The sequence below is a fragment of the Pinus tabuliformis genome, chromosome 8 (genome assembly GCF_031772625.1).
Source record: "Pinus tabuliformis cultivar Carrire ecotype Pingquan chromosome 8, CPIR1, whole genome shotgun sequence".
In the NCBI taxonomy this organism is placed as follows: Eukaryota; Viridiplantae; Streptophyta; class Pinopsida; order Pinales; family Pinaceae; genus Pinus; species Pinus tabuliformis.
Window position 1 is genome coordinate 889,636,687 of NC_142294.1, and position 72,089 is coordinate 889,708,775.

The 72,089-nt window shown below is 38.5% G+C and overlaps 1 protein-coding gene across 3 annotated transcripts; it reads left to right on the forward strand.

Annotated features, from left to right (window-relative positions):
• Positions 1-2,072: 2,072 nt before the first annotated feature.
• Positions 2,073-48,985, forward strand: LOC149238403 (glycine cleavage system H protein 2, mitochondrial-like). Of its 3 annotated transcripts, none has more exons than XR_016246376.1 (5): positions 2,073-2,281; positions 39,990-40,078; positions 40,449-40,619; positions 48,249-48,444; positions 48,659-48,985. XR_016246376.1 is itself a non-coding variant. In XM_089373026.1 (5 exons), exons 1-4 carry the CDS (start codon positions 2,155-2,157, stop codon positions 48,375-48,377), a joined length of 516 nt encoding a protein of 171 aa, XP_089229152.1. In that variant the 5' UTR covers positions 2,073-2,154; the 3' UTR covers positions 48,378-48,403; positions 48,659-48,985. The 3 variants fall into 3 exon arrangements, 2 of the variants coding, with proteins under 2 accessions (XP_089229152.1, XP_089229151.1); XM_089373026.1 differs by having other exon boundaries at positions 48,249-48,403; XM_089373025.1 differs by lacking the exon at positions 48,659-48,985 and having other exon boundaries at positions 48,249-48,605.
• Positions 48,986-72,089: the final 23,104 nt, after the last annotated feature.

The following is a 72,089-nucleotide window of genomic DNA, read 5'->3' on the forward strand; positions in this document are numbered from 1 at the left end:
ATAAATTTGGTAGAAAGATTTTGAGTTTTTTTTTTTTTAATGGTAAACTTCATCGTAATTTAGTAGTAAAAACAATTATCATTTGTTACATTGATAATGTTTGTTTTGAAATAGAGTTTTAAGAATTTTAATTTAAGGGTAGGGATTTAACTTTCACATGATATTTATGGAATATTTCTAATAATAATTAGGAGGGTTTAAAATGTGAAAAGTAATTATGCTATTTTTTTCTTTTCAATTTAATTAAAAAATACCATAACAAAAAATGTGTTATGTTATATACTTTTCTTATTTATATATATATATATTTTTTTTTCTAAGGGAAAAAAAATCTATAAATTGTATTTAATAGGAAACAAAACACATTCACATGGCTTCATACCTTCATAAAATTAAGTATATATGCTCCAAAAATTTTACTAATAGAAAAAACAAAGATAGCACATATTAAATTGTTTAGCTCCAACAATTCTATTATTTTTTAGAGAAAATATATTAACTTCATATGGTACATAATAAACACTTCTAACACTTCTATTATTTTTTTTGGGAAAATATATTAACTTCATATGGTACATAATAAACACTTCTAGACCCATAAGTTGTCCAAAAAATATGACATATATTCATACTGCGTGCTTCTTCTAATACTTCATACTACTTGACAATGATAATATAAGAGCTAAAAAAATTATAAAAATCATGTTATTTATCCCCAAAGGTTAAGAAGAAATTTTGAGCTAGCCTTCCTTCTCTTTAGAGATTTTCCATGTTACTTTGTCCAAGTCCATATTAGCTTTGAAGAGTGAGTCAATATGCATGTTCCTTGACCTTGGGCCAAGCCCAGTTTAATTTTGGAGAGTGACTTAACATGTATGTTTCTTGACCTGTGGATTGATCCAAAGTGAGTTGGAAAAAAAAGAAGTTTTTTGAATAATTTTTTGATAAAATGGAAATCTAAAAAGATCATTTCATCTAATTTATGATCACTTGAGAAGAGAGTGAATTCTTTGATAAATGGCTAGTTATATGATAAAGTAAAAAGGAACGAGTTAATCATAATTATTAGTAGGGAGTCTAATATTTGTAAAGAATGTAATGTGAAAGAGTGTATGATGTCATGTTAGATACCATGTTTTTCTTATTACACATTTTTTAAAATGAATATATGTTTAACTCATATTAATTATTTTTATAATTAATAATAATTATAATAATTTAAAGTAATTATGATAATTTAAAATGAAACTTTAGTTAATATTTATAATTTTTAAATTTTAATAAGATAAGATGTATTGTAAGATTAATATCTTGGTAACAATTAATTTATATAATCATACTAATTATTATTTATAAATATAACATCTCATTATTATTTGAATTTTCACTTTTATTATATCATAGATATTTTAAACTTAAACTATAAATTATTACCATTACAAAGTGAGAAAATGGATGTTTTCAAACTTATGTGTGAATTGTAAACTTTCACTCTTGAAAAAGAAACTCAAACTCTTAATAAATATATATTAAAATTAAACATATTGCTCAGATGGCCAAAAGTGGTCAGGGTAAAAAAATTTCAAAAAATCTTGCAGTGCAATGTTTGAATTATGTTTTTTATGGTGAAAATAGATTCAGCACCATCAAAAATCTCTAAATTACCTAAAATATTGAAATTTGACAACTATAATTTAGATTTAGAAAAATTCCTATCCATTTTATCAAAATATAATTTTTTTTTTTCCATTATTTTCCCGGAAAAAAACAATGCACAGCTTAATTATAAAAGTAAAAAAGAAAGTGATTTTAATTGTCATTGTAAAGGCGGCGTGCTTTAGCAGGAAGATGAGGACAACCACCGATGACCATGACAACATTGATGTGAAACGGGGTTGGTGAGGGTGTTAGTGGGTGGTTTCAGTATTGACGTGATAGTGACGTTCTAATACCAACAATAGGTTGGGTATATATTTAGAAAATCAAAATAAATATATTTTTAGAAAAATAAAATAAATAAAAAATAAAAAATAAATTTATTACAATCGAGCAACCGAGCCGATCGCTTAAATATTACCGATCAGCGAAGCTGAGTTAGTGTCATTATTATTCGCAGGGGAAGGGAAGGGTTTGAGGTGAAGATCAGGCGAGATCATGGCATCGAGGGTGGCATGGCGGGCTTCACGAGCTGCTGCATCTCTTCTCAGGATGAGAAGCACCTGCGTCGATTCTCGGCCGCCTTTCAGATTTCCTTTCTCTTACTCCCGGGGTTTCGCTTCTGGTAATCACAATGCCTCATTTTCTTAAGTCTGCTTCTCAGTTGCCTTCTCCTGCACTGCATTTTCCACATGTCAAAAAGTACTCATGGCATATAAACTAGTCATATTAGAAGCACACAAATGGAGACTCTGCCCCGAGTATTAGGATGTACTGATTTTTTAAAACTATTATCGAAAGGTTTATACTATTAGAATTTTCCGACCATATATATATATATATATATATAAACAAATGAATATTGAACTATCGATGAAATACTCCCACCTAGAATATGTTTCTCTAACTGTATGATATAGTAACTGCTTTTTTTACCTATTTGTATGCTGGATTTCTGGGCTTTTGTCTTACTGGGATATTTTGAAACAGCTTATTGTAATACTTTCTGTTTAACTTATCAATTTTCCGCGTAAGTGACGGTTGACACAAAAAAACCTTTGTTGCTTTTGGATCGAGATCGTAAAACAAACCATGACAGGGTTGCATTCAGTAGCTTCAGAATCTTTACAAAAGATTGCATTATGCATGTTGAATGTATGTATGAGTATCATTCCATCAGCCCCAACAGATCACCCGTTTGTACTACTCCAGGGTGATATTGAGGAGTCTCCTTGTAGGGCATCTTAAATCAATCCTCAAGCTAATTACTCTAAGTACTTACTCCAGGTGTAATTTTCTGGTAGCCAATCTATATTTGCGCTGGGAGATGTTCATTTGTGTATGTTTGTAACTCTAACAAAAGGATCCATCTATCAGATCTATTAAGTATTTTGATGTGTATACTTAGGGTTAAGAAGGATCTACTCTGGTTTTATTGTTTATCATTATGGTTGTTTTTTTTCGTTTCACTTTTATATTATTTTAGTTTATCACTTTTATTTTATGATTACATATCTCATCCACATCCCATCCTCAGTGGGTTTTAATGCTTAAAAATGGGGTTAAAATGGGTTTTTATTAGTAAATTTTAATATGGTTGGCTTTGTATTCACTTTTACATTATGGACCTAAACTTTTCTTTCACTTCAGTTTATGACTATTACCCTATGATTACTCAACCTCAACTTTCTTTCATTTCAGTTTATGACTATTACCTTATGATTACTCATCTTATCCTTATTGTTGCTTCTCTCGGTGCCCTCAATTGAAAATAAAAGGATCTATGCTAGTTGTCTGTTGTATTGTGACCTTGTCAATTTTCTACTTTTTGAGTCTTCTGACATGCTCCCTCACTGTTCTTTTCAATATTTATATGTAAGCCAGTCCGATCTACTGGTTGTGGTCTTTTGTGGGCATCCATGAGATTCCTCGTCATTTCTTCTTTCAAAAACATTGATACAAGATCATTGCATGTGACAGGGAGGACTAGGAAGTTTTGAATACTTCATTGCTAGTTACTTGTGATTGACTGGAACAAGCGTATGTCGTTTCTCTCTTCGAGAGAAACTGTGATTTTCCACTCTCAACATTAGTCAGAAAGTTTCTGTTTTAGTTGTTGCTTTTCATGGCTGTTGACATTGGAAATCCCCACACTGCCTCTAATAGGAGATGGCAGAACAAATCTGCATCAATGGTCAACATCCTTGCTTTTCAGTTTGTTTTATTGCTTTATTTTCTCAGCTACAATCTTGATTCTTGTAATCATTAAACTTTCACCACCAAATAGTATGGCTTTGTTTGTTCTTTCGGATATTCTTTAGCAAATCGACCTAATACCTGTAGAACTGCTGCTTGTGGGTTCCAGTGGGTTAAAATCCAAGTATCAGAATGGTATGAGCCTATGAGGCATTTAAGGGGCTGTTAGAATGAATCAAATATGAATCTGACTTCTAACAAGAAAATTGGGCAATTAAGAGAAACATAACTTCATTTATGAAAAGGGTCTTTACGTCAAACTTGTGTAAACAATTATGTTACCAACTTACCAAAAAACCCAAAAAACAAAGAAAGCAACAGAACGAGAGGCAAGACCTAGAGGGTGTAAGGTAAAATATATGGCTCCCTTCCTCCAAAATTGTAGAGATTCACAAGAGATAGCAAGGTTAGAATAGAACCATCCAGCAAACCTTAATTCTGCATTAAAGTAAAGATAAAGCAGCATAAGTGTGCTAGAGAGAGAAAGCACAAGTGCGATACAGAAGCATAACCAACAAGTGTTCTAGGAAGAAGAACATCCCTTTAACAATAGAGCGCAACACTTTATGGTGCTTGAAGGCTAAATCACTTGTTTAAGGAATGAATGAATGATCACAAGATAATGAATTATAGACTAGACTAGTGTATATATATACACAAGTCAAGAGTAGGATGTTTTTTCTAAGAGGGTTGATGGGTCCACATTAACTAAATTTTCCTTAATGAAAGCTATAAATACGATACATGAATGTTGTCTAGGTTGGCCTTAGACACTTGTAGAAATACATACTATAATGATTACAATATGATGTTGAATAAGGTTGAAAGTGAAGCTTACACCATTCTCAAGATTCCTTTTTAAGTTGAATAGAGGGCCATGGAGAAAAATGTTGAAATACAAATGATAGTGGCTTATTGATACCCATCTCAATGCAGTGTCAGCCATGGTTGAAATGCAAATGAGAGTGGGTTTGTGGATACCCAACTCAATATAGGGCTGGTCACAATAGAAATGCAAATGAAAGTGGGTTTATGAATGTCGCACTAAAGATATAGATGGGAGGGGGTTTATGGATACCTAAATCTATACAAGTGAGTGGGTTTATTAGAGTAAGTTTATTGATACCCAACTCAATATATGGTTGCCAGTTGGCCTTGGCTAAAAATGGGAGTATGTTTATAAATACTTGGTGTAATAAAAGTCAACCTTAGTTGAAAATGAAGATTACACCTTTGTATTTAACATCTTTGTCTACCTAGTCATTGTAGGAGTAACATCATAACATGAAAGAGAAAGACCCACTAAAACATGTTGATTTGTCGAAGGTACAAAGATTGACATAGGTTGTCTTTGAGAATAGAGTTGTTGAATATAGTGCATCTAGGACAGACCAACATCATAAATATATAGATCCATTGAAACATGTTGAGAATAATCCGTAGGTGAATCATATGTAAGAATAAGTGGAATACTTATGTAAGAATAAGTGGAATAGACCCCAACAAATTGTGGATAGAAACTTCATCAAAGAAAGCATCTATAGATGTATACAATATGTTGGAATATTGGTTTGTGTTTTGATCTAAAAATGCTAAGATGTGAAATTGATGGAGACATATCTTGAACAATGATATGAAGGGTTTTCTCTAGGTACATCTACAACCCTTGCTCTAAAAAAATTAGTTATTTGATATGCCCAAATATCATAGTTGGCCCCATTTAGTTGAGCAATTATCCATTGTGAGTCTAGGTTCAACATCAAGATAGAAGCCTCAAGATAATTTTTGCCATTCTATACCCAAGAGAAAGAGAATCCCATCTTCTTTTGAAAAAAATTCTAGTGTCTTGGTTTTGAGGAAAGGTTTAAACCCTAGGAAAAACTTGAGGAAACCCTATAAAAGAGGTACTAACCTTGCAAGAGGGCTTAAACTCGAGGAAACTTTAGAAAAATATAGGATCCAAAAACCCTAGTTTTGTAATGGAAATGAAACCCCAAGTGATGCTAGTAGCCACAAATCATTAGACTAGCTGCTAAAGCGAGTCTTTGAAGCAGGGTCAATACCTTAAGGAACCCTAAAAAAGGAGAGATGATTCGAAAAACATAGCTTTGTGGCCCTTAGGCAATGTCACTAGCCAAAAGTATTTAGATGAATTGTTGGAAATTTGCAGTAAAAAGATGCTTTGAAACCATAGTTCTTCAATGACAATGAATAATGCCACTAACAAGATAGCTGGGGATCAACTACTGAAAACTACTAGTAAAAAGATGATTTCAAACCTTGATTTCACCATGGGAAGATTAGTGATGGCACTAGTTGAATAGCCTTGGATCTGTTGCTGAAAATTTGCAATAAAATGATGATTTGAACCCCTAGTCATCCAAGGCTATGTAATTGGGTAAGGGAGGTTCACACCCACTTTGATATCTTGTTGACAGTCACTAGAGAGAGAAATGATTGAATGGAACTAATTGAAAAACCTAAATTCTACATTAAAGTAAATATAAACTGGCATGAGGGTGCTTGAGAGAAATTATGGTTGTGCTAGAGAAACCATAGTTTTCAAAACCAACTTGGTCTGAACTGGAACTGGTTAAACCGATTGGTTGGGTTGGGCGCAATATTGTTCCAGCCTTCTAACTAGACCAAAGGGTCAATTTGTATAGGTTCATGAACTAAACTGGTCCTTAGTAATCGATTTCAACTCTAATTGCTTGGTTAGATCTCACATAAGCGGGGAGAGTTTGGGATCCATGGTGGTAGTTTTTGAGGTAGTTTTGGAGGGAACTGTTGAAATTTGGGTAGCTCAGAAGGTATTTCCAAGTGGATAAAACACAAAAAGTGACTTTGTTGGGAAAAGTACCCAAGTTTGGGGTTTTGGACACAAAGCTGTGGTTTGGAACCCAAGGAAACTATTATTATATTCTAATTAGATGTTGAGGAAACTCTTTATTGATAAAGAGGGCAAGGCACCTTTGGGAGAGCTATAAATATAGGCCAAAGGAGAGGCTTAATCACACAATGTGAAGGACTACATGTGTGGAGTGAGAGTGAGCCCTAGAAGAGGCCGAGTTCTGCTCAAGAAGGATGAGAAATCGTCTAGCAAGAGGCCGAAGTCTGTTTGAGGTCTTTTGGAGGATAATTCTTGAAGGATGAGGTGGAGCAGGTTGGCTACAGCCTAATCTAGAGCATCTGAGTTCTGTTAGGGTTGCTTGGGCAACAAGTCGTGGAAAGGGAAGTAGGTCGAGGCCTACTCAGGGTAGCTTAGGACAAGGATAACTTGGCTGCAACAAGAGAGAGCTCTTTGTAGGGATATTAAGGTTTGGAGAGTTTTGGACAGATTGGACGAGGCTAGATAGTGACCTTAAGTGAGCGGGTTGAGGGTCAAGAAGCCTTAGAAATTGGGAACTGGACAGGCTGAGGAGTTAAAGAGACTTCCTAAAGTGAACCACAGATGTAGTAGTGGAAGCCAAAGTGTTACAGGGCCTCCTAAAGGTGGGCCGTTGAAGCTACAAGGTCTGCTTGGGCTCAGGAAGCAGTTTGAGCCTTAGATTTGTGGCAGAGAGGGTTCTATAGTGGAGGTTGAGAGCCCCAAAATTGAAGGAGGATAGGTCGAGATTGATCAGAAGTTGCTACAACAGGACCGAGACCCTTAGGACTAGGGTGAAGGCCAATCATGGGTAAATTAGAGGTGGTTGTGGCTTAGTCAAGGTTGGCTAGGGTCTAATCAGACAGAGGGTGAGGGTTGCTGAGGGCTACAACTAGGAGGGTTGAAGAAAGAAAGACAATCGAAGGTCAAGGGTAAAGTTGCAGGCTTGTGGAAGGGAAATATAATGAGCCAAAGGAGCTGATAAAGGTAGCCAAAGGAGGGATCAATGGGCTAAAGGAACAATTTGCTGGTAGATAATAAGACTAATACGTGTACTCTGGGCTAAAAGGAGCAATCCCAGGTGAGTTTAGTTCTTGTTGGTTGTTTGTATTCATATTTGGGAAGATGGGGACTTGATGGATTAGGCCTCAACCCTAGGGTTTTAGTCAAAGGAGAGACTGTGTACTATAGAATTGTGTAAGGGTTTTTGGTTTTCTTATTGATAGACTAATGAGAAACATGTTTTGGGCCATAAAACTTGTGTATTGTTGTTGATTTTTGTGCTGTTATATTCCGTTGTGCAACATTGTTCATTGTTGAGCATTAATATTGTGATTATGTGCTAGTCTAGTCATAGACCAGACCTAGGATGCATGATAAATTTCAACATGGTATCAAAGCTATTTTGAAGGGTAGCGAGATCAGAGTGTGCACAAGTGTCAACTTTAGGAGGGAGTTGTGAAATTGTTGCAGGAAGCAATAGTGTTGTGGCTTACCTAGACATGGAGCAAGAGGTTCAACATAATACATGGATATGTAGTCTTGACTAGTTTGTTGTTGGATATTGGATAAACTAGCGCTCCCCGTGTGTTTCGTGACATGTGCTTAACCGCCTCCCGTGGATCCATTAACTCTGGCGACGCGTTTGTTTACTAACACCTGCAGGTTTTGGTGTAACGAAAATCGTGATTTCAACAAGTGGAATCAGAGCCAAAAGTCATGAGTTCGAATCACACTCGGCTTGCACTGGTGGGAGATTGTTGGAGATTGAATAAACCACCGCTTCCCATGTGTTTTGTGACATGTTCTTAACCGCCTCTCGTGGATCCATTAACTATGGCAATGCGTTTGTTTACTAACACCTGCGGGTTTTAGTTTAAAAACCATTGCGATTCCAACAATTTGGTGACGAGGGAGGATGGGAGTTTTGGTGGAGAACTTGGTGCACACTAGTGTGTTGTGTGGTTGGTTGCTGATGAAGGACTTTCATTGACTTGTCAAAGTAAGTTGAGATAGTTCAGGTGCCTTAGCAAGGAGTGCTTTGGCATGGACGAGGTAGCTCCGTGTGGATGGTAGGTTGATTGCGAGTTAGTATCTTCATTGGATTGCAGAGCTGCACATCCAACAGTTGAGCCATGTGCACATGAGGTGTTTGACCAATGAGGATGAGGCTTGCAAAGTTGAGTTGTGGTGGTCTAGAGTGGACTAGGCCTAGTGTTTAATTGCAGCTCAAGACTGACCTTGAAAGGAAACAAGTTTAGTTGTAGGGAGGTTGTGTAGACTCAGAGGGAGTCTGGGTTTAGTTAGAGGGAGACTGCAAAGGATAGTCAATTGCCAAGTGGAATTTGAATCTTTATGTTCAAGCAAGGAAGTGGAGTTTTCAGCGCATGCAAGGATAGTCATGAACCATGCAAGGACAATCATGTTGGTGCAAGAAGTTGTAGACCATGCGAGGATAGTTGTGGATCACACCAAGATTTCATAGAAAGATATTGTTAATTTTAGGTATGTTCTATGCTGAGAGCAATTTACTTCAATTTTTCACATTAGCTCAATATCAATTCCAGATTAGCAATCACATTTAGCATGATAGTAAAATGTAGATAGAACATAAACATAAATCGTAGAAGACAAGCCAGGACAAGAGGACACAAGATGTGGCGCCAGCCATGGACAAACCCCAATTTGGGGAAACCCTTGATCAATTCTTCTTATGTTCTTCAATATTTCAGCAAAGAGAGAGAGAGTACATATACATCAGAAGTCAACATTTTGACTCATCCAAATAAGAGAAGAGATCTTCTCTATGAGGATAACACATGAGGTAGCTGATCTGAACTGAAGTGAAGGCATAGAACTTCAGCTGATCCTTCAAGGTGACTCCATCACCATGCTGCACCCATCACTGTGCTGCACCTCATCATCATGCTTCACTCGTCACTGTGCTGCACCCAATCATTGAGTTGCTCTCATCACTGAGCTGTACCTCATCATCATGTTGTACCCATCATGCTGCTCTTCATCATCATTATGCTGCATCCTTCATGCTGCACTGTGCTGTACCCTTCATTGCACTATGCTTACTACAATACATCATGCTGTAATACATTCTAGCTGTTGCACTACTCACATCATGCTGTTGCACCCATCATCATCAAGCTGTTGCAATACATCATGTTGCATCCATTGTGCTGCACCATGTTGCCCCCAACAGTCTCCATGTTGCATCCATCCAAGTATGTTGCATCTAAACATACTGTCAATACAAGCAGTCACATCAAACTTCAGTCCTTATACAGTCATGATAAGTTGAGGTTCAAGACTGACTTGTGCAACCCTTAACACAATCTATGCTGCTAGCTATGGCCTGTTGCCTAGCCCAACAACAAGTAAGGTTGACATACAATACCCAATTATCTTTACCCTTGAACAACAAAGTCTTCCAATCAGCCTTATTACTGTAGAGTCACCTTTCCTTACAGCGTCTAAGGGTTCCTTCCTTATAGAGATATGGACCTCTTTAACTTCATCATTTGTGGCTGAAAGAGTCCTCTCCAACTGCAGCCAAGATGACCTCCTTGAGGGCTGAGACTAGGGCAGTATTGGCCCTGCTTTGACTGCGGTTTGAAGCAAAAATGACAGTTGTTAGAGACCCTTATTTCTGTGGCTGTAACCTTCACCTTTCACTGCGGCCAGGGCAGATAGATGCCTCTTTGGAACTGCGGATTAGATTGAGTGTTTAGACTGTGGATGGAGGAACCTTTTAGGTAGTGTATGGTTACTGTCTTTGACAGCTAGAGATCCCCTAGGACTGCGGCCAACTCTTTTCATTATCTGCGGCTGGGTTAAGACTATAGCCCTCCCAATAGGACTATGGATAGGGCTTGTACTCACAGTGGTTAGGGCACATGAAAACCCTCCTCAAAATGCAGCCTAGAACAACGTATTAGGGATCTCCTTAAGGGCCTAGATAAGGCAACGTATAGATCTCTTATGGACAACGTTAAGGTCTCTTCACCATGACTGCGTTTAGGGCAACGTTAGGGCATATAGGGACAATGTTAGAAACTTATCTTCATAACTGTGTTGGGCATCTTCTTTAGGGTTGTGTAGATCCTTCTTTTCCATGACAGCATCTAGGGCAGCGTATACTCTTAGGATCTGTCCTCTCACCAAAAGCCAAAGACAAGTGGAGAGGAAGAGATCACAAGAGGTGTGTCTCAAATGACTTGCAAGCCACCTCTTTTTATAGTAAAACGTTGAGGATAGATGGGGGCAGTTTGGTTGTTGGCCGACCTTGACGAATTGTCGCATAACACAAATAAATTCATATCTCCATGACTACTTGTCGGAATCGGATGATCTTTAGATCAATCCTACACCTCTCGACGAGAGGAATCCAAGAAAAATATTAGCTGCCATAAATAAGAAGACCCACATGGAGTTTGGCCCTAGTTGCCAATTTTAACACTCCCTCTCAACTAGGGAGAGCTCCATCTGCTAATCCATCTGCCAGACTATACTATCTCTGCCATCAGTGCCTTACACTACTCCGCTCTACTGAACTATGAAGAAGAAGAAGAAGTGATCGAGAATGTATCATACCATCCTCTACTGACCCGAAGTCAATCCCATATAAAAGAGAGTGTCTCCTACCACTCTTACTGACCTGAAGTTAGTTCCAATAAAGAGAGTGTGTCATACCACTCTTACTGATTCGAAATATGTTCCAAATAAAGAGAGTGTATCATACCACTCTCACTGATTCGAAATCAGTTCCAAATAAAGAGAGTATCATACCACTCTTACTGATCCAAAGTCAATTCCAAACGAGAGTGAGTTATATCACTCTTACTGACCCGAAGTTAGTTCCAATTGATCCTAGATCAATATCATCCTAGCTTAGGGAGTATGGTAGTAACATGAGACGTCCATTGGTACTACTATGGTCCCTATCCTCATTTCCCTACTCATTGGCCAGATGAGAGGTACTTTTCATGAGTCCCAGATTGCATGGGTAGGTTGTCTCAACAGGAGAAGGATGAACCACTCATCCTGCCTACATGTTGCCATGGGGTATCCTAGGGGAGGCTGAACCACTCACCCTGTACACAACAAATCACTAGGGGAAGGTTGAACCATTCACCCTATGACTGTGTCTCAGTAGGAGAAGGATGAACCACTCATCCTGCCTACATAGCAAACCACTAGGGGAAGGCTGAACCACTCACCCTTTGGTTGCTCATCGCTCCAAGATGTACCCCCAAGCCCCTCGGAGCTCCCAGAGCTCAAAGTCCATATCATACAGGACCCTTAGGAGAGAGTCTCTCCACGACTCCTAGTCATTCTCAGAAAGTCAAGAATTTGACCTTTCCCATGGGCTTCATTTGAATATTGACGACATGCACATCAGTCTCAATACAAAGGAGCATCCTTGCTCCTTGTTGTACCATATCCCAGATAAAGTGGTACCTGATGTCTATATGCTTGGAGCGATCATAGAACACTGGATTCCTCAACAATCGAATCCCCCTCTGGTTGTCATAGAAGATCACGGTGGAATCTAACATGTGTCCATACAGCTCACTGAAGAGCTTCCACAACCAGACAGCTTCACAGGAGGCCATACTCGCAGCTATGTATTCGGCCTCATCGGTGCTCAAAGAAACCAACTTCTGCTTCCTGCTCATCCAGGATATCAAAGTAGAACCCAAAGAGAACCAACACCCAGAAGTGCTCTTGCGATCCTCCACATTGCCTGCCTAGTCAGCATCAGAATAATCACACAGCTTTATATTTTTGGCAGTGTATCTCAATCCATGAAAGACTGTGCCCCGAAGATATCTCAAAAGATTCTTGGCAACAATCTAGTGAGGCTCAACCATTTATGAGCTCAACATGCTAATTGAAAAACATATATCTGAATGGGAGTTCACCAAGAACATCAATGCTAGTATGAGTTTATGGAACTTAGAGGCATTTCCCAAATCAGGTCCGGCATTACTACTGCATAACTTCTTAAAGTTAGGTTTCATTGAGGTAGTCATGGGCTAACAGTTCACCATTCCAAATCCAGAATCCAACTCCCTCTTACTTTTGCAAATGAGAGGGTCTGCACCTGTTAGAAAGAGGTCGTCCTCATAAGGTGCCAGTATGAGAGGTCTATCATCCACAACCTTCAAGCAATGGTTTGGATCGGCTTCACTCCTAGTGAATCTTAGCTTCATTAGCTAACTATCAATCCTCTCATATCAAGCTCGGGGTGTTTGCTCTAAAACATAGAGAGCTTTCTTCAACCTGCATACATGAGATTCCTGATCATGAATCTCAAACCCCTCAGGTTGTTCCAAATCTGTGGACTTGCTACATGAGGGGAATGGTCCCCTTGTAAGTTTTCCTTCGGTACATCTCAAACATGTACCTTCATGCTCTTCTTGAGTTTAGGCATTCCTGTCACCATTTGACACACATTGGGTAGGGCCCCATAATGAGCAGACGTCCGGTGCTATAGAAGAGATGTTAAATTGGCAACTAGGGCCAAACTCCATGTGGGTCAGCTTATTTATGGCAGCTGATAATTTTATTGGATCCCTCTCGTCGAGAGGTGTAGGATTGATCCAAAGATCATCCGATTCCGATAAGTATTTATGGAGATATGAATTTATTTTGTTTATGTAATTATTATCAAGCCGACCAGCACTTATGTAGGCTCTAGAAGCCCAACCGACGTGTCTATTCAACCGCTACAAGTTAGTATAAATAAAAGAGGATTTGATGTCATTTGAGACATACATTATTGTGGTGATCTCTTCCTCTTCACGTTTTGGGTTTTTGGAGCAGGAGAGAGACACCATGAAAATGTACGCTGGCCTAAGATGCCCTAAGTCACAGTCCTAGGAGACTCTTTAACGCAGGTAAGAAGATGCCCCAGGTACAGTTCAGTGGGTGCCCAATCCGCAGTCATAATGTGCCCTAGCCGCAGGCTTATGAAGAATCTTATACGCACTCCTGTTCACACAAAGGATATACGCAATCCTGATTCACGCTAAGGATAAATGCAATTCTGTTCACGCAAAGGATACATGCAGTCCTGTACACTTGTTATATGCAGTCAAATGGATTAGAAGTATCCTCGGGAGGGTCTAAGGTACAGTATCCCTGTAGCAGACAGCAGTATAACTTGGCATAGGAATATATTACAATGAGAAGACCAGATCTATTATTCTCAGCATTCTTGTAACTTGATGATCTCATAACAGTATATCTCAGCGTCCTTCATTCTTGCTTCAACCACACATATTTGTGATCACTGTCTCAGTCCGGATACTCTCGTGGAAAGATACAGCAGTGAATGATCTTGGTGATACAGCTGTGAAGTTGTAACGGCGATGGTTTCAGTATCAAGTAAGATCTTGTTAAAGGCTGTTGTAGTAATAACAATGATAGTTACATTCTCGGCATATACAGAAGTATTTTTGTGCCCTTACTATCCTCACTGTCTGGGTCTAATGGAGATCATAGTAATGCTGTAGTTGCTATCTCAGTCTCAGCATTGATGTGATCATGTTGGAGAGTATTTAAGTGATGACTGTGTCCACTACACTCTAAGCATAATCTACAGTGATAGAATGGCATACCTGTAGCAGCCATATGACAATGAATAGCAGTGATAGAATGTCATCTGTTAAGGCAACAACATGATGATGATGCACATTAGTATGGGCAGCGTGAAGTTGAAAGATGATCATGGATATGAAGGGCAGCATGATGATGGATAAGATCATGGACATGGGCAACATGATGTAGATCATGGACAGCATGATGTATGGGCAACATGATGAAGATCATGGGCTGTACAGTGATATATGAGAGCATGAGCAGCATGATGGTGCTACACAGTGAGGTGCAGCAAATGGACGAGATGCAGCATGATGATAGGTGAAGGAGTCACCTTGAGAATCAGTTGAAGCAGAATGTCTTCAACTGATCTCATCATGATACGAAATGATCTATGCTAGATCTAGATAAGTCAAAGTATTTGACTTCTGTTGTAAATGTACTCTCTCTCTCTCTTTCTCTGCTGAACTTTGAAGATAAAAGAAGAATTGATCAAGGGTTTCCCCACACATTGTGGGGTTTGTCCCTGGCTCGCGCCACATCTTGTGTCCTCTTGTCTTGGCTTGTCTTCTGCGTTTTATATTTATGTTCTATCTGTAGTTTATCATAATGCTGATGTGATTGCTAACTGTGAAAATTTAAATAAATTGCTCTAGCATAGAACATACCATAAATTAACATGGTATCGGAGCTGAGGTGAAGACAATGCCCAAGCAAGAGTGAAAGAGCAATCACTAAAGACAGTTGGGACAAGACAGAAGGATCAATGGGTTCCTCATAATTCACCTAGGGTGAAGTCAAAGCAGAGAATGTTATCAGAATGGCGCAGCGGAAGATTCTGATGGTTCATCTTAAGATCACTTCATTGGGAAGTTCGGTTCTAAGGGTAGAAGGAAAGGCAGATGCCTTGTTGAAATAAGTTCGGCCGTTACGTGAAGGAGTGTCCGAATGGCAGAGACACATCTTTTGATGAAGATAACAATCATTCCTGGGACATCTTCAATTATCAAAGAATGACTGGTAATGCAGGTCATCAAGGAAATGGTCAACTCTTCCACGAAAGCAAGGAACCCCAAAATCTCTTTTATGTACCTGATCGAACCTGATGTCCATCTTGGAATGGAAGTCAAAGGTTGCAGGGTGGCACTTATCGATGGAAAGGTACGTATTTGAAAATAGATCTTTTAAAGATGTTTTTTGAGTTCAGGGTTGTATCAGGTTGCAGGAAGTCCACTGGGGACCATGTCCATTGACTCAACACCGGAGGTCTGTGAGTCAGATGGTGACTAGGATGCCTGAATTCAAAAAGAAGCATGAAGGTACATGTTTGAAATGTACCGAAGGAAAATATTATAAGGGGACCATTCCCCTCATGCAGCAAGTTCACAGGTTTGGAACAACCCGAGGAGTTTGAGACTCATGTATACAGGTGGAAGAAAGCCCTCTATGGCTTGAAGAAAAACACCTCGGGCGTAGTATGAGAGGATTGATAGCTGTCTAATGCAGCTGAGATTCACTAGGAGTGAAACCGATCCAAACCATTACTTGAAGGTTGTGGATGATAAACCTCTCGTACTGGCACCTATGTCTAACAGGTGCAGTCCCTCTCATTTATAGGAGACAGAGGGAGTTGGATTCTGAATATGGAAAGATAAGTTGCAAGCCTGTGACTACCTCAAGGATCTTAACTTTAAGAAGTTATATGGTAGTGATGTCGGACCTTATTTGGGAAATGCCTCTGAGTTTCATAAACTCATTCGCATTGATGTTCTTGGAGAACCTCCGTCCGGACATCTGTGTTGCAGTTAGCATGGTGAGCTCATATTTGGTTGAGCCTCACTGGATTGGTGCCAAGAATCTTCTAAGATATCTTCAGGGCACAATCTCTCATGAATTGAGATACACTGCCGGAAATATGAAACCACATGATTATTCGAATGATGAGTGGGCAGGCAGTATGGAGGATCACTAGAGCACTTCTCAGTGCTGTTTCTCTTTGGAATCTACCTCGATATCCTGGATGAGCAAGAAGCAGAAGTCGGTGACTCTGAGCACCACCAAGGCAGAATATATTGCTGATAGTATGGCCTTCTGTGAGGTAGTCTGGTTGCTGAAGCTCTTCAGTGAGCTGTTTGTACACATGATGAATACCACTGTGATTCTCTGTGACAACCAGAGATGGGATTCGATTATTGAGGAATCCCGTATTTTGACAGTTGCTCCGGCAGATAGACATCAAATACTGCCTTATCTGGGATATGGTAAGTCGATGATCAAGGAGGCTTCATCACTCTGAGATGATGTACAGGACAGAGCCCTGAGGAAAGATCAAATTTGTGATTTTCCCGAACGACTTGGAGTCGTCGAGAGACCTTCGTAAAAGGGTCCTGCATGCTGCATACATTGAGCTCTAGGAGCTTTGGGGGGCTTGCAGTTCTATTGGAGCAACATACGACCACAGGGTGACTCACCCTCCCCTGGTGGTGCGCTCTGAAACAAGATGATTCGCTCTCTTGTGGGACAAGACGATTCGCTCTCTTGTGTAGCAGGATGATTAGTTCTCCTGTGAGGCCTGGATTGATGTGTTCTCCATGGCGATTGTAGCAGGATTGATGTGTTCTCCTGTGAGGCCTGGATTGATGTGTTCTCCATGGCGATTGTAGCAGGATTGATGTGTTCTCCTGTGAGGCCTGGATTGATGTGTTCTCCATGGCGATTGTAGCAGGATTGATGTGTTCTCCTGCGAGGACAGGATTGATTAAGTTCTCCTGTCGAGGCATTCTACCCATGCAGTCTGGGACTCATGGGAAGTACCTCTCATCTGATCAATGAGCAGGGAAATGAAGTTAGGGACCATAGTAGTACCGATGGACGCATCGTTGTATCTACCGTACTCCCTATGCTAGGATGTCCTCCATTGATCTGGGATCAATGATACTGGTCTGGGACCAGTGGTAGGAGTTGTACATGCTATGACGCTGACTTCGGGTCGGCTGAAGCCTGAGACTGGTCTGGGACCAGTGGTACATACTCCGAGACTGACTTCGTGTCAGTGCAGTACTGGTCTGGGACCAGTGAGAGTGGTACATACTATGACACTGACTTCGGGTCGGTTGAGACTGGTCTAGGACCAGTGGTACACTCTCTGAGACTGCGATACTGGTCTGGGACCAGTGAGAGTGGTACATACTATGACGCTGACTTTGGGTCGGTTGAGACTGGTCTGGGACCAGTGGTATGCACTCTGAGACTGACTTCAGGTCAGTGGAGAATGATATGACTCATTCTCGATCAATTCTTCTTCTTCATAGTTCAGCGGAGATGAGCAGAGCTGAGCTGAGCAGAGCAGAGCCAGTAGAGTTGAGCAGAGCAGAGCTAGCAGAGCCAGCAGCGCTGAGCAGAGCAGAGCAGAGCCAGCAGAGCTAGGCAGAGTAGTGCAAGGCACTAATGGCAGAGATAGTACAGTCGTACATATGGATCAGTGGATGGAGTTCTCCCTAGTTGAGAGGGAGTGTTAAATTGGCAACTAGGGCCAAACTCCATGTGGGTCAGCTTATTTATGGCAGCTGATAATTTTATTGGATCCCTCTCGTCGAGAGGTGTAGGATTGATCCAAAGATCATCCGATTCCGATAAGTATTTATGGAGATATGAATTTATTTTGTTTATGTAATTATTATCAAGCCGACCAGCACTTATGTAGGCTCTAGAAGCCCAACCGACGTGTCTATTCAACCGCTACAAGTTAGTATAAATAAAAGAGGATTTGATGTCATTTGAGACATACATTATTGTGGTGATCTCTTCCTCTTCACGTTTTGGGTTTTTGGAGCAGGAGAGAGACACCATGAAAATGTACGCTGGCCTAAGATGCCCTAAGTCACAGTCCTAGGAGACCCTTTAACGCAGGTAAGAAGATGCCCTAGGTACAGTTCAGTGGGTGCCCAATCCGCAGTCATAATGTGCCCTAGCCGCAGGCTTATGAAGAATCATATACGCAATCCTGATTCACGCTAAGGATAAATGCAATTCTGTTCACGCAAAGGATACATGCAGTCCTGTACACTTGTTATATGCAGTCAAATGGATTAGAAGTATCCTCGGGAGGGTCTAAGGTACAGTATCCCTGTAGCAGACAGCAGTATAACTTGGCATAGGAATATATTACAATGAGAAGACCAGATCTATTATTCTCAGCATTCTTGTAACTTGATGATCTCATAATAGTATATCTCAGCGTCCTTCATTCTTGCTTCAACCACACATATTTGTGATCACTGTCTCAGTCCGGATACTCTCGTGGAAAGATACAGCAGTGAATGATCTTGGTGATACAGCTGTGAAGTTGTAACGGCGATGGTTTCAGTATCAAGTAAGATCTTGTTAAAGGCTGTTGTAGTAATAACAATGATAGTTACATTCTCGGCATATACAGAAGTATTTTTGTGCCCTTACTATCCTCACTGTCTGGGTCTAATGGAGATCATAGTAATGCTGTAGTTGCTATCTCAGTCTCAGCATTGATGTGATCATGTTGGAGAGTATTTAAGTGATGACTGTGTCCACTACACTCTAAGCATAATCTACAGTGATAGAATGGCATACCTGTAGCAGCCATATGACAATGAATAGCAGTGATAGAATGTCATTTGTTAAGGCAGCAACATGATGATGATGCACATTAGTATGGGCAGCGTGAAGTTGAAAGATGATCATGGATATGAAGGGCAGCATGATGATGGATAAGATCATGGACATGGGCAACATGATGTAGATCATGGACAGCATGATGTATGGGCAACATGATGAAGATCATGGGCTGTACAGTGATATATGAGAGCATGAGCAGCATGATGATCATGGGCAGCATGATGGTGCTACACAGTGAGGTGCAGCAAATGGACGAGATGCAGCATGATGATAGGTGAAGGAGTCACCTTGAGAATCAGTTGAAGCAGAATGTCTTCAACTGATCTCATCATGATACGAAATGATCTATGCTAGATCTAGATAAGTCAAAGTATTTGACTTCTGTTGTAAATGTACTCTCTCTCTCTCTCTTTCTCTGCTGAACTTTGAAGATAAAAGAGGAATTGATCAAGGGTTTCCCCACACATTGTGGGGTTTGTCCCTGGCTCGCGCCACATCTTGTGTCCTCTTGTCTTGGCTTGTCTTCTGCGTTTTATATTTATGTTCTATCTGCAGTTTATCATAATGCTGATGTGATTGCTAACTGTGAAAATTTAAATAAATTGCTCTAGCATAGAACATACCATAAATTAACAAGAGATGTGTCAACTAACATGGTCCCTAATGGACTTCCTGCAACTTGATACAAATTGCCAACTTGGAACTCAAAAGCATCTTTTAAAAATTCCTTATCCACACACATACATTTCCATTAATGAATGCCACCTTTGTCTTCCATTGCCGAAATGGACCCTAGGTTCTTCTTGAGATAAAGAGCTTCTTGAAAATGAATTGATCTACCCTCATTCAATTTAAGGGCAACATTCCCTACACCCTTTCCGGGATAGGTGGCATCGTCTCCAATAATTATCTCCACGATTATCTCCCTCTATCAAATTTGAGAGAGTTTCCTTCTATCTGATGAAGTGCCTTGAAGCACTACTATCAATAAGCTAGATTCCCGAAGAGTCTGGAGGAGAAGTAGTGGAGAGGGCCAATATAAGATAATACTCCTTCAGCTTATCAGAAACAACATTTGATTCTTCATACCTCTTGCTTTCTCTGAAGAGTCGACCATTTCCTTGATGACCTGCATTCCTTTTTCCTTTGCCATTATACCTGTCATTCCTTCAATCATTGAAGATGCCCTTGGAATGATTGTTATCATCATCAAGTGATGTGTCCCTTCTATTCGGACACTCCTTTGCTTAATGGCCAAACTCATTGCAAGCAAGGCCTCCGCCATTCCTTCCACCCTTAGATTCGGACTTCCCATTGAAGTGATCTTTAGGTAGGACATCAGATGCTTCTGCTGCGCCACTCTGATAATCTTCTTGATTCGACTTCACCCTTGGTGAATTTGAAGAGGGATGAGGAACCCATTGAGCCTTTTGTCCTTTCCAACTGTCTTTGGTGATTGCTCTTTCACTCTTGCTTGGGCTTTGTCTTCACCTCACCTCTGATACCATGTTAATTTTAGGTATGTTATATGCTGAGAGCAATTTACTTTAATTTTTCACATTAGTTCAATATCAATTCCATATTAGCAATCACATTTAACATGATAGTAAAATGCAGATAGAACATAAACATAAATCGCAGAAGACAAGCCAAAACAAGAGGACACAAGATGTGGCGCCAGCCAGGGACAAACCCCAATGTGGGGAAACCCTTGATCAATTCTTCTTATGTTCTTCAATAGTTCAGTAGAGAGAGAGATAGTACATATACATCAGAAGTCAACATTTTGACATATCAAAATAAGAGCAGAGATCTTCTCTATGAATTTAACACATGAGGTAGCTGATCTGAACTCAGGTGAAGGCATATTGCTTCAACTGATCCTTCAAGTTGACTCCATCACCATGTTGCACCCATCACTGTGCTGCACCTCATCATCATGCTGCACTCGTCACTGTGCTGCTCTCATCACTATGATGCTTCCATCACTGAGTTGTACCTCATCATCATGCTGTACCCATCACGTTGCTCTTCACCATCATTATGCTGCATCCTTCATGCTGCACTATGCTGGACCCTTCATTGCACTATGCTTACTGCAATACATCATGCTGCAATACATTCTAGCTGTTGCACTACTCACATCATGCTGCTGCACCCATCATCATCAAGCTGCTGCAATACATCATGCTGTTGCACCCATCATCATCACGCTGCTGCAATACATCATGCTGCATCCATTGTGCTGCACCATACTGCACCATGTTGCCCCCAACAATCAATGCATTCATTATCCATGCTGCATCCATCCAAGTATGCTGCATCTAAACTTACTGTCAGTACAAGCAGTGACATCAAACTTCAGTCCTTATACAGTCATGATAAGTTGAGGTTCAACACTGACTTGTGCAACCCTTAACACAATCTATGCTGCTGCCTATGGCTCGCGGCCTAGCCCAGTAGCAAGTAAGGTTGACATACAATACCCAACTATCTTTACCCTTGAACAACAAAGTCTTCCAATCAGCCTTATTGATGTAGAGTCACCTTTCCTTACAACGTCTAAGGGTTCCTTCCTTACAGAGATATGGACCTCTTTAAATTCATCATTTGTCGCTGAAAGAGTCCTCTCCAACTGCAGCCAAGATGACCTCCTTGAGGGCTGAGATTAGGGCAGTATTGGCCCTACTTTGACTGCGGTTTGAAGCACAAATGACAACTGTTATTGACCCTTATTTCGGTGGCTATAACCTTCACCTTTCACTGCGGCTAGGGCAGATAGACGCCTCTTTGGAACTGCGGATTAGACTGGGTGTTTAGACTGTGGATGAGGAACCTTTTAGGTAGCGTATTGTTACTCTCTTTGACAGCTAGAGATCCCCTAGGACTGCGGCCAACTCTTTTCATTATCTGCGGCTGGGTTAAGACTATAGCCCTCCCAATAGGACTACGGGTAGGGCTTGTACTCACAGTGGTTAGGGCACATGAAAACCCTCCCCAAACTGTGGCCTAGAACAACGTATTACAGATCTCCTTTAGGGCCTATATAAGGCAGTGTATAGTTCTCTTATGGACAACGTTAAGGTCTCTTCACCATGATTGCGTTTAGGGTAGCGTTAGGGCATATAGGGACAATGTTAGAAGCTTATCTTCATAAATGTGTTGGGCATCTTCTTTAGGGCTACGTAGATCCTTCTTTTCCTTGACAACATCTAGGTCTAGGGCAGCGTATACTCTTAGGATCTTTCCTCCCACCAAAACCCAAAGACAAGTGGAGAGGAAGAGATCACAAGAGGTGTGTCTCAAATGACTTGCAAGCCACCTCTTTTTATAGTAAAACATTGAGGGTAGATGGGGGCAGTTTGGTTGCTGGCCGACCTTGACAAATTGTCGCATAACACAAATAAATTCATATCTCCATGAATACTTGTCAGAATCGGATGATCTTTAGATCAATCCTACACCTCTCGACGAGAGGAAGCCAAGAAAAATATCAGCTGCCATAATTAAGAAGACCCACACGAAGTTTGGCCCTAGTTGCCAATTTTAACAAATATTCAAATTAATAGGGGCATAGAAACCCTAGCAACAACCGTTCCATGCAATAACCATTCAGAAAGATAATCAACAATAAAAGTACTTACAAGATATGCATGAACAAGTCCTTTATTATCCCAAAGTGATGTCTCCACAACAAGAGCTAGTCTCCAAAAGCAAAATTATCCACAATAGATCACATCTCCATAAGAATACAAGTCAAAATAGATAGGCCAAAATCCTCTAGGGAGGCCAAAATACTCCACAATTGATGATGAGATACAACAATGAGGTGACCTCTATTGATATGTAGTTTACCTCAACTGGTTTTAGCTAATGAAGCCCCCCAAAAAAGTTTGAAAACAAATGAACCTTCGGTTACAAGCCAACCCACTAGCTCAATGGTAGAACATGCCATTAATGTCCACGTGAGTTGTAAGCCTCATTAATGCTGATGTCATGCTCGTTTTGGGCTCCAAATGCCATGTCATAGTGTGATGAATGCTAAAAATGTGTGCGCTAGCATCATCCAACATTTAAGGAGTGTTCATCAAATCCACCTCAAATCATCCTTTAGGGTCCCAATTCAAGTTGGGGTGTCAACATGTCATCTCCATGGGTCTCCAATGGTTAAAATAGGGCCTCGTCTCTCTAGATTTAGGGATCCATCAATTGTAACAAGCCTCCCCTAATCTCTCATGGAGGACTACCCTCATTTGGGCTTCTGAATCATGACCTGCCCATCAGGTAGTGTCAAGGCTAGCCCAAGGGCATGCTAGGTTCAATAGTGCAATCATCAAGAATCCTCTGTGTTGGGTCAAAGAAGAAGAACGTCCTAGGTTTTGAGGGTACTTTGGGACATGTATCATCTGCTAAAGTCATCATAAGGCCCAACGCTCTCAATGGTGCATTTGCTAAGTCATCTATCTCTCTGAAAGGTCTGGGTACTTGTGGATAATCAATGAATGAATTGAATTAATTTACAGGAGCAAAATGAAGCTCAATAAGTAATACAGAGATATTTACAGAAATAGAAACATCAAGTTTCTATTAAGAAATAGAAACAACCAGTTTCTTCTAAGAAACTGCTAAAAAGATAAAAATAGAAACAACTAATAAGAATGAGCATTAATCACTAAATAACATTATTCTAATACCCTCCCTTAATTCTCAATCTATTTACAACACCGATAGACCCTCTAAATTTTACAAACTTATCAGGACCAAGAGGCTTAGTGAAGATGTCGGTGGGCTGCTCTGTTGTGGGAACATATCTCAACTGAACGGATTCATCTTCAGCAAGCTGGTGAATGTAGTGACAATGGGTTTCTACATGCTTTGTTCGTTCATGAAAGACTGGATTCTTGGCAAGTTTGAGCACTCCTTAATTATCACAGAACAAGGGAGTAGGACCTGTATGGAAAACATGCATATCCGCAAGCATACGTCAAAGCCAAACTGCCTCACAAGATGTCTTAACTGCTCCCCGATACTCTGCTTCTGTTGAGGAGAGAGCCACTGCCGGCTGCTTCTTACTAGTCTAGGTGACAACATCGGATCCTAGACTAAACACATACCCAGCTGTAGATTTACGGTCATCAACCAAACCGGCCCAATTAGAATATGTGTAACCACTAAGTATAGGATCAGAACTTCGAGTGTACAGAAGTCCATAATCAGGAGTGCCACGCACATAACGCAACACACGCTTCGCAGCTATCCAATGATTAGCCTTAGGAGCTGACATGAAGCGGGAAATGTAGCTCACTGCAAAACTGATGTTAGGTCTAGTGGTAGTAAGGTAGATGAGGCTGCCCACTAGTTGCCTGAATAAAGTTTTATTCACAAGGGGTGAGGATGACTGAGTTGAAAGTTTGAGCCCTGGTTCCATAGGAGTTGTGGCAGGTTTGCAATCCTGCATTCTGAATCTGTCCACAAGATTTCTGGCATACTTGGACTGAGACAGAAAGATGTTGTTCTCAGTTTGCCAGACTTCAACCCCCAAACTGTAATGAAGAAGTCCTAAATCTGCCATATCAAAAGTGCTGCACAAGTCCTGTTTGATCCCATGGATCAAATGTGTTGAGCTGCCAGTAATGATAAGGTCATCCACATAGACAACCACAAACAGAATATCATCACCAGTATGCTTGATGTACAGGTTTGCATCAGATGGACTCCGCTGAAAACCATGATTGGTGAGGTACTGATCAATTTTCATGTACCAAGCCTGAGGAGCTTGTTTTAGACCATAGAGTGCTTTGACTAATCTACAAACTTTCTGTTCTTGACCGACAACCTTGAACCCTGGAGGCTGAGTCATGTAGACTTCTTCCTGTAAGTCACCATTTAGAAAAGCACTCTTTACATCCATTTGATGGACTTTCCAATTGAACTGAGCTGCTAAGGCAAGGACAAGATGTATGGTACTCATCTTGGCTGTAGGAGCAAAGGTCTCCTCGTAGTCAATGCCTTCCTTATGTGAGAACCCTCGAGCAATAAGGCGAGCTTTATACTTGTCTAGGGTTCCGTCTACTTTGTATTTCACTTTATACACCCATTTGCAGCTAATGGGCTTTTTCCCTGCAGGAAGATCAGAAAGGGTCCAAGTGTGATTCTTTTGAAGACTCTGGAATTCAACTTCCATAGCCTATTTCCACTCAAGTGTACCCTTAGCCTTTGAATAGGTTTGAGGTTCAAAAATACTATGCAGGTTAGCCATAAGAGCATAATTTACTATAGACTGCGGTTTGCTCTTATGTCTAGAAGTTCTACCTTCAAGGAGCTCATTATCCCGGAGATCACCAATGGTTTTGGCCCACCATTTAGGCCGGAGAGTAGAGGAACCAATCAAGAGGAGATGGAGAAGGCTCAGGAACAATAGGAGCAGCAAGAGGAAGGTTATTTTTTGGAGGAAGCTCAAGTAGTGCATCACCAAATACTGATGCTGTATCATCCCTCCCATCAGGTGGACCTACCGGAAGAAGAACACTGTGAGGCTGATCCTCAGAACACTGTTCAAAAGGAGGAGACTAAAAGAATCCTCTGTCTTCATCAAATACTACATCACGACTGAAGCTAAGACGACCAGTGGCTATATCTATCAACCTATAGGCCTTGTCATGATCACTGTACCTTGTCATCATGAGTTTCGGGCTTTTGGAATCCAACTTAGAGCGCTTAGCAACTGGAATCCAAACATATGCAACTGAGCCAAATACTTGGAAGTCACTGATCTTAGGCTTACCGCCAGACCAAACCTCTTCGGGAGTCTTCCCCTTAACAGCCTGAGTAGGTGATCGGTTAAGAAGATAGATAGCAGTAAATACTGCTTTAGCCCATAATTTGTTTGGAACATTCCTGTGTTGTAACATGGAACAAGCCATTTCAACAACTGTATGGTTGCGAAGTTCGACAACACTATTCTGCTGAGGGGTGTAGGGTGTAGTTAACTGACGTTTGATGCCATGAGTATCACAGAAGTTGGAGGAAGCAAAAGAACAAAATTCCCCCCTGTTATCTGTCCTTAAGAGTTATGATATTACAGCCAGACTCTTTTTCAACTAAGGATTTAAACTTCTGAAAGATACTAAATACATCAGATTTATATTTTAGAAAATACACCCACATCTTTCTACTAAAGCCATCTACACTAAGCAAAAAATATTTGCAACCAGTAATACAAGATGTATGCATAGGACCACAAATATCAGCATGAATTAACTGGAGTACCTTAGATGCGCGCCAAGATTCCCCATCCTTGAATGAAGACCGATGTTGTTTGCCGGCTTGACAGGCGCCACATACTCCCAACTGCTGAGTCTGAATATCAGGTAACCCTGACACAAGTCCTTCCCGAGAGCGCTGAGAGAGATACTGCATGTTTAGATGCCCATATCGCTGATGCCATAGAGCGCTGATGGGGGAAACACGAGCTGCTAGAGCTACTTCTGGAGAATCTCCAGTGTCAAGAACCCTGTATAGACCATGATCCTCTAGGCCAACTGCAACCGTAAGACTAGTGTCCTTGTCGATAATGGAGCACTTGTGCACACTGAACACTACATCAAGCTGAGGAGAGTTCCTCATAATCTGGCTGACAGACATCAGATTAATTTCCATACCAGGAACATAGTATACATTCAGGAAGATGAGTGTGCGCCCACCAGACTAGATCTGAACTGTACCTTTGCCAAACACTGTGTACTCTTCACCTCCGCTGAATACTACTGAATCACTGAAAGGTGAGAAGTCAATAAACCAGTCACGCCTGTGAGAGAAATGGCGTGATGCACCAGAGTCAATGTACTAGGCCGAAGACGAGACATGATCTGAAGACCTTTTAGCCATAAAGGCGTAAAAGGCAGAATCTATCTGCTCGGAATGTTCTGCAACATTCGCTGTCTGATGGGGCCCTCCCTGTTTCTTCTGTTCAGAAGCAATCCTCTGTCGGCAATCTTTCTTAATGTGGCCGAATTTGTGACAGTAATTACACTGCACATTTTTCTTCTTAGCAGAATCAAAAAATTGAGAAGAACCTTTCTGCTGAAAGGACTGATATTTGGCAACAAAAGCATTTTCTAAGGACGTTGATGAAGCACCACTACCAAACTGTTGTTTCCAACAATCTTGCTGCATGAGTTTGGTGCATAACTCCGGAAACTTCATATCAACATTAGTGGAGGTAATGTTGAGTGTTTCTATGAAGTGCGCATAAGATTTTGGTAGACTTTTCAGAGTGACGACTACCATATCTTCTTCCTCCATGGTCTGACCAATGGCTTCGAGCTGATCTCGAATGTTTTAATCCTGTTAAGATGTTCCTGTAAAGACATATGTTCGTCCATCATGATGGAGAACAACTGATTCTTGAGAAAGAAAGTTGTGCTCTTATCGGACGTCTCGTGCAATTCCTTCAAATGTTGCCAGATTTCGGCAACTATCTTGCCGGAAGGAATCTGTGTTAACTGATCATCAGTCACAGAGAGTTTGAGAAGCATAACAACCTCTTGATTTTGATCATCAAACTTATCTTGATCAGTACCAGCTATACTAGGTTTGAGCTCTTTGCCCAAAACAAGCTGGTCAAGATGCCTATATTAAAAAATGTTCAACATTCTCTGTTTCTAGATGTCATAATTGGTGCCATTAAAGCGCTGATTGCCTTCCAACATCAGATTTATTAGTGAGGTCATCTGCACGTTTCCCAAGACACAGAAAAAACAACAAAGAAGGCTGACCCGGATTTTAATGCAGATGCCTAAAAAAAATTATGCAGTCAATAATTAATTTGAGAAATGACGTTCAACAGAGAAGACACGCTCAGCCAACAATAAAAGATACACTGAATACACTGTATAAGAGTGCTGATAAATACAACAAATAATAGATCTTGGAAACTGAGTGTATATATGTCCAGTACCCTACGCTGAGAGCACCTGTAGATGAGAACGCTCTTGCCGTATTTCTTCACGGCAGTCTCTTTATGGCAGCAACATCTTTCTCTGCTGCTCAATATGTTTGTATGTGCTGACAACCGATTAAAAAAATAATAAAAAAATGGTTGCGTTTGATTGGATTCCTCCAATGGCAGCGGCAACAACTTAGATAGACAACGACAGTGACAACAACGTATTGAACGAGGTAGCGTATTGGATACGTGCCGTTGTCCAAGTTATTTCCCACTTTGATTGGCTACGGGTTGTCTGTGTCTTTGTTTCGATTGCTGACAAATGGACGCAAGTCGTAGTCAAGGTACGAGGAATATGAGAGTGGGAGCCCATCTATAATCTTCCGCACCTGGATCGAACCCCTGGATATTCCATCGAAGTGTTCTCGAGCTGCCTCACAACTACGATTACGAATGTGGGTCCGAGCCTATCGCCGGTACGGGTGAGTCGCCCAAGGAAAACGACAACCACTGGTGAAAGATTAAAATTGCATACAGATTTTCGAAATGATGGAGAAGTCAGCAAGGGGCGACTGTCGAAGGGATCGACAGACGGTGACGAACTAAAGACTGGTTGGAACGCTGATTTCGGAAATTTGGCAGATGCGAAGACTATCACAGGAAAGACCGATCACTCTCGATGCAACGATACCGTTGATAATATAAAATCAACAACTATCCCGTAAGCTATCCCTCCATATCAACAGAGATTAATATTTGCGAGGAGACAGCGAGAAGAAGGGCGCACTCTTGCGGAAAAAAGGAAATCAAGATTTGATATTGAACCCAATGATACAATTGAGCGAATTAAGCAGCGAGTTGAGGGAAAAAGAAGGAATATCGCCTATACAGCAAACAATGAAACTCCCAGGTTCGATCCCCACGACTTATCCTTCAGGCACTGGAGATAGGAGCGGAAAAAACCTTCGATTACTGCGCTAATCAGAACGAAACCTCTTGCAGCGTAGAAATTATGACGCCCAAAAAAAATTCCAGATTCCTAGAGAGCTATTTCGAAATGAAGCAAAATTTTTCAGATAATGAAAAATTATTTCGAAAAATACCTAAGCTCTGATACCATAATCAATGAATGAATTGAATTAATTTACATGAGCAAAATGAAGCTCAATAAGTAATACAGAGATATTTACAGAAATAGAAACATCAAGTTTCTGTTAGGAAATAGAAACAACCAGTTTCTATTAGGAAATAGAAACAACCAGTTTCTTCTAAGAAACTGCTAAAAAGATAAAAGTAGAAACAACTAATAAGAATGAACATTAATCACTAAATAGCATTATTCTAATAGTGGAGTGGGTGCCCTTAAGGCTTGGGTTGATGTGGACCACTTGACAAAATCAACATGAACTCAAGTGAAAGAAACTATCCATTAGAGACTAAGACCATATGAGCATCTAAGTGGAACAAACTTGGATGTTAAGGGCATATTAATGTTTCAAACTTGATCTCCTTCTGATATGTAACTCGACCAAGTCCCGTAAAGGTGATCCCTACCTTGATAGAGTTGGCTAATGGTCAACCCTATTAGGTGCTTCCAACCCTTAAGGGGAAGTGGCATTTCCGAGGTCAACCCTTCAATCAATAGGTGTTAGTGTAAATGTATGGCAATGGAGGGGAAAAGGTCAAGGGGACTAGCTGATGGGGAGTCCGTATCCTGAGTGTATAGATGTAAGGAGGGAGAAATCATGGATGCATGAGTTACCCTGCTCGACTTGTGTTTTTCACCCCTCTAGTGCGCCTTTTACTTTTTCTTGATAATGCTTTGTATTATGGTGCATAGCTCAAGGGTTAGAGCTTGCTCTTTATGATGTAGCATTTAATATTACCCCTTAAGATGAGACAGTTCATCGCTCATCAGGGTTGGGACATGCAAGGGTTCCTTTTGATGTAATGGAGCATCATGTGCTTAGGAACCAGGTGATTGCAAAATGAGGAGGGTAGAGCTCATGCTAGGCTTTTTCCCATGCACTATCTTATGTCCCAACCATATTTTGCATTTTTATTTTCTTCTTTTTCTTTTGTTGTGGCCATGATGTGTTCTTCATTCTTTTCACTGCATCAACCTCCAGGGCAATTTTTTCTGGCCCTACTCAAGGAGTGTGGACATGATGGTGCCAAATCCCAATGAACTAATGACAAGTTAGACTTGAAGAATGGAGGTGGTATAAGGGGCTTGTAATGTGACATGGAAAGTGTCAAGTATGGTGTAGGGGATAATGAACATGCTATCTCAATTTGGGTTTTCCAAGTAGTGCCCCTCCTATAACCCTAAGGCCTCAAGGGAGGTCCCACTGGACTAGGGCTAAAGATTAAACCCATGGTAAGACGAGAGAACATATTTACAATCAAGATTGGTCAATCTTCCAGATCACCCCTTTATCCATACTAAATGCCCAAAACAAACAAGTATAAGCACTCAATTGCAAAATGATCAAAGTACCTTTTGAATAGCAACCCACCCTCGTCCAAGTGGAAACGTCGGATGGTGAAAGGTATGTGCTTGATGTAGATGGTGGAGGCACATGGCATATCATCATCAAGAAGTGAATATTAGAGGCTACTGGTTGGCTGGTTGTTTGAATGGCTGTCAAAAGTAGAACATTTTCCTCCTATCGAGTCACACCCATTTCAGTGCGTAATAGGGTGGGATTCCGTGATTGAGTCTGTGAGGACCATTATTTTTCAGAATGAGTGCCCTGACTAGGAGACAACAATAGAGGCCTTTTTTCACCACTGTACATGTTATTCTTGTCAGCAACTTAGACAAGAATTACACACCTTTGTTTTGCTTGGCGCACTCATTGAATCCCAAATACTACAACAATGAATGGCTCAGTGGAGAATCTTCACATAGATTCCCTCCTCACATGGATGTTGAGATTTCACAAGGGAGTAAGGATGCATTTAGAGGGATATATCAGGATAGAGCATCTCTTGATGAGGTGGAGGATGCCTTGTAGAGTTTTACACTAGCACTAGGAGATGTGGAGGCTATGACGTGATTGTAGATAGTGGGGCTAAGAAGCTTTATGCTTGGTAGTCAACTCATGGAGCAACATGCCCTCTTCTACAACAATTAGCTAAGAGGCTCCTCTCTTAGGTTACTTCATCCTCTTGTCGCAAGAGGAATTGGAGCACATATGGGAATTTGTATAGTTCGAAGAAGAGCAAGCTTGAGTAATCGAGGGCAAAGACAATGGTGTATGTGCACACCAACCTTCTTATTTATAGGTAGAGGGAGGAGTGGTTGAAGGGAGAGACAAATATGTGGGATGTGTTTCCCGTTGATATGGGTTTGGAGTCTGGACAACATTGTTGCGTTGGGATTGGCCAACTTGGATATTAAAAACTAGTGCAAGAATCAATCACTTTTGATGATGGTGATCCTATTGAGGGGTCATCCCCCACATCAACAAATGCAGAGATTAGATTGGATACAGAGGAGGATGGAGGAGAGGGCAATGGTGGCAGTGATGTTGATTTTGATGTTGATGACATGGGGGACTACTAATAGTCATGAGTTATGAGATTCTTCCATCTTTATCTATGGTTCTAGTATCTACCTTGTTTTGTATTTGGCATTTACATTCCCACCTATAGTAGCAATGACTCGATGTCAGTATCTATGTAATACATTTTGATTTTGATGAATTAGTGAGAAAATTGCAGTGTATGGTTTTAATTTCTTGTGTGTTTGTCAATTTATTATCATTGATATAGTACTAGTTGTATATATGATTGAATTTGTATCATCATCATGTAAATGTTTTAGTTTTTAAATTGAATCTTTGTTTATATTTCATTTTTTTTGTTTGTAATCCACTAATTATATATATATATATATATATATATATATATATATATATATACATCTTTTTTAACACGGGGGCCCCTAGAACATGACAGACAGACACATTATATATATAAATATAAATCCTGTTCTAGGGGTTGCCATGTCACGTGTTGGGTACTTGTATTTCTGTGTCCTCCATGTCCCATGTCACTGTGTTAGGCAACTTAACTACTTAGGTACCTCCTACGTATTGAGCCTTTTAGTCTCCACCTTCCACCATGCAAAGACACACACATGCACATCAATTGAAATTCAAACCATGAGATACTAAATATGCAAAGTTTGCTCATGCATATAACATCTAGGCCATTTAATATAACAAAATGGCACTAGGTGCAATATGTATTTGCAACAAAATATATTAACGTGAATATTCTAATTGGACTCTAGAGTCTAAAAAACATCATGCTTCAACAAATAACTACATATGCTCCTCTGGCCTTTTGTCTTGATTCTCCAGGGACATCAGTACTAGTGCTTGGTGTTAAAAAATCATAAAGGCAAAAATATTTTCTTATCTTGATAGTTACTTGTGATTTCTTTGAATTCTTATTACCTTCTTTTATATCTTCTTATCATCAAGCAACTACCAAAAACAAAAGTACATGAAGATCAAGACAACAAAGACACAGGATGTAGGTTCTCAGCCAGGGCAAAACCCCTCTTCTAGGGGAAACCAAAAAACTTCTCCTCTCTTCTTTTAGAACCAAATCAAATGAGACAACCAATACCCTTAGATCAAGACAAATACCTTCTCCAATCCACCAAGTCAACCTCCCAAGATGATTAGCCAAACTCCAAAACTCAACTCAAGTCAAACTGCATCAATCACAAAATTTTGGCCTCCTGCATCAAGAATTTTGGCCTTACTGCAGGTTTGCAACTTCGGCCCTCCTATAGCTTTAGATCCTTGCATGTGAGGTGGAAAGAAGAGAAAAATATCCTTTCTTCCTTTGTTAGAGTTTCTTCCTTCTTCGCGAGGGTTTCTTTGTTGCTTTTCAAGCCTTGTCACTTCTTTTCCTTGTCTTGCCACCTCCTTAGAATTGCAGATCAAACTTCTTGAGTGGATGCACCAATAGGTCGAGTTGCACTCCTATGTATATAGTGGTTGTAGCTCCCTTAATGAGGCTGACTTGATGAAGGGCAGGTTGACTTGGTGGAGGAATTTACATGACCAATTACATAAATAAATTTTGTTTCTTTCACACAATAAGCCTAAGAAGAGTCTATTACATGATGACATGGACAATGACTCATGACACAACCGTAGAAGCACTCAATAGGTGCTTTAACCTAGAAACAAAATAAATAGAGCATGAAACCCATGCTTATAAATAATTTTTCTTTTCTCTCTTTTGATAAATACATTACGTCATGACTCAAATACAATTATGAAGACCTATACTAGTTACATTTCTTAACACTCCCTCCTAACTAGCGAGGTATTCATAATTGTTCAACCAGTACAAGGTTGACCTCAATTTGAAATGTTCCAAGAAGAGTACAACATCATACACAATGTTAGGGATACCACAACTGCGAAGGTATCAAACACATAAAGATCCAAGTGTCAATGACACTATTTCAAGGATCCAAGTGTCATTTCCAAGACACTAATACAAGGATCTAAGACACTAACAAGGACCAAGGTGTCATCAAGGCAACTTGCCACTATAGGTACCATCAAGCTACAACCTTGGTATCAATATAGATACCATACAGGGCTCTATATCTTGACACCAACCCTTAGGGATCCAGGTATCTCAACAAGGTCAACACAAACAAAGCTCCACATGACCAAGATACCGTCCCACACCAGGATCCAGACATCATCAAGGCCAAACAACAACTGAGATCTCAATACTAACCAGGCCAAGATGTCCTCCCAAGTACCATCATATGGGTAGTTTTATGGTACTCATCTCTCCCTCTTAACCAAATCAAAGATATCCACCAATCCAAGCATCCTTATCAATTATTCAAACTTCTTAGGGAGAGATCCACACATCAACTACCTGTTCAACCATTAGAACATCCAATAGCTTTATGACCCCAACCAGTATCAAACTTCCAATATATATGTTCTTATATGCTAGCAGAAAACTCTAGGGTCTTCAATCATTCTGATGCTGCTTAGGTCATCACAATATCCAAACACATCTTGATGGAAGCTTCCTTCTTCAATTTCTTCAGCAGCACCAAACTCATCCTCACCACGTCTCAACACATCCAAGTCTTCTTTGCAACTTTATTAATCACGAATAACCATTTGTGGTGCTTTAGCCATTCTCTGATCTCATTCCTTCTTCAAGGTCTTCATTATAGTTGTCACAATATGTCTCCCTCTCAACTAGGGAGATATACACTTTCCTTTATGAAGCTTCTACTCAACTAGGGGACAAGTCCATCAACAATATTATTCTTCTAGCCACACAGGCTCTTTCTTTCGCATTATCATATCATCGGAGAACTTTGACCTTCCAAAAATTCATTCCTTCAGGAACATCATTCTTTATCTTCATATGGTAACAAGGTCATCTATCAATCTAAACTTCAATGTCATCAAGATTCTTACAACTCGCCCTTTTCATGATGCTCGACATCATCATCAAGTATGGGGTGGGTAAGCATCTTCAACACCTTGAAGACTATGTACCTGTAAATCTTCAACAAGTACAACCAAGCACAAATATATATATATATATATATATGTGCAAGAGCATGAATTCATCTTTATCAATCAAGGGTAATCAACACTTAGATATTCAAAACATAGACCTAGTTTAGCAATCAACTAGGGTTACACTTATGTCCTAGACTTTCACAAAAATCTTTGCTAGGGATTTTTGTCACAAACCCTAGATACCATCATTAAAACTAAACCTTAGATATCAACAACTAAATCAGGTTAAGATTTCAATCATAGCGAAAGCATTTTGCATCTAGGGTTTCTAGAATCTTATATCAATCTCTACTAGGGTTTTGTCGTAAACCCTAGATATAATCATCAAAACTATAATATTAGATATACAACAACCAAGTTAGGGTTTCAATCAGTGTATACACCTAGAGTTTCATTCCTAGGATCTTACACTAACTTCTGCAAGGGTTTTGTCATAAACCCTAATTCATCAAACCCTAAAAAGGCTATGGTTTCATTATAACATCAAACCCCAAACATCAAAAGGCTAGGGTTTTATAGTGAACCCTAAAGGTTAGGGTTTTACCAAAGTGAATGAAAGATAGAGAGTATGACAAGGGTTGATTTAATCTAGAGATCCATCAACCTAACAATATAAGAATCTTTATGATTCTATAGCAAAACCCTAGAGTTAGTAATATAAAGCAAACTTTTAAATACAAATTGATTGTACCTTCATATATGAAGAAGACCTGCTACAAATCTTTATACATACCTTAAGTTGTTTCTTTCACAAACCTTGTAGGGTTTCTTCTGCAACAAGGCTTCTTTCATGATTCAATTCTTTCCTTTGACGTCTCCCTTTGATCTAGCCACAATCCTTCCTTTTATTTACATCCTTTAGAATATAACTTACAAGAAAAAGGATTATATATGAGCAACAATAATAAAGCTAGATATATAAAGAAATAAAATATAATGAAAAAGATAAAGAATACTTATCTTTTGCAAGAAGGTGGAATCTTCTTCTTGAAGAGCCCCCTCTTACTATGAAGCATCAACATCCTCATAGCATATGATCATCAATTCTTTATGTACCTGCAACATTTACTTGACAAGTACCACCCAAAAGTATACAAGTACAAAAGTATGATTACAAACTAGGGATTTCATAGTATCTTTATGGAGGAGAAATTCCTAGGGTTTTTCAGATCCAAACCCTCAGTTTCTAGATGATATCATTCAAAACATCAATCCTAGGGTTTGAAAAAACAATTTTATCCTTAATAGGGTTTACCATTTTACCTAAAAACCCTAGAGACCAAAATCTAGGGTTTCTACGAGGGACTAAAATTAGATACCAATAAAAAATGAGATTTCAAAACCCTAATCTAATATGGAATAGATATTATATGGATAAAAACAATTGTATGTACCTCTACTTACCTTAGTCCTTCATTATCACAAGAAGTTTACTACAACGTTTTCTCTAAGATGTCATGATTACTTCAAAGATGCCGAGGTCAAGGGCTGCTTTCTTCACCTATGCAACCTTCTTTTGAATTGTAATAGGGATAGCTATTCTGCACATGAATTATAGGACAGTCCTTTATCATAGAAAGAGATCTGTTATGTTTCTTGTTTCTCTCAGAGTGAGGATGGTTGCCATACTTAGATTTACTTCTCATCACATGGGTGGATAGTAGAGCATAGATTGTGGTGACAACTGTCATATGGATCTTCAATGTGTCACTGTCATATGGCCTATTTGTAGTATAGACTGCTTCGCATTTCTGTATCAATCTCCCTTTGCATTTCAATCAGGTTATGAATCTGGCATGTTGTGGCTTGTAATAATTTTACCGTCATCCTTCACTGTATCACTAGTACTTATTGAAACAGTCCAGAATTCGTATTGTATCTAGCTAGTTAACTGAAATAGAGAATCTTTTGAATTGATTTAGAGATGTGCTAATGATGAGAGCCAAAGATCTTCAAGCTTCCTTTTCCTTTCTCCTTCACCTTAGCTCTGATACCATGTTAGAAAATCATAAAGGCAGAAAGATTTTATTATCTTTATAGTTACTTGTGATTTCTTTGAATTCTTATTACCTTCTTTTGTATCTTCTTATCATCAAGAAGCTACCAAAAACGTAAGTACATGAAGATCAGCACAACAAAGACACAGGATGTAGGCTCTCAGCCAGCGCAAAACCCCTCTTCTAGGGGAAAACCCAAAAACTTCTCTTCTTTTCGAACCAAATCAAATGAGACAACCAAGACCCTTAGACCAAGACAAAGACCTTCTCCAATCCACCAAGTCAGCCTCCCAAGATGATTAGCCAAACTCGAAAAGTCAACTCAAGTCAAACTGCATCAATACTACATCAGTCACAAAATTTTAGCTTCCTGCATCAAGAATTTCAGCCTTACTGAAGGTCTGCAACTTCAGCCCTCCTGCAGCTTCAGATCCTCGCACGTGTGAGCTGGAAACAAGAGAAAAATATCCTTTCTTCCTTCGCTAGAGTTTCTGCCTTCTTCACTAGGCTTTCTTTGTCCCTTTTTTTAGCCTTGCCGCTTCTTTTCCTTGTCTTCGCACCTCCTTAGAATTGCAGATCGAACTTCTTGATTGGATGCACCAATAGGTTGAGTTACACTGCTATTTATAGTGGTTGTAGCTCTCTTAATGAGACTGACTTGTGGAATGGCAAGCCGACTTGGTGGAGGATGGTTTACATGACCAATTACATAAAATAAATTTTGTTTCTTTGACACAATAAGCCCAAGAAGGGTCTATTACATGATGACATGGATAATGACTCATGACACAAACCCTAGAAGCACTCAATGGGTGCTTTGACCTAGAAACAAAATAAATAGAGCATGATACCAATGCTTATAAATAATTTTTCTTTTCTCTCTCTTGATAAATACATCATGTCATGACTCAAATACAATTATGAAGACCAATACTAGTTACATTTCTCAACACTTGGTGCTAGTCGTGGATCCAAGTCCATCCATATTGTTGTTTCTCAAGTCAACACTCTCCAGTTTTGATGAAATTGGCTAGCCATGCATTAAAACAAGGCAGAAAGCTTAACATGCCTAATTAGTGGTTTTGGCATGAGTGAAGGGTACATTTTTACCAAGGTCATAGCAGATGAGTTCACAAGTGAACATCAAGGGTTTGGTGCTCTTGATTAAATGCCAATCCCAAACCCTTTACATGATAGAATCCAGTCTTGAGATGTTGAAATCCCACTAATCCTGAAATGTTGAAACTTGAAACTTTGAAAACTGACAAGTTTGTTGAATTCTCAATGGGATATGAAATTCTATTTTCTTCATATGAAGTTTGATGAGGTTGGATCATTCTCAGACATCCTAGAATAATTGATGGTAATGTTAAAAGTTTAAGTAAAGGGATAGAGAATGAAAGATAAAGGAGAATGTCAACTTTTAGTATAAGAATTTAATATTGCCAGTTATGGCTTCCAACAAAAAATAAAGTCAGAGAAATGACCAGAAGAAATCAAATGTTGGGCTTACGTTGGCCTTTTTTGACAGCCTGGTAATTTTTGGTGTTTGTTTCCAAAAAATGTGTGATGTTTACAAAAAATTGTGAATTTGTTTAACGTTTCTAATTGCGATCTTTTGGCCATTGTTCATCTATGATACAAATAGATACATGTATACATACACACTGTTAATTCATTTTGTTTCTTACTCAAAAAGCATGGTGGAGGGACATACAAAGTAAGTTGTTTATCATTGCTGTTTTCATATAAGACAGTATAAAACGAGGGGTTTGTCCTGACTTTAGCTGGTTTTCCTTGCTCATCTAAATCAACGTATACAGTTCAGTTTCTGCTTTCAACAGTTTTATGTTTACAGTTGGTTCATAGCCATTAGCTATAGAAGAAAAAGGAAGACAGAAGTATTATGTATGTTAATGTTCTAGGTGACCTGTGATGTCCAATATGATTATCAAATACGTCATATGCAAAAGGTCGAGGCCAGTGCATAAGACATCTGGAGGCTAAACTAAATAGAAAATGAAACCACTAATGCATTAAACTTTAACAATGAACTGCAATACAAATGTCAAACAAAAAATGCTGCTAAGTAACATACAACTGTCAAAATGTAAACACCTCCTTGTTGGGAATTACTCTTGAAACCTATTTGTGGGTTTCATCTGACAAGCAGTGGCAAACTAAATAGAAATGAAACTTTTCATGCATTAAACTTAACAATGAACCATGGTACAAATGTCAAACAAAAAATGCTGCTAAGTAACATACAACTGCCAAAAACAAGCAGTGGCAATCCGGTATCTTGTGGCGTCATAGTTCAGAAGTATCTCTTATAGCATCCTAGGTTGAACTCTCATTGGTGTAAAGAAGGTAGTCATGTGATTTATACAATTGGCACACATCGTTATCTTGGCAATTTAGTGATGAACTATTTTACCTTAGTAACTTGTTTCTTCATTTGTGCTGAGGGCTGGCAGCCCTATGTGTATCTACTGATCCAAGTTCTCTACATCAGTCCAAAGGAGGTAGAAGTGGACTATATGAAGTTGGAAGGTATATTTATATGTGTCAGGTGTTATCTGTGTAAGGATTAAGCAGAACTTCGGGAATGTTATTCATTTCGTTCGTTTTCATTTGGAAATTGACCTGAAGAATTAACTGCGCGAAACAATGGTAATTCCCTTTATCTTGCTGAAAAAACACAGTTTTTATTCCAAGTCAGAAATATATGAATGGTACTACTTGACTGACGAGCGCTTCCTGTGTCATCAACAACTATAGTTATTAACTTATTATTGATTCAAGTTGGAATGCATGACCAAGACTTAAGTTCAAGGTACTCATTGACTTTGTGCAGACACCTCTGCTGCGCTAGACTAAAACATTAAGCTTGATTAATAAGAATTTCATGGGGTTGAGTCCCGACCTTAGAGTGATGTCCTGATATCGCTCAGAGCAAGTAGAATGGAGGTACAGAAAGGGTTTTGACTTTGTGTGAGTGCAATGTAAGTGGGGTTGTTGAAGTATCCCTTTTCTCTTGAGAATTTAATTCAGGTAAAAAAATAAAGCATTTATGCAGAAAAATTAAGGCATGAAGTGACTTGGTGCAAAGTTGTAAACATTCATCATTCTTTTAGTATGTGTAGTTCATGGATTTCACATGTGTGCTTTACATGCCAAGATGTGTTGTCTTCAATTATACCGGAATTTAATTTACTGGCTATTATATTTGTTTATTTCATTCTTTTTGCTTGTTTTAAATTTTTAATACATATAACACATTGATTGTCTATTTGTTTATCTTAACCACAATTAAGGTGATAAAGAGTACATGATGATTTAATTTACATTTCAGCAAATTCAGATTTCTGATTTTAGATTTTTAATATCAATTTTTGCAGTTGTCAAGGACTTGAAATATACTGATTCACATGAGTGGGTCAAAGTTGATGGCCCTCTTGCTGTTATCGGAATAACTGACCATGCTCAGGTTGGTAATAAGTTTGGTCAATTTGCCTGTATTTTAGGAGTTAGATCTCTCAATGGATTAATAAGAGAATGCAGGATCTGAGTTGATATCTTATCTTTTAAATCATCCAGTTTTTGACTTTGGTCGTTTTGTTTATATATTGAATGACAGTTTGACAACAGCATGCCTGTTTTGATTTGTTCACAATGCTGCTGTTTTATAGGTTTTGTTTAAGTTTAAGCTTGTACAGAGAACCAAGACTATTTGTGCTAAATTTGCTTATTACTTTCTTTGGAGCAATGAGAGAGAATGCACTTACTGTTATGGGTATCTGTTTCTATTGGGCATTTTTTTTCTTATTTGTTTAATTCTTCAAGTTTGCTTATTGCAGGATCATCTGGGAGATGTTGTGTTTGTTGAACTACCAGATGTTGGAGCTACTGTTTCAAAAGGGGGTACTCTTGGTGCTGTAGAAAGTGTGAAAGCAACCAGTGATGTATTCTCGCCAGTTTCTGGGGAAGTTGCTGAAGTCAACTCTGAGCTTAGTGGCTCTCCTGGTTTGGTAAGGTTTTTTAATTCCTGCTGTCTTCAACAATGACCGAATTTGCTTTGTTTTAATATCAATGTATGATTATTTATTTGTCCTTTAACATGGTAGTTATTTAAGTATTCTTCAGCTGATGCACAGCAGGTTTTATGTTATGAGATTTCCTCTTTTGGTGAGAGCTTGTCCCATAAGCTATCCAGTATGTATTAGATTTACTCATTTGGACAATTCTATATGTAATCCTAGTTGAGTTGGGGTTCTACACCAAACTTTCACACCAAGCTTACATGGGTCTTTGATTAATACTATATGTGCTCCCAATTTCCCAGTGCACTGAAACAAGTCAAGGTAGCTATCAGTTTTTTGTAGTTAACAGAGCTTGTTATATTCCAACTCGTATAAACAAAGTTCTAGTGCTGATGCTGAAGTCTTGTTTCTCCTCTATGACCAGAACAACTTTACCGGCTGCCTGCATGTGCATTCATCTACCAGTCACTGAATATTAATATATATCTATTTTTATATTTATATATAAAATGGTTAAATTACAACAATATTACCTCATTGCATAGAGGGCACTTGAGGTTAAAGTTTTAAAGTTTTGAGGGTTGAAGCAATGCTAATATGTGAGTGATGTTCATGGTTGACATTTAAATTACCAATTTATTTATATATATGATTAGATAGGAGTAGTTAATGAATCAATTCCTTGTAGACATACAGGCCCCATTGATATATATTAGACATATTTTTAAAACAATCTTGGCAAAAATTGAAGGCATATGAACAGGCAAGCTATAGAAAATCAGTCCTGAAGCTTGTACTGCTAAGGACCATCAAATCTTCTTATACAATTACTATCACAAGGATAGGCTGTGGCATGATAGTAGATTGCAAGGTACAAGGTAGTGTGGATACAGATTACAAGGTTATGTTGTGATGGGTTGCAAAGTTAGGTTGTGGCATATTGAGAAATTGCAAGGGTATTTCATGGTATGTGTAAGGGTAGGGTCTGAAATGGGGTGGCTCACAAGGCAAGGTTGAAAATTTCCATTGAAGAAAGATAGAATGCCTTGGAAATTGAAGCAGTGCAAACCTAAACAACCACGTTTTGCAGAAAACAAAGAAGTTTGGGAGTTGATTAGGTATAAAGAATATGAAATGTGTGTACAACCTTGTAATTAAAAGTAACAATGTGGCAGCTTTTGTCTATAACTTGGTTTTTCAAAGAATTATGTCAGCACTGAGTGACTGAAGTGTTTGTGTACTTTTTAAGTTTAATAGAATATCTAGGAGTTGCAGTTGCAATCCCATGAGTTAGAGTCTTGTCATCGATGCTATGCCCAAGACGTGTGTTAATGCATACATGAATTTTTTGTTATTTGTAGTTTTTTTTCCTGAAAAGTGCTGCATGCATTAAATTATGAATCAAAATACATTTTCATCACGATTGCTACATCTATTGAGTGGTAAGATAGGAGCCCCCTTCCCACACAAAGAAGGTGGGTGAGAATATTCATGGCTAGTTGTTGTTTTTAAGTTACTTTTTTCCTTTGAATGAAATAAATTTAGGATAATTACTACAAAGCCATTACTTTGCTTGTGTTGTCAACTTACCCTGGTTACTGGACTTCCTTGGCATTGCAGTATTGATCTAGATAAGTAAAATTTTGAATAACAAGCATGGTGATTAACTCGTTAGGAAAAAGAGAGAGAAGAGCTTTGCACACAATTGCCCTTTAAGTCTTTTGTTGGAGTTGGGCCTCAATTATTAAGTACTATTAATCCAAATCCTGTTATCAATAGTACAGGTTCACAAAATCCTTATATTTGACTTGATCTTCGTCCATTGAATAAGGATTTATTATTTAATCAACCTCTCTCTCCTAAAATTCACTTGGGGGCTCAATTGACTCATAGCTCTTTCTCCTCCATTGTGTGTTGAATGAAGTCTGCTACGGGAGAATTATTGGTAGCATTAATAATCACTGGGATCAGTAATGGTAGGCATTACATTCTAATTTTTGTCTAATTGTGCAATGTAACAGATTAAAGATTGAATGAAAAGCCTAAAGAAATTTTCCTCTTTTTGAGACCTTGTACTATTATGGCATTGCAAGAGTGTTGTTGCACAAAATGTGACATATGAACATGCTGATCAACTTTTGGGATGAATATGAATATTGTACTGGTCGACTTAGCTTTTCAGGAGACGAATTCTATAAAGATCTAGTTGAGAAGATCTTTACACATGGCCAAAGGATAAAGGTCGTGATTGGGTTGCTAATGTATGCAATTATTAAGGAATAGAAAAAAATCGTAGTTTGTATTGTGATGTGGATACAACTTTACAATTCTATCAACTAGAAATAACTCTTTTTGGTGTTATCATATTATATGAAAAATCGACTGCGGAAAAATATGGGATAAATCAAATTTTTGGATTGTAAGTGTAGTCCAAGCTCCTTCGTTCATGTCGTGTTTCCAATACATCGAATATTTCTCATTAAAGATATATTTCAAAGAGATTATCTTGAAGATTTAAAAACATGCCCTTAGACTAACATTGAAATATTTTACAAAATTGAGACCCCCTAAACAATAGAACATTAACACAAATTTTAGTGTGTTCGGATTGTTTACTTGTTACATCGTAAAGCTCTAAATCATTAAGAGCACTTGAGGTAGTGGAGCCACTAGAATCATGATCACCATTAAATTTACCACTTATTCTATCACAATCAATGTCGAGATCATCTTGATCTACTAATGCTTTTGGAAGGGGCTCAAACCATCAAGAAGAAGAATTAGATGAATCTTTGGTCACATTGTTTAAAGCAAGTGCAAATCACTGATAACATAAACAAGCTCTTTTGATATATATATATATAGAGAGAGAGAGAGAGAGAGAGAGAGAGAGAGAGAGAGAGAGATTAAAATTGGTTTCCCAATATCCTTTTGCAGCAAATTCTCTCATCACCAATCTGGGAGAGTTTACAGTTATTGTAGCTAGCTTGTAACATTCAAATTAGTGTCCTTAGTCAATGGCACCATGAGTTGGGAATATCTGTTGCGCCAAAGTCGTCCAGGACTTGCACTTGGCCCTGACCACTATTGCAAGCACATGTGCACAACAGACATGACCACAATCATGATTGGATAGACTTAAAACTTTGTCCGGGTGATCACAACAGTTCACTTTCATCAACCTAATGAGCCACTGTGACAAGTTTTTCTGTTGTGGTTTTCTAGAGAATAACTTGTCACTTTTATCGGAGTGAATATGGTTGAAGTTGCTCCAGTGGCTTTCAAAAGCATATGCAGTTGATCCCTAGCCAAAGACACGAATTGCGCCATGTTGCAATTCAAGTGCTTTTGCTCCATAACAATCCAGCCATACTCTTGGAGCAGTATTGGTTCTATGATCCTTTTCCAAAGTGCTTCCAATTTTCATTTCTTCTAACATGCATGCCCTAAGTATGTTTTGACCCTTCCTTGCACTTGTTGTATTTAGGACTGCTCATATACCTCTGACTTTCATACTTGGGCATTTTTCAGAAAAGCTGATGAATGCCCTTAAAGAGAACTAGGTGCTCCATACTCGAGGTCTTGATACTTTTTTATGTTCCCGTACCCATAAATATAGCAAGGGGATACCTTGACAAATATCTTCACCTCCAGGCTGCTCTCTGCTGCCAAGAAAAGTGCCCAGAATGGACCCTTTTCTGCTGTAGCAAATCTCTGTGCTAACTGTTATTCACTTCTTAGAGAAGAGCCGCTCAAACAAAGTTAACAACATCCACAAAGAGCAGATCCCCATGGAATATGTGAACGACATTCAATGATTGTTTAGAACAGACTATTACAAAATGGATCTAGATTGAGGACAAGTGGCTATCACGAGTCATGGCAACCCAGAGCCGGGGGTGCTGCGGCTCAGTACTTAAATATTTTCCTTATTTATCCTGAAGGTCTGCAATACTGGTTTTAATTGAGGGTGTTTCTTGTGCTTGTCCTGTAGACATATAACTTTGTGATCTTTGAGGAAGAGTGCCCTGCTTTGCTGACTGTTCAAAATGTTAAGATAACATTGAAATATCCACATTTATGCTGCAAAATGCTTGACACAATGGACAGCAAACCTTGAATTGAGAATAGAAATAATCCTTTCTCATTATCTTCACTTATGGGGGCATTTTCTGATCTTCTGAGTTACTTTGTCTTGCTTTGAGAATCTTATTTCACAGCAGTATAGTCCATTATTTTCCATTTCTAGGGTTACTGTCTGGGAATTTGATAGGTTCAAACTTCTTTATGTTCCCATACTCATAAATATGGCAAGGAGATACCTTGACAAATATCTTCACCTCCAGGCTGCCCTCTGCGGCCAGACAAAGTGCCCAGAATGGACCCTTTTCTGCTGTAGCAAATCTCTGCTAATTGTCATTCACTTCTTAGGGGAGGTGCTCAAACAAAGTTAACAACATCCACAAAGAGTGGATCCCCATGGAATATGTGCAAGAAATTCAATGATTGTCTAGAACAAACTATTAACAAATGGATCCAGATTGAGGACAAGTGGCTATCATGAGTCATGGCAACCCAGAACTGTGGGTGCTGCTGCTCAGTACTTTAATATTTTCCTTATCTATCCTGAAGGTCTGCAATACTGGTTTTAATTGAGGGTCTTTTTTGTGCTTGTCCTGTAGACATATAACTTCATGATCTTTGAGGAAGAGTGCCCTGCTTTGCCTGTTCAAAATGTTAAGATAACGCTGAAATATCCACATATTTATGCTGCAAAATGCTTGACACGATGGAAAACAAACCTCGAATTGAGGATAGAAATTATCCTGTCTCACTATCTTCATTCATGGGGGCATTTTCTGATCTTCTGGGCCACGTTTTCTTGCTTTGGGAATCTTATTTCACAGCAGTATAATCCATTATTTTCCATTTCTTGGGTTCTGAGTGGGAATTTGATAGGTTCAAACTTCAGATCTCCAGAAGATTATCATAAAATATAACAAACATGATAAAGGTGATTTCCACAGCTAAGCTGTTATAACTACTTTATCGTGTCAAGGAAACTTCAAAACGTGTGCTATGAAGCCTGATCTCTAAGAACAGCCATCATCAAAACATGTGCCAAGCAAGGGATAAGTGGAATGCTCCTCAAAGATCATTATCATGTGCCAAGTCTATAAGTTCAAGTATATGTATGAGATCCCTGTAGCATGAAGTGAGTGACCTAGTCCACGTCATTATAAATCACCAAATGCAACGTGAAGAGTACCAAAGTATGGGCTATTTACTACTATCCATCTAAAGCATTTATGAAGAGAAAACCTTAGTGGGTAAACCTAAGGACGCACGTTTGTGCTAAGCTGTTATATCTACTTATCGTGTTAAGGAAACTTCAAAACGTGTGCTATGAACCCTGATATCTAAGGACAGCCATCATCAAAACATGTGCCAAGCAAGGGATAAGCGGAATGCTCCTCAAAGATCATTATCATGTGCCAAGTCTATATGTTCAAGAACTATGTATGAGATCCATGTAGCATGTAGTGAGTGACCTAGTCCACATCATTATAAATCACTAATGCGACATGAAGAGTACCAAAGCATGGGCTATTTACAACTATCCATCTAAGCATTTATGAAGAGAAAACCTTGTAGAAAACCTAAGGACACTTCTCCACATTCCTGGTTGTTATCCCCAGTAAATTCATTGGTGTAGTCTAGTGTTCCTCACCCAGTGGGATTTGGATTGGGCTCTTGTTGCCACAAAATTAGCCAAATGCCTAGCAACATTGATCATGTATATTTCCATAGCCCATAATCATGTTGATAAGTTTCTGGATAAATGCTGTGTGCAGGTTTTATGATGTTCTACGTTTCGAGTGGTCTTGCCACCCATCATCAGGGACTCAAGTAGCAAGATGGATCAGAAAAGAATACTGTGATGTTTATAAAGTAGTTAACTAGGTAAACGCTAAAAGAAATGACTAAGTAAACATTGATGTGAACGTTAATAAAAAATTCAAATTTTAACCATAATTTAAGAATAACAGTCTTTGACCATAATTTAAGAATAAATAAAGGGATGAGAGCATAGAGTAAGAAGCAAAGAATGAATAAGGGATTTGTTGACCAAATTTTAAATGAAAAAATATATAATAATAATAATAATAATAATAAAGATTAAAAAGAATGCTATAATAATAATAATTACATAGCTTATATAGCATCCTTAGGTGGTTTAACCATCTAACCTCTAACATCAACATTTAAAGTCACATTGGTCACATAATAATATATAAAGTGACATAAGTATTGATGTCTCATAATGATTCCTTATATTGAGTGTTACCTCTCTATCATCTCACCTAGCACCCTGCCTTACTTTGACCAACCCCCCGCCCACCAAATATAAAAACTGCACTTTAATTTTTACTCACCCCCTGAATAGAAAACTTAAATTTCATAACTCAATAATTGTTTTTGCAAAAGCCATCGATGTGAAGATTGCACATGGGTTAATGCCTATCCGTTGGGTCACCTGGATAAGCAGTTGCGGCATTCATCGTGTCTTCAGTGCAACGACAAATGCATCTTCCCGGAACCCATCAATGATATTCCATTAGGTTGCTATTACCCTAATTTTGATGTTGAAGGTGGAAATCACCTCGGCAACTGTCCATAACATTGCCCTTGTTGAAGACGTGCCTCATAGAGAACCAATCAATAATACACATAGACCTCCTTTCTTTGTTAGAATTTCAACTTTTTAGAAATTTTATATAATGTTTGTATTCTTTCACTGTTAGATTCTGCACAAACTTTTGCAGAACACATTTTGCAAATTCTTTTGTAACCAAAACTTGTTCAACTATGTAGCAAGCAATCAACAATACACGTACATCTCTTTTTCTTATAATTTTTAATTTTTTTGAAATTTTATATAATGTTCGTATTCTTTAACTGTTATATTCTTCACTATTTTTTGTCAAACACAAGACAAGAATATGGTGAACGAAGGTCAACTTTATGATACGTGAGCCAAATACGTTGTTGAAAGAGTCTCCCAATTCAGGTTTTTTTGGTTGGATGCAAATTGTTCACTTCATGGGGTGGAGCAATCTGTTTGCTTGGACACCTGCAATGAGAGTTTTCAGCATAGAATCTAAGGTCATGCAGATTTGCAGGTCTATGCTAGACTAGCAATTGGACTGATTATATGATTCATTGAGGGCCAGGAGTTGCCGCGTATATTCTTGGTCAGTCAGTCATCAATTCACGATTTTTAATTTACCATTTACTATTAACCTCGAGAATCATTGGATGATTGTTCATTCAAACAAGAATACAAGCGTGCTAACTATATACAAAGTTAACTTACACATTTAATATAAGCCAGAATTTTTGGGTGTTTTTCTTTAGCCAATTTGTGTGCAGTGTCATATTTGCATTGGTTGAGCAAATTCCCCTTACTGTAGCATGATACATAACATTTTGCATAAATCTGGCGTAGTTTTTAAATTTCAAGTTGCTTGCCATGCTCTTGAATTTCTTGTACTATTTATAAACTACCTTCCTTACCAAATGTTTGTAGGGATGATAATTGTGTTTTTGTTTCAGGTTAATGGAAGCCCATACGATGGTGGATGGATAGCAAAAGTACGCATGAATAACGCTGCAGACTTGGAGTCATTGTTGGATGTAGATCAATATACGGCATTCTGTGAAAAGGAGGATTCTAGTCATTAAGCACCAACTTCTCTTTTTGATGAACCGTAATGATTTTTGAAAGTCCTTTGGTTCATTGTTTCAGTAGGTTAGAGTCCAGAATTTTATTTCTTTCCTTTGATTAAACTTTCAAGGGAATGTATTTATCGTTGCTTCCTAGGAGTTCGAGCAGTGTCCTTGAATTAAAGGATATTGACCTGAGAATGTTTTTCTTAAAGAAATGTAGCGCTACTTTTCTAGAGGCAGCCATCATGCTTGTCTTGTGGATATGCTGATGCATATATGGTTTTGTTATATGGCAGCTGTTCTTAGCGTCAATGCTTGTGGATGACACTTTCAGAAATCAGCTTGACATCGGACTTGGAAACTGTTCACAGATGATCTAGGACATGCTTAACAGATTTTAAAGATTTCCTAGAAATTTAAGGGGCAATATTTATAGGAACTCGGAAAATATTGCATTGACAGCAGAAATCTTGCAAAGAAAATGTTGCAAGGGCATATAGATGTTTATTTTTTTCCTTCAAGTGCAAATAAGTGCACAATAAATGTTTTGAAACCCTAGTCCTTTCGTTTGAATATTTGATGATCCAGATGTTTTTCTGATATATTGACTACCTTTACCCTGATTTTTCGGCAATGTTATGCAACATTTTTACAGAATGCTGTTGTATGTTTGATTTGCATTTTGTTATCTCACGTATCGATCTAATATGACATTGCCTTGAGATGGCTGAAATATAAGAGTCCAATATGGTTATTGGAAATAGCTGCATACAGAAACGTCAATGCTGGTTCCAAATCTGTTGAAATCTATATTTTTCATGCTGTGCATTTGGGTCATGCTTTCTAAGGCGGTAAGGGATATGTTGTGATGAAATGCAAGTAATTCTTACATAATAAATGTAAACGAAATGTTACGAAAATGAATATAGATTGAATTCAATTAAATACCTTCCAGAATTTAATCTATGGTCTTTGTACGTTACGTTTTCATTTTCTATCCGTTATTTTCATAATTCTATTAGATTCTTAGAGCAGGATCTATCACAGATTTAAGCGCCACTAAGGATCCATCATGGGATGCATCGTTGATCCATACCTTAGGAAGATCTTGAAAATAATTATTGGTGCAGGGATTTCTAAATATGATCGTTATCAAGGTTCTGACGTAGGTGAGGCACAGGATTTAGAATGTTCTGATATCTATGGCTGGGACGATGTCATATTCCGGGGTTAAAGAATATGTTTAGGTGCACTCATTTCAAGATTAGGTCTACAATATTTCTCTGGTCTTCGCGCTTTTGCACATAAAATGGGGTTCAAGGCCTTAAATGACATGGTCAAAGGCTGAATTATATCTGAATGTCTTTGATCGAGGAAACCCACAACATTGCCCCTTTAATTTGGAGACTCAAGTTATAAGTTTAGACAATATGTCACTCATATGGAGACAAATTTTCATCTCTCAAAGTCCAACATTGTGACGCCCATATGCCGCTGTCACAGAGGAGTATTGTGAAGCCTCTTCTAGTTGCTCTTTTCCCATGGCCATATTCAACAGCCTTTTTTTTGGGTTCGTTCTTTCTTTCCATCATTATTTTATTTCTATTTTCATTTTTGTAACTCCAGAGTTATGGACGGTGAAAACAATCTCATTAGATATTTGTTGGTTTTTTTTCCTCCTTTGCAGACATGCATTTTGGTATTTATAGCCTTTTGACCATATATCTGGTATTTTTTTATAAGTTTGGTATTTTTTTAAACATGCATTTTGGTGTCGTCAAATGAGCATTTGACCATATATCTTCCTTGTAAAAAACAAATCTTGGTTCGTTGCTATTGTTAATGACGTCGAGATCATAAAATAACGGATCTAGAGTAGAATCTCTAATAAATCTCAATTCAATTAAATCAAGTGGAAAATACATCATAAATCAAATAATCAAATGAAATAATCTCCAATAAATCTCAATTGAATTGAATTGAATTAAGTGGAAAATATATCATAATTGAATTGAATTGAATTAAGTGGAAAATATATCATAAATGAAATAGTGCTTGAACGATGAGCACAAGTGACAAGTACATTAGAAGAATCGCTAATCTTTTATCAAATAATAACTCTAGTGAACAAGGTATAATTGAATAACTCTAGCGAACAAGGTGAAAATATATCATAAATGAAATAATCATAAATGAAATAGTGCTTGAACGATGAGCACAAGTGACAAGTACATTAGAAGAATCTCTAATCTTTTATCAAATAATAACTCTAGTGAACAAGGTATAATTGAATAACTCTAGCGAACAAGGTATAATTATAATTGAATAACTCTAGTGAACAAGGTATAATTCAACATTGCTGTATGTATACATTAATTGAACATTGCTTTATGCATACAATTTTTTTTGGGTTTCAAGGCATTAGTCTTAGGAGGGTGAGTAAACCAACTTAGTTATATATAGAAAAATAAAATGAGTTAATTACGGGCATTAGTCCTAGGAGGGTGAGTAAACCAACTTAGTTATATATAGAAAAATAAAATGAGTTAATTATGGACATTTTTTTAGGGTTTTAAGGCATTAGCCTTAAGAGGGTGCGTAAGCTAATCTAGTCGTATATAGAAAAATACAATAAAATGGGTTAATTACATGTAGTCTCGATAAGCCTACCAATAAATCAAATATAGGATAGAAATGTGGTCTGAGCAAAAATTAATTATAATTTCTATGCCTTTCTTTATATTGAATTGAATGAAGGGCCACATAAAAAAACAACGTTAAGAGAATTTTAAAGAGTTCTAGTGTTTTTAGAGGTTGCATTTAGTGACTATTTCAAACCTATTTCAAAAATTGGTACCATCAGTAGCAACCTTTACTTTTCAAAGTTCACAAACTTTTGCAACTATTATCTGTAATATTGAGAACAAAAACATTAAAATTGACATTCAAAAAACATAAAGTGGTGTTTTCAACACCACCTTGTTTTTTGAGGTTAAAATTACCACTTGATTGAAATCATGTTTTCCATATTCAATACCTTTTCAAATAGAAACCATAAAATTGACCCCTAAAATGAAAAGTGGTGCTAGCAACATCACTCAACTTTCTTTGTGGTTAACAATTTATTTTGTTTGAAACTGTGGCCATGACAACTGGTATTATTGTGTGTTGAAATTACAAAATCAACCTTTTAACTGAAACTTAGTGTTACAAGTAGCACCTTTTTTTTTTTAGTTTGTCTTTCTTTTAATTTCTGTTATTTATTTATTTATTTATGTATTTGGCTTAAAATTGCAATGTTTCTATGACGACGGCCTAAATTGTCATTGAAAGATGAAAAACATCGAAAGATGAGAAACAAAACCAAAAACAAAGCGAACATTTTAAACTAAAAACATAATGGTTTTTTTGTTTTGTTTGTAAGCATGCTTTTTCATTATTGAGAGGCTCATTCTACAATCTAGTATGAGGGGGATGTGTAATTCAACCGGGGCTTAGCTCTTGGAGTTGATCCGTCTCTTAAAAAAAGGCTTTAAATGAAAAAAGATGGTTGGCTATAATAAAAACATAAATGATTATACATATTTGGATTTGGTTAATTTTAATTAAAAACATTATAAAATATTAATAATTGCATTTTCATTGTGCTCACTTGGTTCATTGACTTTCCCTCTTGGAGTAATAAATAAAATATTTTGATGGTTAAATAATATAATTTTATATAAATAAAATATTTTGATAGTTAAATAATATAATTTTATATAACTTTATAGAAATAAAATAATTAAAATTAAGAAAAAAACCTTCCATTTCTCTTATAAATATTTTAATATAGAACTTACATAAATTATTTGAATAATAATAAATTATTCAAAAGTATAATTTAAGCAATGAAAAATTACACGGTTTATATGGAGAGACAAAAAACCACTGTAGAGCTATCTTAATCACAAATTTATCAAGTACTAAAAGGGATTAAAACTCTTGACATGTAAATCTTCTTTCAAGTATGGCATTCTAAAAAGAGGTTTACATATAATGAGATTTGATCTCTCTCTGCTCATATTCGTGCTTGAGATGGATCTCTATTGGTATAATCAAAATATGGTTCATAGATACATTTACAATTTGCTAAGGTGGGCTACTAGCAAGCAAAAGCTCAGGGTTATGGATGCAAGTAAAGCATAAATGATCATTCATAATAGAGATCTAAAAAAACAACAAAACATTCTACAATCTAGTATGAGGGGGATGTGTAATTCTGCTCGGGCTTAACTTGGAGTTGACACATACCCCTTAAAAAAGAGTTTAAATGAAAAATATTGTTGGATATAATAAAAACATAAATGATTATACATATTTGGCTAGTTTTAATTAAAAACATTATAGAATATTAATAATTGCATTTTCATTGTGCTCACTTAGTTCCTTGATATTTCACTTTTTCTCTTGGAGTAATAAATAAAATATTTTGATAGTTAAATAATATAATTTTAAATAAAATATTTTGATAGTTAAATAATATAGTTTTATACAACTTTAAAGAAATAAAATAATTAAAATTAAGAAAAAACCTTCCATTTCTCTTATAAATATTTTAATATAGAACTTAAATAAATTATTAGAATATCCATATTAACACACACATATATGGTAAAATAATTTAGTTACTCTTTAATAAGAGGAAAGTGTGTAACTAATTCAAATTTTAATATAAAATATTATTAATAATAAATTATTCACAAGTACAATTTAAACAATGAAAAATTACACGTAGTCTATATGGAGAGACAAAAAACCACTATAGAGCTATCTTAATCACAGATTTATCAAGTACTAAAAGGGATTAAATCTCTTGACGTGTAAATCTTTCTTCAAGTATTGCATTCTAAAAAGAGATTTACATATAATGAGATTTGATCTCTCTCGGCTCTTGGCAGATTTGTGCTTGAGATGGATCTATATTGGTATACTCCAAATATGATTCATAGATACATTCACAATTTACTAAAATAGACTACTAGCAAGCAAAAGCTTAGGATTATGGATGCAAGTAAAACATAAATGATCTTTCATAATAGAGACCTCAAGAAACAACAAAACAAATGGACCTGCGCAAATAGGGAACCAAGTTTGATAATATAAAAGTCACAATGACAATCATATGAGTTATAAACAATCCTAAAGAAACAACAAAACAAAGGGACCTGCGCAAGTAGGGAACCAAGTTTGATAATATAAAAGTCACAATGTAAACAATTTTTAAAAGGCTTGCTAGTATGGTAATTGAACCTGTAGATATAAAATGTCTAAAGAAATTTATAAAACAAAAAATATAAAATAAAATTTGAGAAAACACCATGAAAACCAGTGATCAGAAAGTAGTGTTGTTGCCTGCATCTTCTGATAAAGAACAAAGGATCAGGGAGTTTCAACATGTATCCTCCCTCCATGCGTCTTGACTCACCAATAATAAATAAGAGTGATTAGGAAATGATTTTGATTATCAGTGAGCTCTAGATGGTCATAGATGTCCTTCCGATTGTTGTCTTGAGAGGCTAGGGCATGAGCCACAAAAGTTTTAACGTTCCAACATAATTCCATGGTGCAGTGGAATTTAATGTCTCTAGCGTGAGTCAAACCAGCGTTTGGTATAAACTCAGCTACCATGGTGACAACCTCTTCTTACTCACTATTGGCATGCTCAATGCCTACAACGATTTCGTCGCTTGCAAATGATTACGCACAAAGAGGGGTGGTTTAGAGAAAAGCGTAGGTGGTTGATGCGACATCGACTTCAAGTTGGACGAGGAGCCATAAAAACAATACCAATGCTAATAGAAACTGGATACCATAAATTGGGAGTGAATAACATACAAGTAGAGGACTACGAGATTGAATAGGAAATCACCCAAATAATTTTCTGTCATCGAGCTGTCAAAGTGGTTGTAAGGCCTTGTTATATTTTTGGGGAGCCATGATTGTCAGATTATTTTTTTGTATTCTAAGTTGGGCACACATCGATCAAACCATCTCTATCCTTCCCATAGTCATGTCCTTTGGTGTGCCGTAAATGCAATACATCCTCTAACGCTCAACTCCATTAATGTTCCCAATCCCTTTGCATGGAAATACTATTTGAAGATTTATCTTCACATATGGCTATGGGCGGAGAGACACCATTGCCATAACATCATATCGCTTTGTTCAGGGAAAACATAATAATAACTAAAAAGAAAAACTTGAATTAAAAATAAAGCAAAATAATTTTGAAATTACAAAAATAGCTATAGAGACACCATTGCCATAATATCATATCGCTTTATTTAGGGAAAACATAATAATAATTAAAAAGAAAAACTTTAATTAAAAAATAAATCAAAATAATTTTGAAATTACAAAATAGCCATGGAGACACCATTGCCATAACATCATATCGCTTTATTTAGGGAAAACATAATAATAATTAAAAAAAACTTGAATTAAAAAATAAAGCAAAATAATTTTGAAATTACAAAAAGAATTAATTATAAAGACGATACAATTTTCAATCTTGAAAAAAATTAATTAAACCATTATATTTTTTCTCTAAAATCTAAAAAGTTTAGAAAACTTTAATTTTTTTTAAGAAAACAATTGAAATAAATAAATAAATTTATACTTCAAAATTTCTAAAAATTGAAATAAATATATAAATTTACATTTAAAAATGTTTATGTTGCTCCTCACCACATAGCAACCCACTCCTTTTTAATTTTAAGTTTTTTTAATTTTCTTTTTAACTTTCTCTTATTATTTTTTCCCATTTTATTTTAAAATTTATTATTATTATTAATTTTTCCCCAAGGAAAAATCACAATTTTCATTAAGATGTTGAAAATTACATGTTGTAGATGCTAAAGAGCATATGCTGTATAGGTGGCTATGCCACTCTCATATAGTAACTCATCAAAAATTTCCCACATTGGGAATCTAAACAAAACTAATAGAAAGCTTGTCAAAAATATATACATGAAAGAGCTAATATAAATATATACACAGATATATCCGAAAATATCATCAAATCAGGGCCTGTTGGCCCATCAAGTCGCTGGTCCTCATATTATCGGTGGAAATATTGGTAGAAATCCTGGCCAGTCTGCTCCTGAATCAACCATTGCCATTGTGGGTGGAGTGCGACCTCCTTGGATAATCTGTCATAAATCTAGTTGCGCTCCCTGTATATGCGATGACAAGAGATATAGTCAAAATGATATTTCAGAAGATAAATCTCATCCAATATATGCTGGAGTGTGTGCACGTGACATGCAATTTGATGATTAAACTAGTTTATGATGAGTTTAGAATCTCCAAAAATCTGGATGCAAGTACAACCCTTCTCAAGTGCAAAATAAAGTAAGTGTCTGAGTGTGATGAGCTCTGCAAAGTTATTTGTACCCTCTCCTAGACCCATCTATATTTTGTAATAATGAACGTTTGATAAATGCAATAGGACACCCCCCCCACACAGCCTTGCTGCTGTGCTGAACCATCAAAGTAAGCCCAAGGGATGTTCCTGTCAATGTTCTCTGCAGTAATGATATGAGCATTTTGGGGGCGATTGTCATTAGGCATGCTGTTGTATATAGAAATGATATGTGCAGTTGCATGAGGCCAATGCGAGGTATGATTGGAGAAAATATATCTGTTTCTTAGTAACCAAATGCACCAACAGATCAGTAGAGGGATATTCCTAGCCTTGATGGGTTGTGCAACAGACCACCACAATTGCCAAGCTTCCAAGAGATTGTTACCTTTCCAACGTGAGGGGAGTTGGAGGGATGTAAGAACATTGTGCCAAATGGAAATGGTGCATGGACATTGCAAAAAGAGGTGATCTATGGATTCAGATGCTAGCTTGCAGAGGATACACCAGGTGGGGCCATGAAAGGTTCGCTTCTGAAGATTATCCCCTGTAGGAGCAATGTTGCGAAGGATACACCACATGAATAGTCTGGCTCTGGGAGGAGCCTTCAGCTTCCAAAGAGATGTCCACCACCAATCTGTGATCTGGGGCTTTTGTGCTGCAAAGATAAGGGGATATCCATCCTTAGGAGAGTATTGTCCATGCTGAGAATGTGCCCAAATAAGTACATCTTCACCCTCAGTAATCCTAACATGTGATTTAGAGAGAGCATTTATGTAGGATTTCCACTCATTATGCCATTTGTGCTGGATATTCAATTGTTCAACAGATTTCTAGGCTTTTCAAAATATGGAGGTATTGTCTGGATCAACAATGTGTGCAAGACGAGTGTGACCAGATGTCGAGAGGAGATGTAAGAGCTCAGGTGGGAGATGATAAGCATTCCCACAACCAGACCAAGGATCCATTCCCAATCGGACCAGGGATCCAGATCCAATCCTCCAAGTAAGCCCATCCCGAATATATGAGAGAGAGTTTAGAACAACTCTCCAAATGGTTGAGATATGACCCCTGTTCCAAGAGGGTAGCCTAATCCAGTCCAGTGGGTGTAGGGGACTTACGTATTTTTGTATGACCACCTTAGTCCATAGATTCTTGGTTGTCATGACGTGCCATCCCATTTTGGCAGCTAATGCTTTGGAAAATGCAACAAGATTTTTCATGCCCCAACCACCCCATTTCTTAGGAAGGGAAATGTGTTCCCATCTGACCCAAGCATATAACTTCCCTTCATGTTGCCCCTTCCAAAGGAATTTGCAACATAACTGTTGTATCTTGTTCAAGATGCCCTTTGGAATCCAAGCCAAAGACATCTAGTACACCGGAGTGGCTTCAAGAACCAATTTGATGAGAATGAGTTGACCAACCTGGGACAACCATCTGTGGTGCCAAATATTTAGTCGCCTTTCAATTTTGGCCACTAGCCAGCTCCAATCTGCGATCTTATATTGTATAGGCTTGAGCTGAAATCCAAGGTATTTGAGCCCTTCTTCAAAAGGGAGAACAGTAAAAGGAAATCGTTGGCTAACATAGTGAACTTCATGAGGTGAACAACCAACCGCAGTCACAGTCAATTTATGACTATTACATTCCATACCAGTTGCCAAGCAGAAAGTTCTGAAAATCAATGAAAGGGATGTAGTATCACCAATAGAACCATTTAGGAAGATTAGTACATCATCAACAAAAAATAAATGAGTAAGTATGCATCCATTGGTAATTTTGATACCCTGTAATCTACCCAACCTTTTCTCCTTAGATATAAGGCAACTTAGACCTTCCATGATCAACAAGAAAAGAAGTGGGGAGAGAGGACATCCTTGTCTAAGTCCTTGCTCGGCATGGAAGAAGGGTGATGCAAAACCATTAATAAGAACACTATAAGAAACATAAGATATGCAACACATGATCCATTGTATGAAACCAATGGGGAACCCCAAATGTGTCAAGAGAATTCTCAGGTAAAGGCAACTTGTATGATCAAATGCCTTTGCAAGGTCAATCTTAAGTATCATACCCTTGAGCCTTTTGATCTTAATGGAATAAAGAACCTCTTGGGCAGTACCAACTGCTTCATGAATTTGAGGATGATTGAGGAAAGGTAATTGTTCCAGAGAGATATGTTCGGATAATATAGGCTTAAGGCGGTTGGCGATGATCTTGTATATGCAGTTGCAGAGGGAGATGGGCCTGAAATCATTGAAGGCCAAAGGGGAGTCGGATATGGGAACCAGGGCAATGAAAGTAGATTTGAAGGCATGATACATGCATCTAGAAGTTTCACATTCTTCAATAACCTGTCGCAGGTCATTTCCCAATACTTCAAAAAATGCTAGATAGAATTCAATCGACCAAACATCCGGGCCAAGACTCTTATCTTTCTTGAACCATTTGAGGGTGCCTTCCAGTTCTCCCGTAGTGATAGGTTTGGTGAGGTCCTCAACTATTTCTTAATGAACAAAACTAGGAAAAAACCTTGCCACTTTAAGAATTTTAGCAAGTGTAGCTTCTTGGGGCACTTTGAAAATCCTACTGAAATGAGAGGAGCTGAGCATAGCAAGATGATTAAATGAATGAACTCGTTGACCAGTCTCATTCTCCAGGTGCCAAATCGTATTGATAGCACGATGCCCATTAGCAAATTGATGGTAAAATTTAGTATTGTCATCCCCAGATTGTAGCCAAATGGCACAACTCCTTAGTCTCCAAGTCTCCTCTCTGTCCTTTAGTATTCTGGTTCTCTCTGCTTCAAGATGAATAAGGCGCTCTTTAGACTTAGCAGATTCAAAACCCCTCCCATTTACTCCAGTCAGGTTTTTAAGTTCGAGTTCAATATCATTAAGATGCTCCTCATCCTTGGTTCTTTTTTCCTTTGCCCATTCAATAGTTTTGTGCTTGAGGTAGAGGAGCTTCTTTGCAAAACATTCAGTATGGGATTGGCCAGGAAGATGGGGATGGGATTTCCAGTAATCCGAGACCATGTTGGTGTAGACTGCGTCCTTGAGCCAAGTAGAGTTAAACTTGAAGGGGGATTTAGGCTTTCGATCAACAATTGCAAATTCAAGATTTATGGGAGAATGATTAGATAATCCCCCGGATCTCACCCATTGATGACACAGGGAAAATTGGACAAGTAATACTTCTTTGATGAGAAAACGATGCAGTCTATGGGCATGCATGACATCCCCAATTATTCTACTGCGCTAGGTAGGTTGAGGACGAGCCATAGGAATACTGATGAAATGGTGTTCATTCAGGAGGGTGCAGATGGATTCAAAGAAAGGATCAACCCGTGCATTCTGACCCCATGATTTGGCGTGGCCAATAGATAAATTGAGGTCCCCCCTAAAATGATCTTATCAGCTTGCAAGAAGGATGAATCAAGGAGTGATTCCCAATAGGTAGCCCGATTAATACAAGGACCATATACATTAATCAATCCCAAATCTCTACCGAAATCAGATGAGAAAATATCAGCCCCAATAAATCCATCACCCCCCAAAACATTAAGAAGTCTGACAGACCTAGGGTTATAACCAAATGCAATGCCTCCAGAATGACCTCGAACATCGAGGACATGGAAGTACCATCCAATAACAAGTGCTTCAAGGGTAAGAATAATATGATTAATGAGGGCAAGGGTTTCCTGTAGAAAAATAATGTCCATCTTCTCAAGTTCCAACAATGTCCGAAAGGCTAATTTTTTTGCAGGATTAGCCAACCCACGACAATTAAATGATAACGACTTCATGGAGGACCAGAGGTAGGGGATGTCAATGCTCTAAGGACCCTATCAATAGGAAGTTGACGCCCTTCGGTTACATCCAGACCAACTTGGATGATAGCTTTGGAGATTTAAGAGTGGTGACCCTTGGTCGGTTTGGACGGTTTGGGTGGGGGGGACAATGCCAAGACCGCAACAGTCGCCAGAGGAAAATTTAACCGTCGAGCGAAGATTATAGGAGTGACTTGGGTGGGAATCCAAGGAAGACTCAGAGAGAGGCGCAATTGGCGAGATATCAGGGATGGTAGGGAGGGTGTCTAAAAAGAAGGGAGGGAAGGAAACAAAGGGACAAGTGAGAGGAGTGCGAATATATGCAGGTGCAGAGGTGCAAAGTGCAGAAGATGCAATATGGAGAGAATTAGTAATAAAGGGATTAACATGAGGGGGAGAGAGGGGAGGATTACCTGATGAGATGGCTGTCGTTGCCGTTGCCCGAGATTTAGTAATGCGAGGATAGGGTGGACGAGCAGGAGTCGAGCTCGAACTACACGACAGATCCTTTGTAGAAGGGTGGCGACCATATTTCGAAGTAGTCCTCTTGTTTTGAGCACTAGAAGGAATGTCCACGGTGTTTCTATCATGTTGTGGTGCAGAGGCAGAACCGGTAGCCAACAGAGGGAAATCCTTGTATAGGTGGCCAATATTGTGGTAGTGACGAAATTTATAGGGAACCCCCTTGTAGTCAAGGATATGAAGGTGACTGGTATTCCGCCACTGAATGTTAAGATTCTCCTCCAAGCCTTCCTGAGTGTCTAGGTGAACAAGGATGCGTGCCTTGGCCATGTTTCCAGTAATCACATAGGATTTATCATAATCCAAGTAGGTGACTAGAGTGTTGCCAATGCGGTTGAAGATGTCTTCTGACCAGAAATTGAGCGAGAGTCTAGGCAGACGAACCCAAATAGGGCCGACCCCCAGATGTTCGTGATTCAGGTAAAAAAGGGGACTCCACTGCTTGAGCAACACCTGGGTGAGCTCAATATGCTAATATTTAGACAATACCCAGGGGATATATTTAGGACGCTGAAATCTAAGTGCAAACCATCCCCGAGAAAGTGTGACTACGGACGGTAGTTCCTCGAGGACTTGTCCCCAGATTTCCAGTACCCATTGTCGAAGGCGAGCCGTGTTGTAAGAGCGCCCACACACACGTACGACAAGTGCCCTGTCAACAATTTCTATAATGTCCCCCATTTGCAACCCGTCACTAAGTATGAGTGAGAGTTTTTTGTTTCCAGTCTTGATGCCCTTGTACTTTTTAGCCAACCGGGGGGATTTTCCTGCAGGAGGAGAGATCGGGAGTTTAAGACTAGACCATGTGCAACAGAAACCCTAATACCAACACCAATGTTAGGAGGCGGGAGGGAGGATCCATCGAAGTTTCCAGATGTAATAGGAAAGAAGGCAACATGAGAGGAAAAGGGGCTAGGTGGAGTCGTAGAGTAATGGAAAGGAGGGCCCTGGAACAAAGGGTTAGGTTGATGAGGAACCTCAGGTGAGAAGGTACTCGATAGATCCGATGGGTAGGAGGTACCGGGGGTGTTAAGACAGGAGGAAAGGAACTGCAGAGATGTCGACGAGGGAGAGGAAAAAGAGGAGTCCGGGAGGAGAGATGCACTAGGAGAGCCCAAAAAATACAGGGAGGAGGGGGATGGATCGACTGACGACACAAAATTCTGAGTTGGTGGGAAAGGATGAGAGAAGAAAGGCATCGAGAAACCTTTAGGGTCACCCGCTAGAGAAGATGGGATCTGCAAGTAGATGGGGGAGGTAGCAACAAACAACTGAAATGGTGAAACTGTCCATATAGGCACGGACTCATAGGGGTCCTCGGAGTAATCGATCAAGTCATCCTCCATCTCAGCTGATAGAAAGTGATGGGTGTTTCAAAAAAAGTGCTGCCCGCTGACAGATGCCAAAAAACACTGTGTAGCTGTGTCAAGACAATAATACTTGGAGCTAGGAGCCGATGAGTGTTAGGGGAATAACAAAATTCACCAAAACGAAGAGAGTGTAAACATCTAGCCGAAATCTACTGCAGAGCGAGCCCTAGTTGACAACAGGAGCGCGATGGGGTTCTGTAGAGCCATCACTAGGGTTTCTTCTCATCAACCCATTATTATTATTATTATTATTTTTAATTATTATTTTATTACATTCTCCACAATTATACATAATAAAAATTCAAAAACAAAGTTACCATTTATAATTTTATTATTAATTTGTCATAATTTTTTTAAAATTATTTTTTCCTTTTATATTTCTAATTTTTATTATTATTAATTTATATATTATTAAAATTATTAAATTCAAATATTCTTATATATATTATTTTTTCTTATTATTACTTTCTTTTTTTAATGTTTTTTTGGAACAATGTTGATTTTTTAAGCTATGATCTCAAACTTTGCAATTTTAATCTCTAGAAATTTGATAGAATTGTAACTACTCAAAAAATTTAATCTAAAATCAAGAGACACAATTCTATTCTACTGATCTATGGAATGAAATTCATAATTTAGAAGAACATGCATAGACATGCAATAAGAAAAACCACAAATACATAGTGATTTCTAGAGGAACCCAACTAGGAAAAACCCCTCAAGTCCGTTTGCATTAATCAATGAATTGAGAAACTATTACAATTGCTAGCTCCAACTCTGAGCTAAACCTGCAAAATAATATCTGTTCTCCCGCTCAATGAACAATCTTTGGCTAACACTTAGCCAAATATTTTCTCACCAAAGCCCCTATTTCCTTGAGAAAATACTGAGGAAATTAGCCCCTATTCTTTAGGATTTTCCTCCAAAATGATTGCGTAATTCCCAAGGATTGGTCACTAATTTCATACAACACTTGTACACTCAACACTAGTTTACAACTGATGTTACACTACCCTGGAATCTCCACCACAACTGAGCAATTCGAATTCCTTACATGCATGAGCTATTTTTGGTTTATTGATCAGTTAACCAGGTGATATCTGAATTAGACTGTTGTCCCACTATACAACTGACCTCCAACTAGTTCTATTAACTATTAGAACTAGTTTAACTAAGTACAACTGGAAATAACCGAACTTGATTGCTATAAATTAACAATCACACATTCATAACTGAACTCCAAGCCCTCTAACTCGAATTCACTGAGCCAACCGAATGACAAGAGCCATGTCACCTCAATGAATTGCCTCCAAGTTGTCTGTTGATGTGGAAATTGCGAATTTTCTCAATTTGACCAAGGCTAAGCCAAATTGAGCTTTTCTTGCTACACTTCTCAACACTCCCTCTTATCAAGAAGGGGATTATCAACCACCCCTATCCTGTACCTGTGGAATTCGAACTTCCCTCTTGAAAATGCCTTTGTCAAGATGTCAACATCTTGTTCCTTAGTCGGAATGTATTGTAGGAACATTATACTCCTCTGTACACAGTCTTGTAAATGATGATATCGAATATCTATATGCTTGGATCGATCATGAAATACTTGATTCTCAAAGAGCTTAATGCAACTTTGATGATCACAATAGATCACAGTTGGATCCATCTCCTGACCAAACAATCCCACAAGTATCTTTCTCATCCATATCGCCTCACATGCTTCTTGAATTGCAACCACGTGTTCAATTTATACTGAGATGAGTGCCACAAATCTTTGCTTCCTACTGTACTATAAAATTGCTGCAGACCCAACCCTGAAAATTTCATCCGATGTACTCTTTCGGTCAGATGGGCTCCCTGCCCCAATATGCATGTGTGAAGCCATGTAACTTCACTCCCTTTGTCCGTATGTACCATAATCCATATTGGATAGTGCCTTTGAGGTACCATAAAACATGATTTGTTACCTTCCAATACAATTTGGTCAGATTAACCATAACTTGGCTTAGTTAGTTGACTGCATAACACATATTTTTTCGTGTGTTCACAAGATACATTAGTGAACCCAATAGCTGTCGGTAAATGGTAGTATCAACCTCTTCACCTCAAGTTCCATTATCCTTCCTCCAGTTGGTTTCTAGAGGCATCTCCATGGGATTGCAATTCTCCATGTGAAATCTCTAAAGTATCTTGGTAGCATACTTTCCTTGAGACACAAACAATTCCCCATCACCTTGTCATACTCCAATCATGAGGAAGTAGTGCATGAGACCCATGTATTTCATCTCAAGCTCCCTTGCAAGGTCCTCTTCGCAAGATTTGATCAACTTCTAATCACCTGCCAATATTATATCATCAACATATAAAACAATGATAAACAATTTACCTTCTACTTAAATATGATAAAGGTTTGCATCTGCTTCACTTTTGGTGAAGCCAAATCTAGTGAGATAGCTATCAATCTGAGTGTACCAAGCTTGGGGTTCTTTTTTGAGACCATATAATGCTCACCTGAGTCTGCACACATGAGACTTCCAATCAAATGTCTCAAAACCTTTTGGTTGCTCTATGTAAACTTCCTCCTTAATAACACCATTGAAAAATGTTGTTTTTACATGCATCTAGTGGATCTTCCACCCCATCTGTGCAACGAGTGCAAGAATTGATGTAATGGATGAATACCTTGCTACGAGAGAAAAGGTTTCCTCATAGTCAATTACCTCAATTTGAGAGAATCCTTTGGCCACAAATATGGCCTTATACTTCTCTATGCTTTCATCTACTGCATGCTTAACTTTGAAGATCCATTTCGAACCCACAATTGAATTTTCTGTCAGTCTATGGACCACTTCCCAAACACTGTTCTTTATGATGGATTCATATTGTTCAACCATTACATCAACTCAATTTGGTTTCTCGACTTCTTCTTCAAAAGAGGATGGCTCAATCTCTACAAGTTCAATCATTAGAGCCATGTAGCCAGTGTACCTCTCAGGTGACGTCACTTTCTTGCGCGAATTTGAAGGAGCTCCCACATTCTCCCTCACATCCTTCATTAGTCTTTCAAATTCCCTGGTTCTTTTTCTACCTTCTCTGGATGGTTCTGCTTGAGTGGATGTCTCCACTTTTCCTCCTCTTTGCTCCTCCATTTGTGGCTACTACACAACTTCCAGATGCTCCTCCTTTGGAGCTAAAAGCTCCTCTTATGGTGGGATTTAAAGCTCCCTCTCAAGAGAGCATCTCATTGCTTTCTCCTCATCAAACTTTACATCCCTTTGCACAATTGTCATTATGAGGGAAGGTAAGTACACCCAGTAATTGTGTGGAGTTTCAGTGTAACCCACAAAAATTCCCAACTCTGTTGTCGACTCAAGTTTCTTCCTCGAATCTTTGGAGACATGGAAATAAATAAAGGCTCCAAAAATTCTCAAATAAGACACATTCGACTTTCTCCTCCGATGTAATCATACCGAGAATTTGATGAGGAATTTGGTTCTGCAAGTAGACTGCTATGTTACATGCCTTTGGCCACAAATGCAATGGCAGGTCTTGGTTATGTAGCATTTCTCTCGCAACTCCCGCAATGCTATGGTTGTTTCTCTCAGCTACACCATTCAACTGCGGGTTGTGGGGAGATGTCAGTTCTCTTCGAATTCCTCCTTAGGCACAAAATTCCTTGAACTCATTCGAAACATACTCACCTCTATTGTCGATCTTGAGAGCCTTCACCATCTTGTTGGTCTCTTTCTTAACTAGTGCCTTGAATTCTACAAAATTTGAGAATGTCTAATCCTTATTCCGCATGAAGAAGATCCAACATTTTCTTGAGAAATCATCAATATAAATAACATAGTATTTATGTCTAGCAGTGGAGGCTATCGAGAAGGGTCCAAAAACATCAGAGTGGATTTTCTCCAAGACTTCATTTGCTTTGCTGTCTCAATCATGGAATGTGGATTTTACATACTTCCCTAAGGTACAACCCTTGCAAACATCTTGCTGATCAAGTGATCCTTTAGGTAGGCCAATGGTTATTTGCTACATAATTTTAAGGGCACCATAGTGCAAATGACCAAGTCTTCTATGCCCAAGTTCACCAACATCCCGACTCTGCACTTTCTCTACCTCACTGCTTCATGCAACATAATATTCCACATCAATTTTGTACAAGTTCTTCACACGAACCTCAATCTTCTTCACCTGCCCAGTAGCCATGTGTCTTAGAAAGGCTTCCCATTTACTGAAAATAACATCATAGCCACAATCTTCCAAAACTTCTACAAATATGAGGTTCTTCTTCAGGAATGGTACAAACATATCATCTTTGAGTTAAAGAGGGGATCCCGAATCCCTCTTAAAGGTCACTGTACTAATCCCGGCTGCATTGTACCTTCCGTCGTCCCCAAGATCAATATGCATCTGGAGATATGTTTCCTCCAGGTCACTGAAAAAATCTCTACACCTTGTCATATGGAATGAGGCACTTGAGTCCAAGTACCACACACTCCCCATCAGAGTGCTGACCATGCATACGATCACGATGAATTCTAACTTGAACTGTGAAGCCAATGCTTCACCTACTGCTCCTCTTGAGTTCTTCTTGCTAGATTTTTTGTGTGGACACTTTGTAGCATAGTGCTCGAATTCATGACAATTGAAGAATTTTATTTTGGACAAGTCTTTCTTCTTTCCCTTTTGGTTGGAATCTGGTTTGGTTTGAGATTTCTTCCATTTTCCCTTCTTTCCCTTCCCAACCAATGAAAAATTCTCTTCATCTTCTCCCTTGGATGAACCTCCATCTTTGTTATTTCACCTAATTTCTTCTTGTACCAAATCATACCATAAGCATTCCCAATTCAGTAATTTTTCCCTTCCATTCACAGAGTCCTGGTAGCTGTGCTAGGATTTTGGAAGGCCTAGAAGAGCTAGGCTCACCAAGTCATTTTATGAAACATTCACACCAACCCCTCCAAGCTCATCCTAGACTTTTGTAAATCTGGTGAGATAATGCAGAATAATATCATTCTTCTGCATCTTAATGTTTCAAAGTTTGTCTTTGAGGGAAAATTTTATTTGGTCACTGCTATTTTCGAATAGCTCAATCAGTGCCTTCCATATGGAAAATGGTGTCTCTTTACCATGGAGATTTGAGACAATGTGGTCTCTCACTCCCTCCAAACTTATTATCCTTGCCTTGACTACATATTTCTTCCATTGAGCTAGGTTCTAGGCATTAGATGATCCTGGTTTTGGAATGTCTATCTTGACTGAATCTAATAATCCATTTTCATCAAGCACTACCTCCATGTGATCCTTCCAGGCATTGAAATTTGAGCTGCTTTCCAAGACTTACTCTAATGTCAGCCTATTGAAGGCCACTTTCCCAACTCTAAGGAAATCCTGCTATACTGATGCTGTAAAGTTGAACCTCCCAAGGAACAAATTCAAAATTCTTGCTCTAATGCGAATCCTGCTCTGATACCATGTAGAAATTTGATAGAATTACAACTGATCAAGAAATTAAATCTAAAATAAAGAGACACAATTCTACTCCATTGATTTGTGGAATTAAATTCATAATTTAGAACACATGTATAGACATGAAATAAGAAAAACCACAAATAAAAAATGATTTCGAGGGGAGCCCAATTGGGAGAAACCCCTCAAGCATGTTTGCATTAATCAATGAATTGAGAAACTATTACAGTTGCTAGCTCTAGCTCTGAGCTCAACCTACAAAAGAATAATTGTTCTCCTTCTCAATGAACAAGCTCTGGCCAACACTTAACAAAATATTGCTCACCAAGGCCCCTATTTCCTTGCACAAATGCTAAGGAAATTAGCCCCTATTCTTCCTCCAAAATTATTGTGCAATTCCCAAGGATTGATTACTGATTGCCTACAACACCTGTACACTCAACACTAGTTTACAATTGATGTTATACTGTCTTGGAATCTCCACCACAGCCGAGCAATTCGAATTCCTTGCATGCATGAGCTATTTTTGGTTGATTTATTAGTTAATTGGATGACCTCTGAGTTAGAAAACTGTCCCATTGCACAACTGATCTCCAACTAGTTCTATTAATTGTTAGAACTAGTTTAACTTAGTACAACTGGAAATAATTGAACTGGGTTGCTATAAATTAGAAATCACACATGCATAACTGAACTCCAAGTCCTCTAACTCGAATTTACTAATCTAACTGAGTGAAAAGAGCCATGTCACCTCAATTAACTACCTCCAAGTTGTCTGCTGATGTGGAAATTTCGAATTTTCTCAATTTGACCATGGCTAAGCCAAATTGAGCCCTTCTTGATACACTTCTCAACGTAATCCCTCTTAAAATAACAAATGTGCTACTTTAGTAGTATGTTTTCATTTGGAGGTTGATTTCATGTTTTCAATTCGTAATAATATTAATTGCCAAGATCACAATGCCAGACAAGTTGTAATGCTAATCTTGAAGAAAAGCGAGTGCTATTGCTACTAACAATTTTTGTTTTAAGAGTCGATTTTAAGATTTTTGTTTAGAATGGTATTGGTTATCAAGGCGACAAATTTAACGTAGTTGTAATTTTAAACCTGGAAAAAGGGGTGGTTTTGGGAGCGCTACTTTTTGTTTTTTTAAGGCGATGGTAGGAAAAATGTTGAAATTCTAACATCCCCCACCAAAAAAAGAGCATGATTCTGGGAGAACCACTTTTTGATTCGAGGGTTGATTTTCATAAATTTTTACCAAAAATTATGGGTATTTAGAACTAGAGTTCATGATTTGAGGTCATGCTCTCATTAAGCTAGTAACTTTGTTGACGACATTACATACACAAATCATCACAATATGCAACACAATAAATCATCAAAGTATTCCCTTTTAATGTTCAGTTGGCGGTCATGAAAAACCATATCACTAGTAGATAAAACCTTCATCATCCTCATTGGAATTGATTAGGTTAAAAATATTTTTTAGTGGATTGACACCCTCATTACATCCACAAATTATTGCAATATGCATTACATTAGATTATCATAATACTTCCTTGCAAAGCTAAGCCAGGGGTCCTGAAAGGTCATACTGCTTGCAAGGAATACCTTCATGATCTTCATTGGGATTGATCATGCTAAATAATCTTCAAGGACACACACAATTATTTGAAAATAAGAGGGTTTGTTGAAATAAAAGGCCCATGGTGTGGTGGCTAACTGTTGTTTGGAAGGACATGTGAGAAGATCAACATTAATGAGAGTAGCGACAACCCACTTAGGCGGGGATGGGAATAATGATGAGTGTAATCATAATCATCATTGTCATCCAAGTGGAAAGGGTTATCATTGATTTGAGTGTGACTAGATGAAGTTGTTATCACTCAGGTTGTCCTTAAGCTCCAGAAAGGATACGGCTGAGGTAACCACAAACCAACTTTGGACTGCAGGTTCTAGCCCACCTGCAGTCAGAGAGGGCTCTCTCTTTCTGATTTAGCTTTGTTGATGATGATTTTAGGCTAGCTATTGAGTTCAGGGGTTTTGTTTTTGTTTTGGTTGGAAAGATGATGCTTCAAGTAGAGAGGCAATGCATATTGTGGTAAGTTTCAAACCATTGGGCATGGAGTCATGGAGTAAGACTGCTGGTGCATTTTCTTGGTCACAAGAAAAATGAGGAGCAAGGTAGCTGCTCATGAAACAACTTTTGGGCTTAAAAGGATGAAAAGGGCTAAGGAATGAGAGGCAGCAAAGAATCTCTCAAACAGGTTAGCAGAAAGAAGATGAATAAACTCTATCTGGGAGCAGCTAAGAATTCCTAGATGACAGTCATTCATATGTGAAAAAGATCAAACATGAGCCATTACATAATTCATATTTATGTCTAGATCAAGAGGAAAACATTAAGAAGCCATAGAACCTGGGCATAGAGTGAAGCAAAGCAAATTCTAAACCAATCCTTTGTTATGTGACCTGAGCATATATGAAAATGAAATAACAGAGGTGAGGAACACTTATTGTTTCATATTGCAGCACAGGAATTCCCCATTTAATTCTTCAGAAACATCAACAACACATTAGACAGTCCATTCTCCAAGCTTGTAAGCAGTCTTTGATTATAGAAAAATATCAGAAATACAGTGCGAGTCTCTCCTGGATGCATTAGCAGACCAACCCCTTTAACAATGCAGGAGGTCGAATATATACAAAAAGAAGTCACAAAATATCTAGGTGATGACTCTTCAGGCAATAAATTACATCACCAACTCCTGCCAGGGAGTAAATGGAACATTAAAGGTGCAGTTAATATTGGCTTGCTAGCTGTCTATTTTTGTCAGAAAACCTTTGACTTTTTGGGCTGAGTGAGTGGGCTGCCTGCTGTGCATTTATTTAGCACGTGTTTCCCTGATGTTGGTACGTTGCCTACTGCTGTCTGGGTCTTCATCCTGCGTGCTCGGCTTTCTAGCATCTGATGAGCTGTAATTATCATTTCAATTGTGCTCTATGCCGATTTACCTTTGACAGGTGTATCTTGCCATATGTATATGCTGACCTGGAGCCTGATAAAAAATAATTAATAAACAAAATCACCTGAGCAATATCTCTTTTATTCCTCTCCACCAGTCCTCAGTTGGTAACTGATGCCTTTGTATCTTTATCAATGTTTCCTCAGCTTTTGTGTACCTATGGAAGGTGGTTTGGAATTCGAACAGGTGATTTATCTCATGTGCAATGTAAAATAGAATTTCTAATTTATCAAAAACACTCTGTCCTGATGGAGGCCCTGTTCCTTCTGAAGTGCTGGAGGAGGCTGTGATTTGGTTGGCAGAAAAATTATTGACTCTGTTAGCATAAAGGTCATGTGACAGCGATCTTCCGGCACTGGTTAACAAACTTGGCAGTCCTCTGCTATGTAATGCCATGATATTTGCCTTGAACTCATCCACCTCAGCGTGCATCTCTTGGCATTTTCTGTCCAATGCCTGCACAAAGTTCCTAAGGGTTAAAACCATTTTTATTAGCAAGATAGTTTCAGTCCTGCTACTGATTCCTAATGTTGCCAGCTGCCCCTTGGTGCAAGTATTCAAGAATTGGATCATTCTATTTGCTTCCTCAGGCATATTTCTCAAAGATGCTCTGGCCTTTTGGTTTTCGAACTGAGCCAAATTTATCAACTCCATTTGCTCGTGAATGGTTTCAATGTATTGCCATTGATCTGTAATGGATTGGCCGATTTTGGCCCATAGAATTTTCTTTATATCAGCTAGAGTTCTATCAAAAGTGAGCTCTTTCTCTAGCTCCTTTATTCTTTTTTCTAAGGCTTTGACCTCTCTTGTCTTCTCAGCTACCTCCTGCTTTGATTTGTCATATTTTGTCTCAATTGTAGCCAGCTTTTCCTTGATTTGTCTCAACTCTGTCATTTGCAATTCCAGAGCTTCCATTTCCTTCATCATATTGTCCATTTTCAAGCTGGTGTCTTTCTCTGTAGGTGTTGAGGTAGTTGCTGTAGTTGGTGCTGAACTTGAGGTACCTGTTTCTGTTGCTGGGGTAATAGGGGGGACTGTTGTGCTGGCCATGGGAGGAGCGGCTGTGAGAATCTGAGCTGTTTGAATAGGCTGAGAGGCCAACTCTCCCTCTCTTCCTTGTAATGCTGCCTCCAAGGCGCTCTCTGTTTCTACCAACCTTTTATGCAAGGTCATGAGTAAAGCCACTACATCCTTTTCTTCTTTCTGTTGAGCTACCTCTGTAGTCTGAGGATGCAGCGTAGATGATAGCTTGATGTGTTTCCTAAGTTCAGCTATGTCTTCATCCCTCTTTTTTAATAGAGCTTGCACGCCCTTGGGATTAGAGGGATCATGTCCCATCTCTATGATAATCTCCTCTAAGGACTTGATTCTGTTGTCCTTGGCCTTGAAGAGGCCTTTTCCAACTCAAGTTGGGCAGCAATGTTGTGCAAAGAATTTTGCAATTTGTGAGCTAACAATGTCTTATCTGCTAGAGTGGAATATAGCATTTCCCCTGTCTGCTTGTGCAATTCAATCTGGTCCATTGGATGTATATCCTTGGCAAACACCTCCAGATTGGTTCTAATGTAATCAACAGCTGATTAGGGTTGTTGAGTTGTAGGCCTGAAGTGATCAAGGGTCATCTTGCCTTCTTGGATGTCATAGGCCACCATTAGTCTTTGCCGATTTGTGGGAGCCATCCTTATTAACTGATTATACAGTTGGATTCTCACTGGCTCATTCCTAGCCTTGATATCAGTAAATGATTTTTTGATGTCAGAGGGCTGTCAGCCATGTTGTATTGTGGATGTTACCTCCACGCCACGCTGTCTCTCATGCTCCTGCTGAAATGAGCTGGCCGATGTCTCCATGCTAGGAGGAACCTGCTGTTCTGTGGTTGTCTCTGGCATTTCTTATTCTGAAAAAGGATTTAACCTTTGTCTCTTCTCTCCTTGCTACTCTGTGGATGTGCCTGGAGGTGTTTCTTGATGTCTGTCCCTTTTCTTTGATCTTTCTTCATTGAGAGGTGTCTGTAACACCAGAATTTCTGTTACCTTTGTTTGTGTAGACAAGTCTTGCCCTTGGCTTTGTTCATCAGTAGGAACTGGTTG

Bases quoted from the DNA above. Each gene is read 5' to 3' on its own strand.
- LOC149238403 (XM_089373026.1), top strand. From the start codon at position 2,155: ATGGCATCGAGGGTGGCATGGCGGGCTTCACGAGCTGCTGCATCTCTT. The intron at 2,282-39,989 runs GTAATCACAATG...CAATTTTTGCAG, and splicing joins CTCCCGGGGTTTCGCTTCTG to TTGTCAAGGACTTGAAATAT. The intron at 40,079-40,448 runs GTTGGTAATAAG...TGCTTATTGCAG, and splicing joins GAATAACTGACCATGCTCAG to GATCATCTGGGAGATGTTGT.